The sequence below is a fragment of the Vicugna pacos genome, unplaced genomic scaffold, assembly GCF_048564905.1.
Source record: "Vicugna pacos unplaced genomic scaffold, VicPac4 scaffold_20, whole genome shotgun sequence".
NCBI lineage: Eukaryota > Metazoa > Chordata > Mammalia > Artiodactyla > Camelidae > Vicugna > Vicugna pacos.
In genome coordinates, this window is record NW_027328741.1 from 41703070 (window position 1) to 41775158 (window position 72089).

At 40.3% G+C, this 72089-nt stretch overlaps 1 long non-coding RNA gene across 3 annotated transcripts; it reads left to right on the plus strand.

The window, feature by feature from the left end:
* The first annotated feature begins 3392 nt into the window (after positions 1-3392).
* Positions 3393-58516, plus strand: LOC140694002 (uncharacterized). 3 transcript variants are annotated; one of them, XR_012069724.1, is made up of 5 exons: positions 29845-29928; positions 43648-43822; positions 43999-44096; positions 51462-51585; positions 58252-58516. It is a non-coding gene; the product is annotated as an uncharacterized lncRNA (long non-coding RNA). The 3 variants fall into 3 exon arrangements; XR_012069726.1 differs by lacking the exons at positions 29845-29928; positions 43648-43822 and adding an exon at positions 3393-3587; XR_012069725.1 differs by lacking the exons at positions 29845-29928; positions 43648-43822 and adding an exon at positions 12600-12725.
* The last annotated feature ends 13573 nt before the right edge of the window (positions 58517-72089 follow it).

Consider the following 72089-nt stretch of genomic DNA (forward strand, 5'->3'; position numbering starts at 1 on the left):
GTTCCACTCATTACCAGCTCCAGTGTTCCTTCTCTCTGTCTCTGTCTCTCAGTGCCTCTCTCTCTGACTTGCCTCTCTGTCTGTTTCTCTGTCTCCCCCTGCTTCTCTGTGTTTCAGTCTGTCTGTCTCTTTTCCTGTATGTATGTGTGTATATATTTATGTGTATATGTGTGTATTTATGTGTGTGTATTGTTCGGGTCCTGGGCAGGTCACTTCTGAAAATCCCTTGATGACATATTGATTATTTTGAATTCATGTTACTGAAGAAACATTATCTTTGAAAATTGTGCAAGCACTTTGGAGGGATCTTCTCTAAGGCTCAGCACTGCTAGGGAAGGAATGCACCTGTGGAATTTTGATGTATCCTGCACCTTGTTCTGCTGGAGAGGAGCGTCCATTTGCTCTTCCTTCCAGAGTACCTCCTGGGGCCTCTGCCTGCTCACGTTGTCACCAGGGCTGGTTGTCAACGGGCTAAAGACCTGCCAGGGTGATGGTGGCCAATGCTGTCTCTGCAGTCTGTCTTTCTACCTGTGTCCTCACCTGAGAGTTCGAGCATCTCTAGCAGACACTGGCCACATGTACCGCCTCTCGTTGGAACTGACTCTGTGTGTTTTGTTTCTTTTCAGAACACTGGGCTTTAAGAGGGTTTTGGACCACAGGGATGTGAAGCTTTTCTCCGACCTTGGGTCATGAGGAAAGGTTTTTCCAGGCTGTGGTTTGTCTTTCCAGCTGTCTTTCTTGGCCTTTGTTTTCTGCTTTTGTTTGGTTTTATTTTGCCACAAGAAGAGCTAAGCATCTCCCTTCTGGCTCTGATTTCACACTTAGAACAGCAGTGCCTACCCCGAGATTATACACAGAGTTACTAAAAGGGCTTCATATGGTACGTCTCATCTTTAATCCATCTGGACTTTCCTCTCAAAATACAAAAATGCTAATTCACGTGAAAACAAACAAGCTAAAATTTCACCCATCCCTACTTAAGATATGTGGGCAGACAAACAAAAAAAAAGCCAACTTTTATATGATTTCATTGATAGGGAACCTCCAGGATAGGTAAAGACATAGAGAGAGAAAGGGGATTAGGGCTTGTCATGGGCTGGGGGACGTAGGACGTGGGGTGCACTTTGTATACAGGATTTTACTTTGACGAAGGAAATAGTCTGAAACCAGTGGTGTTGGTCTCACAGCACTGTGAATGCAATTAATGCTCCTTGAAGTTGCACAATTTAAAATGGGAAAAGGCTAAACTTTATTCTTATATACTTAAAACAAAAATAGAATATAGTATAATAGAAAAGAAAAAAATCTGACTCCATAGAAGATCTGTCCTTTTGGCTTTAACCCTTTGCCCTTTTTTCTAGGCTTAGTTTTACTAGCTCTGCACCTTTTGTAAAACAATGTTGCCTTTAGCCTTAAATATACAGGAGAGCCTACTTTCAAGGCTCTGATCTTTAAGGATATTAACACTTTTGCACTTGTATAAAGACAACAGGTTGTAGAATAGAAAACTACTTTTGTTTTGTTAGAGGATTTACAGAGGCACTATGACCTGGTCTACGTAAACAGCTGCAAAACAAGATAATGGCGGACTAATATCTTGGAGAACCATCTTCCCCATGTCAACTTCAGGCTCCTTTTCTACTAAAAAGGGGAGGGGCTGTGGTTGGTTGTTGCAAACTTGTTGGTGTAGAAATTCTTTGTTCTTGGAATCCTTTGCAGCTGTCCACGTGGGTCAGATCATGGTGTTTCTGCAAAACCTGCAACAAAACAAACTTTTTCTATTCTGCTACTTGTTATCTTTATAGGAGTGCAAAGTATTTATATCCTTAAAGCTCAGAGTTTTGGGAATAGGCTCTCCTGTTTATTTCAGGCTAAAGGCAACATTGTTTTACAAAAGGTGCATAACTAGCAAGTTTAAGCCTAGAAAACACGGCAGAGTGTTAAAGGAAAAGGAACAGATCCAATATGGAGTCAGATTTGTTCTTCTCTATTACAGTGACTTTTGGTGAGAGCTAAGTGGATGATTTCTGGGTGGGTCCTCCACTGTCCAAGGCTGGAGTTCAGGCAGGATCCCTGCCAGATTCACCATGACTTTGGACCAAATCTACTGCAGAGAAAGTGACAATTATTGGATTAAAATTACCTCTCAAAATCCCTTCAATTGCCTGTAAACTATACCACAGCAGGGGATGTCTCATTGGCCAGTCAACTGCCAGTCTCCCCTGATGCAAGGGACCAGCGTTGCGGTGAGATCCATGGTGGCCTGGCCAGTGCACCTTCCTACTTTGCTCTAAAACTTTGGCTTCCTCACTTTGATGCCTTGACAGCTTCCTTCCCTCTTCCCTCTGGCCTGGTGTGAATGAACAAGGTCCCTGCACCCACCTGGGCTGAGACCAGGCCATGCACACAGCCCCATGCACACAGCCCACCATCTGCTGTCTACCCCTGGGCTCAAGTGCAAACTCTGAACTCCCCCACCCCAAAGGTCCTCGTGCCCAATGCCTCCGCCTTAGGGGTCCAGATCACCATCAGTACCATCAACCACCCAAATCCCAAGGCCAGTGCCTGGCAGCCTGGGATCAACCTGACCCATCAGGTCAGTTGAGGCACAGGCTGTGGGAATCAGGGTGCCAAGGCGGGAATTGGAACCACCTTCAGCCCAGCCTGCCTCACCCTGTAGCCTCAGACATTAACTATGAATGTGCACACTAGGCTGGATCCCCCACTGGTGGCAGTAGTAATCATTACTGGAGCACGGATTTCCCCACCTCAACCACAGGGTGAGGGGTGGGGGAGTGAGCTCAGGGTAGGGGTGCACTCAGAATGAAGGGGATCCCATGGTGAGGGGGTACAGGTTGAGAGGTGTGGGGCCCGATCAGATTGGAACTGACCTGGTTGAGAGGTGAGGGGGACAATTTCAGGATGTTGGGTGTCCTGTGCTGAGATATGAGGGGTAAGCTTGTGGGTGTAGGGGCCATAGGTTAGGACCTAGCAGGATGGAGTGTCAGGGCAGGGACCTCGGTGTGAGGAGAAGGAGCAGTGTCTTCAAGGCCTGGTGGGAGACTGGGCCTGGCCAGGGGTGGGAAGGTAGTAACAGGGAGGAAAAGGTGTGCAGGGGAAGTGGGGCTGGCGGGGTGTGGCCTGGCCCAGGGCAGTCGTGGTTCTAGTTCAGTGCCAGGACCCAGTCAGTGGCTGGGTGAAGGCTCTGGGGATGGAGACCCGGCGGGACAAGCAGGAGGGGCCCCACCTGGCTCCTCCCGGCCCCAGCGGCCAGGGCCGGTAAAGCAGGAGACCCACCCAAGCAGTTTGCGCTGCGGGCGGGAGGAGGAGGGGCGCGCACGCGCAGACGGACAGACGCGCGGACGCCGGAACCCACCCAGAACGCGTGGAAGCTGGCGGCAGCCGGTTGCTCCTGGACCAGCTCCTGGAAGAGGAACACGGCCTGGGGCCTGGGCCGCCGCTTGCCCGCGGCTCGGCTGCCGCTGCCGGACAGTTAAGAGGGCGCTGGTGGGGGCGCGCTGCTCGGGGAGCCGGCGGGTGATGCCTGGGCTGTGCGGCTGAAGAGACGCCCAGGGAGGGGTGCGGAGGTGAGGTCCCGGCTGCGCGTCCCGTTAGGACCCTGAGGCGGGTCCCAGCCGCCGCTGTGGTTCGTGGTAACCCCGCTATTAGTAGTTCCTGGACCTCGCGTTTGTGCCGCAGCTTAAACCCGGGTTTAGGAGATCAGGTACAGCCCCGGGAGGTGGGAGGGCGCCGGACGGCTCCGGAGCATCTCCTATTGGCCCTCAGATCATGGCCTGCTCCTGGGAGGCGGGTGCGGTGCGGTCGCGGGTCCTCGGATGGAATGGGGGCTGCCCCATGAGAGCCCCTGGATTTGCTCCCATCTTAACCCGCGGCCTGACCTTGGGGGCGGCCTCTAAAGACCCAGGTTCGTGGGACTCAGGTTACAGGTCAGTCTGCTCCTGGGAGATGGGCTCGGTGTGATCAGTGTGCTGGGATGGCTGCAGCGGCAGCGGGAAATGGTCGCAAACCCCGCGCTCTCATAGGGCAGCCCCAATCCCGCCATAGCAGCCGCCACCTTTCCCTGACAGCACAGCACCCGCCTTCCAGGAGCAGGCTGACCTGTAACCTGAGTTCCACGAACCTGAGGCAGCAGAGGCCAAGCTCAGGCCATGCGCTGGGGAGTTTGAAGCAAATCCACGGGCCCCCATGGTCAGACTCCATAACCCGCCACTCCCTTCGACCACACCGCGCCCTCTTCCCGGGAGCAGGCTGACCTGGGGACCATGCCTGGAGCAGCAGAGGCCGAGCCCTTGACAGGCCGTGGGGAAGATGGGGGCAGCTTGCCAGGTCGCTGCCCATCTCCCTGCTGCTGCCCCAGGTTCGTGGATCACTTGTTTTCAAGCCAGTGGTTTCCTGAGAGGCAGGCGCGGTGCAGTCAGGTGGCGGAGGCTGCGGGGAGGGATGCTGCCCCAAGGGAAGCAGGTGGACTTGCTCCCATCTCCCACAGGGCCAGACCTGTGGACGGCCTCTGCTGCCCCAGGTTTGCAGGACACATGTCATGTCAGCCTGTCCCTGGGAGGAAGGCTCAGTGTACTCGGGGCAGCATCAGTGGCTGAAAAGAATTTTAGAAGTGGGCTCTAGCCCAGCGTAACTAACTCTCCTTTCTTCTCTTGCTTCCTCAGTTGGTGGCTGTATCGGCTTTTTCATTATAGGTTATTGCTGGATAATGAACATAGGTTTCTGTGCTATATAGAAGAAACTTTATTTAAAATCTCTTTTTATATGTAGTGGCTAACATTTGTAAATCTCGAACTCCCCTTTCCCTAGTAACCTTAAGATTGTTTACTAAGTCTGCAAGTCTGTTTCTGTTCTGCAGATGAGTTTACATTGTCTTTTTCTCTCTTTTTTTAGATTGCACATATGAGTTGTATCATTTGGTATTTTTCTGTTTCTGGCTGATTTCACTTAGAATGACCATCTCTAGCTCCATCCATGTTGCTGCAAATGGTTTTATTTTGTCCTATTCATGGTAGAGTAGTATTCCAGTGTATAAATATGCAGCAACTTCTTTACCCAGTCATCTGTTACTACATTTAACTTGCCTCCATGTCTCGGCTATTGTATACAGTGGTGCTGTGAATACTGGTGAGCAGGTATCTTTTCACATTGGAGTTATTTCCAGTTATGTACACAGATGTGGAATTGCTGGGTCATAGGGTAAGTCTACTTTTAGTTTTAACAGGGATTTCCATGCTTTCCATAATGACTACACCAAACTAGATTTCTACCAGCAGTGTAAGAGGGTACCCTTCCCTCTACAGCCTCTCTAGCATTTATCATTCATGAACTTCTGAGCGATGGCCATTCTGACTAGTGTGAGCTGATTCTTCATTGTAGTTTTGATTTGAATTCCTCGGTTTATTAGTGATATCGAGCATTTTTTCCTGTGCCTATTGGTCAATTGTGTCTTCATTGGAGAAATGCTTGTTTAGGTCTTTTGCCTATTTTAGGATTGAGCTGTTTGTTTTTTTTGTTATTAAGTTGTATGAGCTGTTTATATATTCTGAAAATTAAGCCTTTGTTAGTCGTATAATTTGCAAATATTTTCTCCCATTCGTAGGTTGTTGTTTACTTTTGTTTTACTTATGGTTGTCTTTGTTGTGAAGAAATTTATGAGTTTAATTACGTCCCTTTTGTTTATTTTTTTCTCTTATTTCCATTGCCTTGGTAGATTACCCTAGGAGAATGTTGCTAAGATTTATGTCAGATAATGTTTTGCCTATGTTTCCTTTTAGGAGATTTATCATGTCTTGTCCATCTGCATCTTTAAGCCTGTACTCTACATCTGTGCTTCAGTTTTGAATTTTGAGCTTCTTAGAGAAAACCTACTCTTAGCTCATACGTCAGATTCAACATGTCTAAAGCTGATTTCATAATCTTTCTTCTTGCAGCGTCTCCACTTATTCAGTGGGATAATCATTCTTCCGGTCTTAAATACCCAAAGGCTTGGAGTGGTCTTTGATTTATCTTTTTCTCACCACCCTCCATATTTTGTCAGCTTCTTGAACTGTATGTTTTTGGTTTAAGTGTCTATTCTGATTGCTGATACTCTGATGAAGAGCTTTCATCCCTGATACGTTATTGTTTCCTTCTGCTGAATTCTTGGATATTCTCTCCCCCCCTTTCAGTCAACCTACAGTTTTGGCTCTCCAACATCTAGAGTCAAGTCAAAGAGTTAACACAACCAGATCTCAGTCAGGTAGTCTCGACCCATCATCATTTTGTACTTAGCTTATGTGTTCCAATTATTATGTAACTTAGCCTCCTATGGTAACATGTGCCTTATTAAAAACCAGGAGTCACCAGCCTTTTCCTATCCAGTCCTCAGTTAAAACAGATTACAATTGCCGAGAACTAGTTGGAGCCCCATCCCCTTCATAGAGTCTTCCCTATTTACTCCAAATACTTCTAGCTCCTCTTTGTATTCCTGCACTGTTTATGATCAGTAGCCTGTAATCTTGGCTTTGAGTACTGACTTGGTACCATCCCTGGGTGGTTTCCAATGTTTTTCCTCACTTAGCTGGTAACTGGAGAAGACTACCTTGTTCAGCCTCCTTTATACCCCTCACCCTGCTTAGCATCGGACAAAACATGCATCCAGGCAGTGCTTACCTACTTTATTTATTCGCAGGGTGGTGGTGTGGATTATAGCTAATAACTATTAATTCAGTGTTGCAATTAAAAAAGAAAGGCAAGAAAATCCATAAAACTTTATCTCCATGTTCAGTTTAGCGCTTTACCTCAATAGTTTTCTTAAGTCTGTATTTACATTCACATAGTGTTCAGTGCTTGTACAGTTTCCTGAGGCAAGCAGGTGAATTGTCATTATGTTTGACTTTCACGTTACATTTCATATTGGATATATTTGTGCAATGACAAAACCTTCTTTTATAAGTAAACAGCCGGAAGCCCAGAGAGACTAAGAGCCTAACCCAGGGTCACCTGGTTAGTGTTTGGCACAGGCCAGGACCACAGTTCACATCATCCAGCTGATCGTCTTCCAGTGCCTTTTCATTCCAGTGCTGGGAAATGTAGCCCCATCAGCCAAACGGCCAAGTCACATTGCTGCCCCTTTACCTGCCAGTGATGGCAGTGCTACAAATAGTGGCAAAGGAAAGGTCAGAAATAGGAGTGATAAAACACATTTAAGTGCTGGAAATGGATCCTCAACCTCCTCCTCCCTACTTGAGCGCCTCACAAGTGTCCCACTCTGACAGTTCTGATCATTGTTTATAACATAGCCTTAAAATCAGACATCTTTTATAAGACATGCTTTTATCTTGGTCCCTTTCCTGCTAGTAGTCACCATCATGGGCAGAAAGTGCTTGGTTATGTTCTGTTTGTCACATAGGTGGGAGGGAAAGTGGGAAAGGGAGTGGGTTGTACTGAAGCCGAGCATTTTACAGCTCTGTTGTTCTAGGCCCAGAGCAGTTCCACTGTTGCTTTCATCACCTCTCCACCTCCGAGTCCCAGCCACCCATTCATGCCTGCTTCCCCACATGCCACGTCCTGGGGAAGGACAGAGTGGTGGGCAATGCCCCCTCCGCCCTCTGCTCTGGGAGGTGTAGGAGTCTGCATTAACTTTTGAGCTGTTTTAGTAATTGGGCTTTTCCAGATTTTCTAGACATCTCCTTTCCATCTCTGAGAAATTGGATTTGTAACTTAACCATACATGGACTATACTAATGTATTCAGTGACATTAGTGTGATGTTGCCTCTAAGGTGTTCTGTGACTGGATAGGAGGTTTTTATTTCACAGGATGCTTCACATCCAATTCCAAAGGCCTACAGGCTGCAGGTGTAATCCAAGTTCTTACATGTCTGTAAGGTAGACATGAACATTATTTGATAATATGACCATATGTTCATAGATTACGGTTAGTCCTCCGGCTCTGTATCTAATGAAAGTTTAAATTCCAAACACTTGAAGAAATTTTGTGGACCATGTCTTTTTGCCTGTAACCAGTTGCAAAAACTGAAATCACAACTCTACCACAAGCCACAGTGTCTCCCAGTAGAGAAAGCCCTCTAATTTTACAACCTCTAAGTAGTGCAATGGTTGTTTGGGTGAGATGAGGGATGCCAGAGTATTTTTTGGGACACTAGAGTGGCATGACAAGTATTCTGGGACTGGTTACAGTTGAATCTCTACTTCCTATATCCTGGATTGATTACAGAGGCAATGTTAGTGCAGTAACCATCTTGTGTATGCAAGTGTAGGTAGGAAGACAAGAGAGAAAATAGAAGGGATATAAAGTAATGGAGGGACTTCATAGCAGTACAAATAGTGACTTTGACACCACCAGCTGATGACGTGAACTTGGCAAGAATTTGTGAGAATTGGTGGGTGTCATTGCAAGCAGGAGAGTCCTGCAGCTCTTGGGGTGAACAGGCAAAGGGGAGAGCAGATATGGTGGCTATCCGGGGGCTATTTTTGTCCTGAATGTGAAAATGTCCAGTCCCCTGTTCAATTTGGCAGCCACAACTTCACATGACTCAGGGCATTATTTCCACCAGAAATCCATAAAAATATAAACAACCTCTGTTTCCCAAAGTGTTTGTTCTCGATCTGAGATGATTGTCCTGTGGTGGGAGGTAAGTGGGCGATGGGCCCTGTTACATCACCCCCTTTCACTAGAAGTCTACCTCGATGCTTTTCATCCTACTCCTAGAGGTGCTCTCATTCTGTTACACCTAGGCCTGTAAGACGGGCTTGCCTGAGTCCTCACGTGAAGAGGGATAGTTATGTGCAGTTTTAAAAAATTGCTTGGGTCATGTGGTCCTTTGTTCCTTCCATTGGAAATCACTATTCCAGAGCAAATAGTATGCCTCCATAGAAAGTATATTGTTTGTAAGATGTCTTCAGAGGTTTTGCAGTTGGTTTAAATATTTGCTTGGTGATGGCATCTTGATTGATTGAAGGAGGCAACCCTCACTAGGGGCATTGTGTGCTTTCGGTCTGAGAGTTCCTTTCCTGGCAGTAGAGTGTTCGTAGGCAGAGTTAGAAAGTTACCTGGTCTGAGAAGCCGAATTTGCCCACAGCTGGGAATTGGCGGAAGAGTCTGTTATGGAAGGAAAGCTTTAGGATTATCTGGTAGCAGAGTTCTGGGATCCAAACCCTGGGAAACCTCAGCTTTTGTAGAGTATGTTCTGTAACAATAGGCTATAGGATAATTTTTACACTTGTTATGGGATGTAGAGTTGGGGAAAGCCTTAAAAATGAAAGAACTTTAAAAGAGAATCTTCGAATATTTTAAAGAAGACAGTTCTCAGAATGAGAGCTTTTCTAGAAAAGACTAGTTCTTCACTTCACAGGGGAAGCAGGGAGCAGGTGTAACTGCACTTACGGTAACTTAAAAGGTAAACCTTACCCTCCCACTTAGCTGTTTCCTGGTGTAAGTTCATCTCGCACATCTGTAGTTATAGACCTGATGTGTCATTTTCTGGTACTCCATTCTGCTTCTTAGTGAGAGACTGACACAAAGCCACATAGCAATTGAAAAATTGCGCAAACGACTTTATTGTTAAAAATGTAGACCTGTGGCTGGGTGCTTCATTTGCAAGTGTCTTTCAGTACATAGAACACTGAAAAGAATGCAGTGTTATTTCTTTTTTTATTCCTTTAAGCCTTTGAAAAGAAGGTTTTCTTTGCAGAGTGTCTGGAGTACATCAGAACAAGCAGAAACTAAAAATAGCTTTAAGAAAGCTCCAGTATAGACGTTGCTTATAGTATGGTATCTGTCTTAAAGTTAATTCTTTAAAGCAGGAAGCTGTAACTCTCAATTTCTTAAGCAAATATAAACATTCTTGACACTTAATGACATTCTTTGTGGGGTGAAGCTGATTTTGCTTCCATTCTGAGCGTTGAAAGTCCTTCTATGATACTCCTACCAGTCCTCAATATTTTATTTTCCCTCTGTTGTGAACTTGTTATTAAACTTGAAGCAGATATAAATATCATTAACTTGCTACATATGTAGATGTTCAGTGTTACATAGTCAGAAAGTTTGTGTACATCACACGTATCTACATAATTCCCCCCTTTCCAACTGTGTTCCTGATAGGATGGTGGGAAATGGCAGTATGGGGATATGTCTTTCAGTACACAGTGTTTCCCCTCTTCCCTCTACCAGATCTGGATTTTCTTTCATCTTTCGGCTTCTAGACTTACTAGCTCTTTTTCTTAAGCTAGGTATGTCTCATCCCCCTGTGCACACAAACATGCGTACACACACACACACACACACATATATTCTGCCGTAAGGAGTAGCGTGCAGCATCCCATTCTCCCACTCCTTCTCTGGATCCACCAACTGGAGGCAGTGTCTTGCACGAATTCATTTGTAAGTTCCTTTATAAAATTCGAGTGGTTGGGAAATAGGACTGATATCCACAACTAGTAGGCAGGCCCTCAAGGACAACTTCTATGGTTAATGCCAGGTTATCTTAATGTTTGAGTATCTGGGTTTCATGTCTTCCTCTACCACCTGTGTGACCCATGATTCCCACATTTCTGCCTCCCTCTAGAATTTTTCTCTCCAACTCTGAACTCTTACAATGTTCTGCTGATTTGACATCTTCACTTGGAACTCTGATATCTTAAAAGCAACATGTGTAAAAACTGAGCTCTTTGTCGTCCAACCCCCCAAACTGGTCCTTTCTGCAACATCCCCCATTCAGTTAGTGGAAACTTAATCCTTCCAGCTGCTTGGGTCAAAAAACTTGGAGTTATTCTGATTTTCACTGACATACCACATGAATTCTGTCAATAGATCTGGTTTAACACTGCCTTTAAAACAGATCCAGAACCCAGCCACTTCTCACCATGGCTCCTGCCTCCACTGCTGCTTCCCTGCCCTGAGCCACTGTCCTCTCCTCCTGCACAGCCCTTCTCAGAGGCTTCCCTCCTTTCATCTCTGACCCGTTTTGACTATTCTCACCCGGCAGTCAAGTGAGCCTTGAAAACCTAAGTTAGATTGTGTCGTCATTCTGCAGTGCCTCCCAATTTCACTCCGGGTAAAAGCCACAGTCCTTGCAACGTCCTCCAAGGCCATACAGGATCTGCACTGACCCTTCTCCGCAGCTCCAGCAGTGCCCCCATTCTGGAACATGCGAGGTGCACGCTGGCCTCGGTGATGGTTATTCCGTCTACCTGGGACTTCTCACCTCCTAGTCTTATTTCTAACCTCAGTCCTCAGTGTGGCCTGCTCTGGTATTTAATACAACATCACCATAATCCCATACCCTAAACTCTCTTTACCTTGCCCTTTTTTTATTTTTTCCATGGTTCCTCTTTCTTAACATGCCACTTCCTCTGCCTCTCTGTAATGTGAATTGTCATCTCCACCCCCCACCCCAGCTAGACTCCAACCCAGCTCAGTGAGGACAGGAATTTTGTTTTGTTTATTGATCTATTCCAAGTGCCTAGATTAGTCCTGGGTACATAGTAGCCTGTCAAAAATTATTTGCTAAATAATTTAAAATATTATAAAATGAGTCATCCTTTCAGGAACGGGTGAGGAAAGGAAGATGCATGAAAGAATGGTGCAGTAAATAATGATATTTGCCTGTTGTTCTTTGTGTGATATATATATATATGTGTTTTAGTCTTAATTTGGTATCCAGTTTCTTAATTTAATATCTGTATTAAGGTGTAATTTACAGGCCATAAAATTCACAAATTATAATTGCACAAATCAGCCATTTTAGATATTTCTAGAGTTGTGCAACTGTGTCCTCACAAAGTCCCCTTTTTTCCATCCATATGCAGTTCACCCTCCACTCAGTGGCACCCTGATTTTATTTGTTTTTGTTTTTTTGGCAATCACATCTCAAAAGAATAATTTACACAGCAGTACTAATAGAGCTTTGGCTTTTAGAAATGACACACTTAAATATGAATTCAGCTGTCATTGCTGAATGTAGGTAGCAGTATCAGACATCGGTGAGAAGAATGGACTTGAGTGTCAGACTGGCTGCAGTCTTACCCAGCTCCACCAGTTACCAAGTTACCCAGATTATTTTCTGCCTCAAGCTCTTTATCTGTTATATGGGGGTAATAATAGCAGCTTACAGAGTTGTTGTGAGGATTAAGCAAATAGTGAAACAAAATTTAGTATAGTGGCCAGCTTATGTAATTACGTAAGAAATAGCCTTGCAGACAGAGAGCAAAATTCAAATCAGTTTCTAAAGTATGTGTAAAATATGATCCAGTTCCTGCCTGGTTTGTAAACACGTATGCCTACTGCAGAATGTAAAAGCAGGCTAATTTCCAACAGAAAAGATCATTTCTTAGCATTTCTTTCAAAGATATATGCAAAATCATTTTTACTAAATTTCGGGTGCCCACCTCTGAAAGAGCTTTGACACCAGGGAGGTAATTATCTACTTTTTTGTTAAAATCATGCTGACCATCACAAAGTGTTCTGAATTATATTTTAGCCTTTATGTTGGGAAATACTGTGAGACTTCTTCTAAATTAATGGGGGGGCATTCACTGTAGCTCTTGTAGCTGTTTTGTTGTTTTCTTTTATGTACAGATGCACAAAGCAGGTTCATCAGAAGCCTCTCAATTCCAAAGATAATAACAGTGAAAAATATTGTACAGTGACAGTGAATCCTTGGCATATGAAGAAAGATTGTAAAGCCCTGAATGAATTAAGAAGGTATTGTTACATTAACATACATGTAACCATGGCTCTCTTACCTTTATTTTTCACTTTATAATGAAGATACTCCCCACCCGTCAAGGTTGCTTTGTTTGATATAGGGAATATCTAAAGCCTTTTCTGCAAGTTTTTAAAATAAGTAACAGAAGGTAATTTATCAGAAGTGTGAATGGTGTAATCTGCTCTGTCTAGTATAGTAGCCACTAGCCACATGTGGCTATTTTGAATTGAGATGTTCTATAAGTGGAAAATACATAATAGATTTTTAAGACTTCATACAACAAAACTAATGTAAAATATTTATTAATAAGTTTTAAAAGTGTCAATCACACTTTTGAAATGATAGTATATTGGATATTTTGGGATAAATATAATTATTACTGAAATTAATTTTACTTGTTCCTTTTTATTTTCTAAATGGTATTACTGGAAAATTGTGACTTACACTATGTTTCTATTGACAATTCTGGCTTCTAACTTATTGCAAATAATATGAAAAGAAAACTTTGATGAAAAATTTTGTAATTGAATAGTTGATTTACATCATAATATTTTCAGGTGTGCAATACAGAGGCTCAAAATTTTTATAGATTATATTCCATTTAAAGTCACCATAAAATAATGGCTATATTTCCCTGTGCTGTATGATACAGCCCTGTAAGCTATCCAATTTATACATAGTAATTTTTACCTCTCAATACCCTACACCTTCCCTGCCTCCCCTCTCCTCCTTCTCCCCATTGGTAACCACCAGTCTGTTCTATGTACCTGTGAGTCTATTTCTGTTTTATTATAGTAATTAATTTGTTCAATTTTTTATATATACATATAAGTTAATACATAGAATATTTGTTTTTCTTCCTCTGACTTATTTCACTATGCATAATAACCTGTAGGTCCATCCATGATATTGCAAATGGCATTATTTTATTTTTTATGGCTGATCAGTATTCCATTGTGTGTGTGTGTTCATGTGTGTATATCTGTGTGTATATACATGCATATATGTATATATATATATATATATGTATATATATATATATATATATATAATATACCACAACTTCTTTATCCAGTCATCTGTCAGTGAACACTTGGGTTGTTTCAGTGTTTTGGCTATTGTAAATAGTGCTGCTGTGAACATTGGGGTGCATGTGTCTCTTTGAATTATATTTTTCTCCAGAAATATACGCATGAATGGGATTGCTGGATCACACGGAAGTCTATTTTCAGTTTTTTATGGAAACTCTATACTGTCCTCCAAAGTGGCTGTGCAATTTACATTCCCACCAACCGAGTAGGAGGGTTCCTTTCTCTCTTAAAAGGTCAAAAATTCTCTAAATTTATATACTTTCCTTACAGTTTAGGACACAATTTAGCAAAAGCCAGAAAGAATTTGATAGGAGTAAATACAGTATTTTTTTTAAATGTCCATGCATTACGGATAGATATGTTATTGATGAGTTGGTTCCCTACATTTGTAGATGCAGAAGTTTTTATACCTTCATAGACATTTCAGTCTAGCAGAGAGAAAAATTTCTTTGCATTTTGCTGAACTTGTCCGGGTGGCTTTATCGAATATGGTCCAGGCCTCCAGAGGTGAATACACATCCAAACCTGAAACATTTGAATGTCTGCAAGATTTTAAGAGTCCAGAATGTCAGATCTGGACTATAAATCTGGTAAATGACATCAGTGAGTGGACTCAAGAAAACTCCATTTGAGTGCAAAACCTTTCATAAGCCAAAAAAGGCATTGAAATTGTGGCAAAGCCATAGACTTGTGTGTGACACATATGGCCACAAACCCATGGGGACAACCACAGGCGTCCTGGAGTGCCAAGGGAATTCCATGTGAGGAGTCCAGCACTCACAGGAATCCAATAAGTCCCTGCCAGCCAGAGCAACTTCATTGCTACCGTGCTGTTTTGAGCAAATGTCTTTTCAACAGGTTCAAATTGGTTTGTATTTTTTTTTACATTTTTTATTAATTCATACTCATTTTAACAGTGTTGTGTCAAATTCCAGTGTTCAGCACAATTTTTCAGTCATTCATGGACATATACACACTAATTGTCATATTTTTTTCTCTGTGATTTATCATAACATTTTGTGTATATTTCCCTGTGCTATACAGTGTAATCTTGTTTATCTATTCTACAATTTTGAAATCCCAGTCTATCCCTTCCCACCCTCTACCCCCCTGGTAACCACAAGTCTCTATTCTCTGTCCATGAGTCTATTTCTGTCCTGTATTTATGCTTTGTTTTTGTTTGTTTTTTTTTTTTTTTAGATTCCACATATGAGTGATCTCATATGGTATTTTTCTTTCTCTTTCTGGCTTACTTCACTTAGAATGACATTCTCTAGGATCATCCATGTTGCTGCAAATGGCATTATGTTGTCGGTTTTTATGGCTGAGTAGTATTCCATTGTATAAATATACCACATCTTCTTTATCCAGTCACCTGTTGATGGACATTTAGGTTGTTTCCATGTTTTGGCTATTGTAAATAGTGCTGCTATGAACATTGGGGTGCAGGTGGCACCCTGAAGTAGATTTCCTTCTGGGTACAAGCCCAGGATTGGGATTCCTGGGTCATATGGTAAGTCTATTCCTAGTCTTTTGAGGAATCTCCACACTGTTTTCCATAGTGGCTGCACCAAACTGCATTCCCACCAGCAATGTAGGAGGGTTCCCCTTTCTCCACAGCCTGTCCAGCATTTGTCATTTGTGGATTTTTGAATGACGGCCATTCTGACTGGTGTGAGGTGATACCTCATTGTAGTTTTGATTTGCATTTCTCTGATAATTAGTGATATTGAACATTTTTTCATGTGCTTTTTGATCATTTGTATGTCTTCCTTGGAGAGTTTCTTATTTAGGTCCTCTGCCCATTTTTGGATTGGGTTGTTTATTTTTTTCTCATTGAGTCGTATGAGCTGCTTATATATTTTGGAGATCAAGCCTTTGTCGGTTTCACTTGCAAAAATTTTCTCCCATTCCATAGGTTTTCTTCTTGTTTTATTTCCGGTTTCCTTTGCTCTGCAGAAGCTTGTAAGTTTCATTAGGTCCCATTTGTTTATTCTTGCTTTTATTTCTTCTAGGAGAAAATTTTTGAAATGCATGTCAGATAATGTTTTGCCTATGTTTTCCTCTAGGAGGTTTATTGTATCTTGTCTTATGTTTAAGTATTTAATCCATTTTGAGTTGATTTTTGTATATGGTGTAAGGGTGTGTTCTAGCTTCATTGATTTACATGCTGCTGTCCAGTTTTCCCAACACCATTTGCTGAAGAGACTGTCTTTATTCCATTGTATATTCTTGCCTCCTTTGTCGAAGATGAGTTGACCAAAAGTTTGTGGGTACATTTCTGGGTTCTCTATTCTGTTCCATTGGTCTATTGGTCTGTTTTGGTACCAATACCATGCTGTCTTGATGACTGTAGCTCTATAGTATTGTCTGAAGTCTGGGAGAGTTATTCCTCCAGCCTCTTTCTTTCTCTTCAGTAATGCTTTAGCAATTCTAGGTCTTTGATGGTTCCATATAAATTTTATTATGATTTGTTCTAGTTCTGTGAAATATGTCCTGGGTAATTAGATAGGGATTGCATTAAATCTGTAGATTGCCTTGGGCAGTGTGACCATTTTAACAATATTGAATCTTCCAATCCAAGAGCATGAAATATCTTTCCATTTTTTAAAAGTCTTCTTTAATTTCCTTCATCAATGGTTTATATTTTTCTGTGTATAATTCTTTCACCTCCTTGGTTAGATTTATTCCCAGATATTTTATTACTTTGGGTGCTATTTTAAAGGGGATTGTTTCTTTACTTTTTTTTTCTGTTGATTTATCGTTAGTGTAAAAAAATGCAACTGATTTTTGAACATTAATTTTGTAACCTGCTACCTTGCTGAATTCTTCGATCAGCTCTAGTAGCTTTTTTGTGGCCCTTTAAGGGTTTTCTATATATAGTAACATGTCATCAGCATATAATGACACTTTTACCTCTTCTTTTCCAATTTGGATCCCTTTTATTTTTTTCTCTTGCCTGATTGCTGTGGCTAGGAATTCCAGGACTATATTGAATAGGAGTGGTGATAGTGGGCATCCTTGTCTTGTCCCAGATTTTAGTGGGAAGCTTTTGGGTTTTTCACCGTTGAGAACTATGCTGGCTATAGGTTTGTCATATATAGCTTTTATGATGTTGAGATATGCTCCCTCAATACCCACTTTTGTGAGAATTTTATCATAAATGGGTGTTGAATTTTATCAAAAACTTTCCTGCATCAATTGAGATGATCATGTGGTTTTTGTCCTTTCTCTTGTTGATGTGAAGTATTACAGTGATTGATTTGCATATGTTGAACCACCCTTGTGTCCCTGAGATGAACCCCATTTGAGCATGATATATAATCTTTTTTTATGTTCTGTTGGATTCTATTTGCTAGTATTTTGGTAAGGAACTTTTGCATCTGTGTTCATCAGTGATATTGGTCTGTAATTCTCTTTTTTGGTGGTGTCTTTGCCTGGTTTTTCTATCAGGGTGATGGTGGCTTCATAGAAAGTGTCTGGGAATATTCCTTCTTTTCAATCTTCTGGAAGAGTTTGAGAAGGACTAGTATGAGTTCTTTTTTGTGTGTGTGTTAGAATTACCCGGTGAAGCTGTCCAGTACTGGACTTTTATTTGTAGGGATTTTTTTTTTATTGTTTATTCGATTTCATTCCTAGTGATCAAGTTGTTCAACTGGTCAGTTTCTTCTTGATTCTGACTTGGTGGTATGTATGTTTCCAGAAACTTGTCCATCTCCTCTAGGTTATCCATTTTTTCCATGTAGTTTTTCATGATATTCTCATATGATATTCAGTATTTCTATGTTATTTGATGTAATTTCTCCATTTTCCTTTCTTATTTTGCAAATTTGTGTTCTCTCTTTTTTCTTCTTTGTGAGTTTGGCCAGAGGTTTGTCGATTTAATTTACTCTTTCAAAAAACTAGCTTCTGGTTTGATTATTTTCTTTATCTTTTTTAATCTCTATTTTATTTATTTCCTCCCTGATCTTTATTTTTCCTTCCTTCTGCTGACTTTTGGGTGTTTTTGCTCTTCTGTTTCTAGTTCTTTTAACTGGTGGGTTAGATTGTTTATTTGATATTGTTCTTATTTGAGGAAGGCCTGTATCACCTTAAACTTTCCTCTTAGCACTGCTTTTGCTGCGTCCCAAAAGTTTTGTGTGGTTGTGTTTTCATTTTCATTTGTCTCAAGGTATTCTTTAATTTCAACTTTGATTTCATCATTGACCCATTGGTTTTTTAATAGCATGTTGTTTAATCTCTATGCTTTCCCTTTTTTCTCCTTTGTTTCTCCTTAGTTGATTTCTAGTTTCAACAGCATTGTTGTCAGTAAAGTTGCTTGAGGTAATTTCTATGTTCTTAAAATTGTTGAGAATTCTTTTGTGACCAAGTACATGATCAATCCTAGAAAATGTTCCACGTGCACTTAAAAAGAATATATATCCTATTCTAGGGGGTTGTAATGCTCTGAAAATATCCACTAAATCTAACTTTTCTATTGTATCATTTAATTTCTCTGTTGCCTTCTTTATTTTCTGTCTGGAAGATCTGTCTAGTGATGTTAATGTGGTGTTAAAATTTCTGACAATGATTGTATTCCCATCAATTTCCCCCTTTATCTTTGTTAGTAGTTGTTTTATGTACTTAGGTGCTCATGTTGGGTGCATATATACTAATGATTGTAATATCCTCATCTTGTGTTGCTCCCTTAATCATTATAAAATGTTTTTGTTTATCTTTCTTTATGACCCTTGTTTTAAAGTCTATTTTGTCTCAAATCAGTACTGTTACATCTGCTTTTTTGGCATTTCCAGTTGCATGGAATATCCTTTTCTGTCCATTCACTCTCAATATATATGTGCCCTTCTCCCTAAAGTGTGTCTCTTGTATGCAGAATATTGAAGGTTCTTGCTTTATTATCCAGTCTGCCACTCTGTCTTTTGACTGGAGGATTTATTCCATTAACATTTACAATAATTAATGATAGATGAGTGTTTATTGCTATTTTGAACTTATTTTTGCAGTTGATTTGGTATTTCTTTTTCGTTCCTTTCTTCTTCCTTTTGTGGTATGGTAACTTTGTTTTGTATCATCTTGGATTGTATTTAGTTTTTGTGACTCACTTGTAAGTTTTTGGCTTGTGGTTACACTTTTTTGTAAGTTTGTTAACCAATTACTCTAACTGTGTGTACTAAACAGATAGAAATGTAATCTCAAACCCATTCTACCAAGAATAAAATATTTAAAAAAAAAGAAGAAAGAAAAAATACTCTATATTTTCTTGCTTCCCTCTCCCACTCAATGATTTAGATATCTTCTTTTACAGTTTCATGTTTATTCTATTTGTAATTCATGGTAGTTATCACCTTTCCATTTATGAGTTCTCATTTCTGTAGCATCCTGCTTCTTTTCTATTTAGAGTAGACCTTTCAATATTTTTTTTGCATGGGTTTAGTGTTGTTAAAGTCTTTTAGTTTTTTGCTTCTCTGTGAAATTCTTTATCTCTCCTTCTATTCTAAAGGATAGCCTTGCTGGAGAAAGTATCCTAGGCTGCATCCTTTGTTTCATTAAGAACTTTGAATATATCTTGCCACTTCCTTCTGGCCTGTAGTGCTTCTGTAGTGAAATCAGCTGAGAGCCTTCTCTTCTAACTCACTCTTTGTTTTTCTCTTGCTGCCTTTAGAATCATTTCTTTATCCTTCAGTCTGGCCATCTTGATTATGATATGTCTTTGTGTGGGTCTTTTTAGGCTCTTCCTGTTTGGGAACCTCTGAGCCTCCTGTGCTTGGGTGTCTGAATCCTTCTTTAGGTTTGGGAAGTTTTCAGTCATGATTTCTTTAAATACCTTTTCCATCCCCTTTGTTCTTTCTTCCCCTTCTGGAATCCCTATTATGCATAGATTGGCATGCTTTATATTATCCCATAGGTTCCTTACATTGCTTTCATTGTTTTATATTTGTTTTTCTCTCAGCTGTTCTGATTGGGTACTTTCTGTTGTCCTCTCTTCTAGGTCACTTATTCGTTCCTCTGCTTTATCTAGCCTGATTTTTACAGCCTTTAGGTCAGATCTCATTTCAGCCAATGAATTTAACAATTCTAATTGGCTTTTCTTTATAGCTACATATTTTGTTTTTGACATATTTTATGTCTCTAAACACTATCTCTTTTAGTTCCTTCAGTAATTTAATCACTTCTTTTTTGAAATCTTGATCTAGTAGGCCATCAATGTCTATTTCATTGATCGTTCTTTCAGGGGATTTCTCTTGCTCTTTTAATTGGGAATACTTCCTCTGCTTTTTCATACTGCTCGTATCTCTCTGGCACTGTGGCTTAAGGTATATCAGTTATCTATTGTGGTCCTTAAAGGAGTTTATTCATTTATCTATCTAAAGCCTATGTGGAAATAAAACTTAAAAACAAGAGACAGAGAGAATTTTAAAAGAACGGAGGAAAAGAAGGTTTGAAAGCAGTGTATAATCAGTAATAGAAGAGCAAGTAGAAGCAGAATAGCAGTCGAGTTGAGATGTCTTTTAAAAGCCTTAATAAAATGAAGAAAAATATCAAAACACAATATTTACAACCTGTGAATAATCAATAACAGATCAAAACCAAGAGAATTAAAAATGAAATGAGAAGTGTAAACGTAGAGAACTGTTTAAACACTAAGGATTAATAAGGTAATAGAACATAAAACAGGTATAAAAAGATTTAAAAAACAAAGATGCATTCTCCTAGAGACTGTGCACTCTTAATGGTTTTATTGAGAGGTGTTTGTGTCTTCACCCTGTTTCACAAACTCAGCTTGCTCTGTTGGCCCCCTTGTCTGTGCTACTCACAGTGTCCGTCAGCAAGAATATCGTGCCCCTCCAACACTGGGTCAGGTGCTGCTCTCCTTCGTGGTGAGCAGGTGGGTCACTCCCCCTCCAGATGTCACAGTCAGTGATATGCCATTTGCTCCATAGGTGGGCTCAGCTTCAAGAATAACAGCTTTATGGAGATATAATTCACATACCATAAAATGCAGCATTTGAAAGTGTGCATTAGGGTTTTAAGTACATTGCAGGGCTTTGTAGCCATCACCCCCAAAAGGAACGGGTACCCTATAATAAGTCAGTCCCTAACCTTCCTTTCCCTTAGCCCCCAGCAGCCACCACTCTACTTTCTGCCTCTATGGATTTGCCTATTCTGGGCATTTCATATAAGTAGAAACATACAGTATGCCGCCTTATTTGTTTGTCATCTTTCATTTAGTGTGACGTTGTCTAGGCTCATCCATGGTGTAGCATATATCAGTACCCAAATTCCTTTTTGTGTTCAAATAATATGCCATTGTTATAAATACTCCACATTGCTTGTCCATCCATCAGTTGATGATGAATAATTCTGCTGTAAATGCTCATGGACAAGTTTTTGTGTGAACACATATTTTCAGTTCTCTTGACGATATATCAGAAAATGGAATTGCTGGGATTTATTCTACTTTTAACATTTTGAGGAATTGCTAAAGTAGTTTTTAAAGTGACTGCACCATTTTATATTTCCAGTAGTAATGTATGAGGAGTCCAGTTTCTCCACATCATCATCAACACTATTTATTACTGGGTTTATAAATACATATTTATATATCCTATATCATATATATTTGTCATCCTAGTTGGTATGAAGTGGCATGTCATTGTACTTTTGATTTCTGTTTCCCTGATGCCTACTGATGTTGAACATCTTTTTATGTGCTTATTTCCCATTCGTAGGTTTTTTGGAGAAATATGTATTCAAATTCTTTGCCCAATTTTATTGTATTTGTCTTTGTATTGTCACATTTTAAGTCTTCTTTGTCTATTCTGGATAAAAGTCCCTTATCAGGGAAAATATTGGAAATAATTTCATCCATCCTGTGGATTGTCTTCTTACTTTCTTTATGAAGTCCTTTGAAGCACAAAAGATTTTAATTTTACTGAAGTCCAGTTTACTTGATTTTTTCCTTTTGTTGTTTGTGCTTTTGGTGTCATATATTACAAGTATTTGTAATCCAAAGTCCTGAAGATTTTCTCATTGTTCATTTTCTAAAAGTTTTATAGTTTCAGGTCTGTGATTTATTTTCAGTTAACTTTCATAAATGGTGTTAAGATAAAAGTTCAGTTTTCTTTCTTTCCAGGTGTATGTGCAGGAGTCCCAGCATCATTTTTGTAAAGATTATTTTTTCCCCATTGGATTGTCATGGCACCTTTTTCAAAAATTAAATGGTTACGTGTAAGAGATTGTTTATGGACTCTCAGTTCTTTTCTCTCAATCTATTTTTCTGTCCTTTATGCAAGTACCACACTGTGTGGATGAGTTTTGTTAGTGAGTTTTGAATTTGGAAACTTCAAAACTTTGTTCTTTTTCAAGATTGTTTTGACTATTCTGGGTATCTTGCATTTCCATATTAGTTTTAGGATCAGCTTGTTCATTTCTGCCAAAAAGCCAGAGTTGCATTGCATCTATAGGTCATTTTGAGGACAATGGCCATCCTAACAATAATAAGGCTTCTGATCCATGAACACAGAAGAGCTTTCCATTTATTTAAGGTCATTTTTAACTTCTATCACTAGTATTTTATTTTTCTATATACAAGTTTCAGTATTCCACATGTTTTTCTTAATATTCCTAAGTATTTTATTCTTTTTGATGCTATTGTAAATGAAAATGTTTCCTCCATTTTATTTTTTGGTTATTCACTGCTGTTGTATAGAAATATAATTAGTTTTTTATATATTGATTTGTGTCTTACAATTTTGGTCAGACTGGGTTATTAATTTTAATAGGATTTTTTTCTTTTCTCTCTTTTTTTTTCCTTTGTGGATTCCTTGTGATTTCAATATATAATATCATGTCATCTGGAATCGAAACACTTTTATTTGTTTCTTTCTAATCTAGAGGCTTTATTTTCTTTGTCTGTTTGCTTTGACTAGAACCTCTAGTACAATGTTGATTGTGGGAGGAAATAATTCAGTCTTTCAACAATATGTATGATCTTTACTCCAGGTTTTTCATAGATGTTCTCTGTCAAATTGAGGAAGTTCTCTTCTATTTCTAGTTTTTATCCATTTTTCTATTAATATGGCGTATTACATGAATTGACTATTGTTTGTTGAACTGCCTTTGCATACCTGGATGCATCCCACTTAATTGTGGTCTATTTTATATGTTACTGGATTGGATTTGCTTGTATTCTGTTGAGGATTTTTGCATTTATATTCATAAGAGATAGTCTTTAGATTTCTTGTGATGCTTTTGTCTGGTTTTGGTATCAGTGTGATACTAGTCTCATTGAATGAATTGGGAAGTGTACCCTCCTCTTTATTTTTAGACGAGTTTGTGAAGCATTGTTTTCTTTTTTTGTTTGTTTTTATTTTTGTTTTTTCTTTAAGTAGTTAATGGAATTCACCAGCAAAGCCATACAGGCCTAGCATTTCTTTGTGTGAATGTTTTGGATTGCTATTTCAGTCACTACTTACTGTAGGATTATTTGAGTTTTCTATTTCTCCTTGAATTAGCTTCAGCCATTTATGTCCTTCTAGGAATTTATCCATTTCATCTAGATTATCTCATTCATTGGCTATATAATTATCCATAATATTCCCTTATATTCCTTGTTATCTTTGTAAGGGCAGTAGTGACATCCTTCCTTTCATTTCTCATTTTAGTAATTTGAATCTTCTCTCTTTTTTTTTAATATTAGCTAAAAATTTGTCAATTTTGTTGATCTTTTCAAAGAACCAACTTTTCTTTTTGTTGATTATTCTCTGTTGTTCATCTATTCTCTATTCCTTTTATTTCTGACTTTAGTATTTTGATTAGAATGTTTAATTCATTTACATTAATGTAATTTCTTATCAGGTTGAAGTTACATCTGCTATCTACTTTCTATATGTCTTTTTTCCCCATTCCTCTATTACTACACTTTTTTGTTTAAAGTAGGCATTTTCAAGTGTGCCATTTTAATTTGTTGTTTATTTTATATTTTTCCTCCTCCTCCTCTTCCTCCTCCTTACTTCTCCTCCATTGCTCTGGAGATTATAATTAACATCTTGTTTTAAAGCAATCTAGTTCACATGAATGCCAACTTAATTTCAATAGTACACCAAAACTTTGCTTTGGTATCAATCTTTTCCCTCCCCCCCTCATGATGTCACTGTCTTACAAATTACACCTTTATGCATTTATAAGTGCATCTACACAGTTTCATAAGTATTGTTTTATGCAGTTGTCCTTTACATCAAATAGAACAAAACATTTACATGTAATACTCAATTTATACTGTTTTATTTTTTTTACTCATGTAGTAGTGCTCTTTATTTTTCAGGTGAGTGTCCTTTCATTTACACCTGCTGGACTATCCTTAGTATTTCTTGTCGGGTATGTCTGCTAGCAATGGATTGTTTCAGATTTTGTTTTTGTAGGAGTGTCTTAATTTCTCCTTTAATTTTTTTAAAGAATCATTTTGCTGGCTATAAAATACTTGGTGACAGTCTTTTCCTTTTATCACTTTGATGATACCATCCCACTGCCTTCTAGTCTCCATGATTTTTGATGAGAAATCAACTGTCTTACTGAGGAGCCTTTCTATATGTTGAGCCACTTTTGTCTTTCTGCTGTCAAGATCCTTTGTTCTTGTGTTTTGACACACTGAGTCTGATATGCCTATTTTAGATGTCTCTACGTTTATACCACATGGAATTTGTTGAGCTGCGGGGATGTACAAATTAAAGTTTTCATCAAATTTGGGAAGTTTTCAGCCATTATTTCTTTATATATTCTTTCTGCCCCTTTTTTTCTCTCCTTCCTTCTTGCGCTCCCATTATGTGTATATTGGTATTGTTGATGGTGTCCCATCTATCTCTGACACAGTGTTCATTTTTTTCATTCATTTTTCTTTCTGTTCCACAGAGTGGATAATCTCAGTAATTTTAAGTTTACTGACATTTTCTTCAACAAGTTCATATCTACAGAGAAACCACTCATTGAAGTTTTCATTTTAGTCATTATATTTGTATTTCTAGAATTTCTAGTTGGTTTTTAATATAAATTTTTTATTGATATTCTCTGTAAAATGAGATGTTCACATAATTTATTTCTTTAGGCATGGTTTCTGTTAGTTTTTTGAACATATGTGTAATTGCTTATTTATGTCTTTGTCTAGTAAGTCCAGTGTCTGGGCTTCCTCAGTGAGTTTCTATTGACTCCTTTTTCCCCTCTTTTATGGCCAAACGTTTCTGTTTCTTTGTACATCATGTAAATTTTCTGTTGAAACTGGACATTTAAAGTATTACAATGTGGCAGATCTGAAAGCCAAATTTTCCTCATCTCAAGGGTTTATTGCTGCTTCCAATGTCATTGCTGCTGCAGCTATTTATTTAGTTACAGTCCTGAACAAATTCTGTAAAGTCTGTATTCTTTATCATGCATGGCCATGAGATAGTGTGTGTGAAGAAAGCGTAGTTGTCATCACTGTAATAATGATTCGACAGTAATTTCTTTCAATGCGTGGAGCCTATCATTTGAGCTGATGCCAGGTGGCTGTGTGTCTGCGTGCTGAGGTATGCCCTCAGCACCGGCAGGCAGTCTGTAGCTCTTCCGTGGCCTTTAGTTCTTGCTTGTGCAGAACCTAAAGTTCAGCCAGAGTTGAAGGCTTAAGGTTGTCTCAGATCTTTCCTTGCCCTGTGCCACACATGTGTACGGCCTTCTACAATTCTCAAAATTTTTTGGAGCTTTTTAACCCTACCTTCACCCCCAGGACGTCTCATTAATCAATTTTGCCATCTAAGTTTCCTAGTCAGTATCTAGTTAGCCTCTACTGGTCCCGCTGCCTCAGGCGGTTGTAATGTTAAATACTCACTGCTGATTGTTTCCCACACACACTCTGGGGACAGGCTGTTTGCACAGCATGAGTTTGTGATAGGTCAAATAGTGACAGCTTTCTGGGGGCGGATTTCTTGGGTAACTTTAAATCACTTTTGCCCCTACCTTGACTGTGAGACTATTGCTTTTAAAGGCCACCATTTAGGTTAGGATACAGGGATGGGGTAGATCAAGTTACAATGCCACAAAACTCACTATATTTATGGAGATTTAGCTTTTTTTTTCTCAAATAAACAGTCCCCAGATTGCTGGACGTCTTGGTTTAATTTCCAGAGTTCTACAGAGGTTAATTTTGACAAATTTTGCCATTGTCATTGCTTCATAGAGAAGTAAGTTTTCCAAGATGTTTACTCAGATATTCTAGAAGTGTATCCCATTTGCATTTGTTTTTAACTGAGTTACTTGCAAGACTAACTAATTCTACAGATCCAGCCCCATTCACATAAGAGTCCACCTGCATGGCTTCTCCTACAGGGAGCAGTGTGCAACCTGTTGTCAGATTGTTGTTTTTTTTTATTAAAGTGAAGGGTTTTTTAAAAATATGCTCATGAGTAGCCTTTTGTCATTTTTACAAGTTATGAACTTCCACTAGTCTGTGGCTATTTTTTCCCCTCACTTTTCGTTGCTTTAATGAAGTTCTCACTTTTAAGGATTTTCAGTATACCAGTTTGTGGATGCTGATCACACGGGTGAGGCATTTAACTACTGTCTAATCCTCAGTCTTTGCTCTGATTCACTGTCTGGAACATCTGAACACATCTACTGAACCCTGTATACCAATGGATGCTAACAGCCCTAATTAAAAGTATGCTTTTTAAGTAAAGCAAAAAATACTAACTTTGACACTGGAAAAGACAAATCTCAAATTTCCTTGCTGATCTTGCTTTCTGTGATCATGAGCTACATCATGTTTTTAGAGCCGACAGGCATATTGAGCTACTGATTTTATTTCATCGGATTTTAGAATGCAGAACACATTTCAGGCCCACTTATAGTACCATATGTGTATCTTTAAGGATATGTACATATGATGATGTCTTTATAATAAGTACCTTATTTTAAGTACCTACTGCTGTTAACCACATTAAGGAAAGCTTGAAACTGCAGTACTGAAATTTCTCATACCACCATCATCCCGTAGCTTCTCTTTTGCATTAGATGTTGTGTGACAGTATTTTTCTGCTCCCTAGAAATGATCAATGTTGAACGGGGAAAAAAAAACCCTCCTCAAATAAATATACTCCAAATCACACACTTATCTGAACAATGGCCACCATTTTAGTCCACACCAATCCATCTACTCATACTGACTCAGAGTCCTCAACATAGACAATCCACCCCTGAAGTCAGGGTCCTCAGCACACGTTTTATCCCCTCCTCATTCCTTGTTGATTCTGACCTACTTTTGTCCAACGCGTCCTGCCGGTCTCTTCGCTGCCTGACTGCAGTTTTTAATTTTTACCTTTGAGTTCCAGGCTGCGCCTAGTGATTTCCAGAAAAACTCCAGACACCTGGCTCATCAGGAGGGGTGGGGAGGATTTCAGGAAGCTGTTAACCTAACTCACTTGCAGATAAGTGAGTGGCTATTGTGAGCATTCTTCTAGATATCTGTCATGCCTGCTGCATCCACCCCAGCAAAATAACGTAGCTCCTCCCACCACCTCTGCCTCCATTCATCTGGGTTTCTGCTTTAAGTGACACTCACATGCTGCTGATGGGCATTATATATATATACATATATATATATTAATTGAAGTATAGTCAGTTACAATGTGTCAATTTCTGATGTACAGCACAATGTTCCAGTCCTTCATATTCACATATATATGTATGAATTCCTTTTCATATTTTTTTACTAAAGTTTATTACAAGATATTAAATATTGTTCCCTGTGCTATACAGAAGAAATTTATTTTTTAAGCTATTTTTATATATAGTAGTTAATATTTGCAAATCTCAATCTCTAATGGGCATTTTTAAAGCCACATTTGGAACCCTTGTTGCAGAAGAGTCTGAGAAATATATTTTCAACCTCATAGCCTTTTGGTTAGGAAGTTGGAATAAAGGCTGAGCTGGCTCGCCTTCCTTGTCTGCCTTTGTGAGTAAAGGGGTCTGGAGTTTCAAGGCCCAATGAAATGTCCCAGCCCTTCAGTAGCAAACTCTTAAAGCAACCAAAATGCTTCCATCTACCAGAGCATGACTTGTCCTTAGACACTGCTGGACATAACCACCGACGCTATCTAAAGCATCGTCTTCATCTGGTGCACACTTTCTTTAGATGTGTAATATCCTGATTAACAGGACAAGCTGGTTTGGATTCCCAAGGTCACAGGCAGCCTTCTGCCTGACTTTGGTGTATATATGTTCATTGAAGAGTCCTCTCTCAGATCAGCTAGAGCTGTCTGGTGTGTGGTTTGCCAGAGAATGTGGGTACAGTGCTCCCCACCAGAGTGCTGCCGGTTGTTTTATTGCAGGAAGAGAGAGAGTAAAAGAGACAGAACAGGAAGTTCTTGTCCAGCCTCAAACACAGTCACCCCCGCCCAGGGCTCTTGCTCTGGGCCACACAGCAGTGCAGGTCAGCAGTGATGTGGCCCCGGTGTACTCCAAAACATGGTGTAGTTGTACTGGGCTATCTGTGTCTTTCACGTGCCCTGCAAAGTTCTCGGCTTTGTGAAATGGGGAACTAAGGAACTCCCACCCATGGCTGTAGCTCCCAGGGTTTGCACCCTTACGGGTTTTGAGGATTTGCTGGCAACTCATTCTTTTTCACCGGGTCATTTCTCGGTTACAGGGCAGTCCTGTGACTTCCTTATCAGAACTGCTCCTTAAGTTAGGGATTTAGTGAAAGATGCCATTTTAGCCTGTAAGTTCATGTTCAGGGAGGAGGAGGAAGACAGCACAGATTAGAATTGCTGTCTTGCTTTTTTTTAATTATTGTTTTCATAAGCCTTCTCCTGTTGTCGAATAGACACTGAGTAAATGAATGACTGTTACACTTCCATTTGAAGGATGAGGAAAATGACACTCAAGGAGAGGAGGCAAACTTCCTGAGGTTCCAAAGACAAAAAGGGATGAGCACAGAATAAGATCCCTGCAAATTTCTTGGCTGTCATCAGCCTTTAGGTCAATGACAGAGTGCCGTGTGTAGAAGTAAACTTGTAGCGTGCATTTAAAAGGGTGCAGATGTTCTTGTTTTGTTGATGCAATCACACTGTTTTGTCTGGGACTCTGAAAAAGAGAAATGGGTTAGAAAATGGTGGTTTCTCATCCTTGGTCCATCCTCTCTCTCACAGATATGGACCCTTCAATCTGTAGCAGGAATAAGACAGCCCCAGCCTTCCCGTCTCATGAGATCAGTACTCATTCATTTCATTCCTGCCCACCTGTAGGAGATAAAGCACAGCGTGATTTTCATGTCCTGCTTCACTGATTCTTGTGAAATTAGGTGTTTGAAGATAGAAACTCATGAAAGGCAGCTGCTTTTCTTAATATAAAGTGCAGTAAATTTCTTAGCAGAGAAGTAAATTGAGGATTTTCTTCATTGAAAATCAAAAGAGATTTCAAGAGTATCTGTATTTCTGATGCATAGATTAAAATGACAAAATCTAGAGGGATTACAGAAATACAAGGAAGATACCAAAAGTGTCTTTAAAGAGCTTTTCTAAGACTGGGCTTGTAAAGAGAGTGTTAGTTGACAGAGACCCTCTCCTCACCCATAGTCCCTCTCCTTAGGTTGGAAAGGGCCAGCGTTTCCCCTGTGTGCAGTCCTGGTGCTTCAAGTGAGTTGTAGGTTAGGGCGGTGCACATGGTGCTGCCTTCAGTTTGTCCATCGAAAATAACCCCTGGCAGTCAGAGGGCGAGTGTGTTGCAACGACATGAACCATTCACCATGCTCTCCGGGGTGTGTGCTCATCTCAGCTCATCCCTGCTCAGGTGATGGCAGAGGAGAGAATGGTGGCAAGCGGTCAGCCATGAGTAGGAGGGAGCAACTGGGGTCAGCTTGGAGCCAAGTGCCTAGGAGTTCCAAGTTGAATTCCCAGGACTTCCCACAGTTCATTCATTCAGCTAATACTTCTCAAGCACCTGTGATGTTCTGGTGTTTCCTTTATAAACAGAACCATATCCCTGTCCTCATGAAGGTGACGTTCTAGTGGACATAAGAAATGATAAACGCAGAAGCAGATCCAGGTCAGGACACATGAGTGCTGTCTACTTTGGAGTGCACAAGGTGAGATCCTTTGGGAAGGAATGTATGATACAGGAAAATGTGGGGGAGAGAATGGACGTATCCCAGGACTTATTTGGGTCCCTGAGATGCACCTCGTGAAATGTGGGTCCTTGGATTGCACAGGAATGAATCCAAGAGAGAGCCACAGTTCAGTAAATGTAGATTTATTCAGAGAGATATATACTCCACAGACAGAGTGGGCTGTTTCAGAAGGCAACAGAAAGGCCATGAGGCGTGGGGGTTGGGTGCTCCAGTTTAAAGTAAAAATAGTTACACACTCCTCTGACATAGTGTGGGCTGTCTCCCTCAGCAGAGAGAGCAGCCATGAGGTGTGGTTGTTAGTTTTTAGGCACTCAGGATTTTCATATGCTAATAAGTGTGAGGATTATTCCAACCGCTTTGGGGAAGGTGTTGGGATTCCCAGGAATTGGGCCACCACTCACCCTTTGAACTTTCATGGTCAGCCTTGAACCTGTCCTGGCACCTGTGGGAGTGCCTTTTAGCATCCTGCTGTATTTCAGTGAGTGTATTGAAGCTCAAGATCTACTGGGAGTTGACTTTTCCACCGTCTAAGGTGCTAATGGCTGTGCCATCCTTTTAATGGCTGTGCCCGGCCCCCTTCCCTCCTGTCTCATGAAGGAGCTCAGGAGTGATTGCACAATTGCAGAGCAGGGGACAGAGTGGAAAGAACTTTATAAGTGGAAGGTGGAAGGCAGTGTTGGCAGTAGAATTCTCAAGTCAATTATAAAATAAGTGTCTTCTGTTTGCTGGGGGTACCTGGTCTCACATTAGGGAGCTGTGAGCCTTGGGGACTTCAGTGAGTGGGTGGCTCACTGTGTATACTGTGTTGCTTCTTAGGCGGCCCGAGGACAGTTGGCTTATAGGTGACCCATTCACTCAAGCAGGGGTCTCTTTGGGGATTTTCTGCACTTGAGGCTAACATGGGTCACATGGGGGGCAGGACCGGCCAGTCACAGCTTGGTCCACAGTCACCTAGTGCCCTCGCGGCTTTCATCCCATGGATGCGTCACCTCCCCCTCGAAGGGGACAAGGGCACAAGTGATGGGGCAGCTTCTCAGTGGTGGAGGCATTGCTCTCCAGACCCAACACTCAACAGCATGGACCCCTGGTGTTGGCCACAGTCTTGGCTAGATGAGGCTGTTGGGGAGCTGAGCTCATGAGACGTGGGTGCCATGCTTCCACTCTCATCAAGAGCTCTATTTTGAAGATTCCGGTCAGAGAGCCACAAATACTCCCTAGCCCATAAACAAAGAACAGTCCCTGTCCCTCGGGGAAGGGCACACAGAAGGAGAACGGATCATCCCGAGAGCAGGAGAGGCCAAATCAGTCCTGCCATCAGGGGTCTGACAGATGAGCCAGCTCAGTTCCTCTTACTAGTTGTTTACTTGGAGGATCTGGGGTATTTCGGTGACCTGCAAGTGTCAGGAAATAGTACACTAGGGCTTTGTAGATTTTCTGGTCTGGTGTTAACTCACCCCATTGTAGCTGTTGTGCAAGGAAACAAAATTTGGTGGACAACAGGCCATGGCCTCTGCTCCCTGGTGGAGCCAGGAGATTACAATGTTAAGAACGACTGCGGGGGCATAATTTCTATGTTGAGAGGCCAGATGGCCTTACATATCTCTCATACTGGATGTCTAAGTTGCAAAGGGAAACTGGATTTCATCCAGCTCTCCAGCCAAGGAGGAGACCACAAGAGGCCTCCCCCAACAACTGTGAGCTCTTTGCCTCCACTGACAGCAGCATCTATAGCAAAAAGCTGGGCTGCCACCTGCGTTTCCGTGTAAACATCCGAGTAGCCTCAGCAATGACCTCATGAGCGATGGTGTGCCCAAGGAAGCGCTGTGTGGGACAGAGGGAGGAGTGCCGGGGTCAGACACCGGGAGGGCAGGCAGGCAGTGAGGACATCTGTGCAGCGAAGGCACCGTGGAACTGAGCCAAAGGGAGAAGTGTTTTGGAGCAGGAAGCCTGGGCAGTGCCGTGTTGTTCGTAAGAAGATCCTGGGCTCTGGATCCAAGAAGTCATTGGCTTGATTCCAGATCACAACCCTCATCTTGGGCAAATGTTTGAAGCTTTCTGTGCCTCTGTTTCTTGGTGTCCCAATTGGGGACAATAGTAGCAATTACCTCTGAGAGTCAGGAGCGCCTTTATAGATGTCATTTCATTACGCTCACAGCAGCCCACGAGCAAGGTGCTAGGTCCCCCATTTTACACGTGGCAGACGAGTAACTTTTAATCAGTAATCACGCAGCTAAGTATGATCATAATCAGCATTTGAATTTGATCCCTGTGTCCAGATAATTTCTATTCTCACTCAGTATTACTGGAAAACTAGTAACGTCAGAACAAACACTGCTGGGAAGTGGGTGCTTGAAACATGTTTGTCGTCTTCACCATTGGGGAGTGTTGAGTTCACATTCCTCCCTGCCCGTCCGAGGTCCCCTGCGTCTCCGGCTACCCCTGGTGGGGTCTTCAGGACTCTAGGCAACTTCTCCTTGTTCTCTACCCCCAAGACTCTCTGCTCTCTGGAGGTTGATTCTCAACCCTGACTGCTCGGTAGAGCTAATGTCTAAAAACAAAAAAAGGTGGGGAGGGTTCGGCTCAGTGTTAGAGCATGTGCTTAGCATGAAAGAGGTCCTGGGTTCAATTCCCAGTACCTCAATTAAAATAAATAAATCTAACTATCCCGCCCAAAAAGGAAAACAGTGTTTAAAAAACAATAAACAGTACAAAGGCCCCACTCCAGGCTGTGGTGCACTATTTTTTAAAGGCTCCCAGATGCTTCCCATATGCAGGAGGGTGAGAGCTATCCCTTTACACCTCTTGTGAGCTTGTCCACTCACACCCGTTAGCCTCTTGAAACAGGAAAACTACTTGGCTCGGCCTAGAAATTTCTCCCGATTTCTAGACTTTTATTTGCCTACTGCACATCTCTCCTGGAGCCCACAGGCACCCAGCCAGAACTGAATCAGTTGTCTGCTCTCATGACTTGCCCCTCTTCCTGCCCTTCTTTTTTTGTTTAACATTTTTTATTGATTTATAATCATTTTACAATGTTGTGTCAAATTCCAGTGTTCAGCACATTTTTTCAGTCATTCATGGACATATACACACTCATTGTCACATTTTTTTCTCTGTGATTTATCATAACATTTTGTGTATATTTCCCTGTGCTATACAGTGTAATCTTGTTTATCTATTCTACAATTTTGAAATCCCAGTCTATCCCTTCCCACCCTCTACCCCCCTGGTAACCACAAGTCTCTATTCTCTGTCCATGAGTCTATTTCTGTCCTGTATTTATGCTTTGTTTTTGTTTGTTTTTTTTTTTTTTTAGATTCCACATATGAGTGATCTCATATGGTATTTTTCTTTCTCTTTCTGGCTTACTTCACTTAGAATGACATTCTCTAGGATCATCCATGTTGCTGCAAATGGCATTATGTTGTCGGTTTTTATGGCTGAGTAGTATTCCATTGTATAAATATACCACATCTTCTTTATCCAGTCACCTGTTGATGGACATTTAGGTTGTTTCCATGTTTTGGCTATTGTAAATAGTGCTGCTATGAACATTGGGGTGCAGGTGGCACCCTGAAGTAGATTTCCTTCTGGGTACAAGCCCAGGATTGGGATTCCTGGGTCATATGGTAAGTCTATTCCTAGTCTTTTGAGGAATCTCCACACTGTTTTCCATAGTGGCTGCACCAAACTGCATTCCCACCAGCAATGTAGGAGGGTTCCCCTTTCTCCACAGCCTGTCCAGCATTTGTCATTTGTGGATTTTTGAATGACGGCCATTCTGACTGGTGTGAGGTGATACCTCATTGTAGTTTTGATTTGCATTTCTCTGATAATTAGTGATATTGAACATTTTTTCATGTGCTTTTTGATCATTTGTATGTCTTCCTTGGAGAGTTGCTTGTTTAAGTCTTCTGCCCATTTTTGGATTGGGTTGTTTATTTTTTACTTATTGAGTCATATGAGCTGCTTATATATTTTGGAGATCAAGCCTTTGTCGGTTTCACTTGCAAAAATTTTCTCCCATTCCATAGGTTTTCTTCTTGATTTATTTCTGGTTTCCTTTGCTCTGCAGAAGCTTGTAAGTTTCATTAGGTCCCATTTGTTTTTTCTTGCTTTTATTTCTTCTAGGAGAAAATTTTTGAAATGTATGTCAGATAATGTTTTGCCTATGTTTTCCGCTAGGAGGTTCTTGCCCTTCTTATTTCAGGGAATGGCACTATAATTTAGACACTGCCAAAGCCATAAAGCTGGCTGGCATCTTTGACTTCTTCCTGCCCTTCCATCACACCTGTGGCCAATCCGTCCACCTGCTGAAATGTTTTCTTCTCTCTCCTCCTGAGAGGGCCTCAGCAGGCCTCCACATGAACCTGCCAATAGTCCTCCCTGCCTCTATCTTGTCTCTTTCTAGATCACTTTGCATGTCTCCTCTACCTTGGAGGCACACAGAGTCCTTTGTGATGTGCACCTGTGATCTCTCCACCTGGTTGCCTCATCTGCCTCCCACACCCTGTGCTCGCTTGTAGACTATTTGCAGTTCCTGGAAGGGACCTGGCTCTCTTTGGCCTCCCTCCTTTGCATGCGCAGCTCCCCAGGGAGAAATGGCCTTAACATTATACGTTCACCTGATCACTTCTAGGGCATCTCAGAACTCAGCACAGTGTTTCCCTCCTCTGGGAGAGCCTTGGCTACAGTTCCAGCTCTCTGCCCTGAGCACCCTCTGCTGACTGTTATCCAAGCCCTCTTAACACGCCTCCTCAGCCATCACTTCACTATGAGTCCTGTGCACCTAGGAGCTCCCGGAAGCAGGGACTGTGTCTTTTTCCTCTTTATTCTCAGAGCATTGTACAGACTCAGGTACAATGGTGGAGGGCACAGTGGTTATTCTGCAATTTCTCTAGAGTTGGGGCCTAGGGGTAACAGTCTGGTGGGAAGAAGGGCTTAGGGGATTTCCCCTGAAGCTACATTTTCAATTACCATTTCATGTTGTTTTTGTCTGCTATTTAAAGTTACGATTCTTAAAACAGAATGACGATTTCTAAAAATTACTTTACCGATGATTGAGGAAAATGGCAGTTTTCCATATTTAAGAATATTATTTTAAGTTTGTGTGACTGTGGTGGTGGAAAATAGAAATGCAGGGGCTACTAAAGCATTCTCATCCCCTTCCCCACTCTCAGGTCCTTTGGACAGAAGAGACAGAGTGATGTGAGGAGAAGGCTTGGAGGGTGCACCGTGCAGTGCTTTTAAATTGTGACAGTTACTTGTGCTTTTTTTTACTTTTTTTTTAATGGAGGTAATGGGGCTTGAACCCAGGACCTTGTACATGCTTAGCACGTGCTCTACCACTGAGCTATACCCACCCTTCCCCCCGATATTTGTGTTTTTAGTGGGCATAATGTGCTGGTAGCAGGTACTTTAGCATCAGACATAGTCACCTGCCTCTGACCATCACGTTAATACCTTTCCCCTGAGCTAGAGAGCTAGTCTGTTTCCAAAAGTCCAATAAATTATCTACATTTTCTTTTTTCTTAAACAAAAGGTATTAGCTCATTTTTTTAGTATCGCCTATAAATATAATGTGATTTTATTAACCATTTACCAAAGTGTTAAGTGTAATAAATATTAAGTACAGATTTCTGAAGCATCAGTCATCACTGAAGATCCACATTCTGCTGTTCTCTCTCGATGTTAGTCACCTTACTATTGGAGTTCTGAAAGCAGCGCCAGGCAGAACTTGAGTACAAATGGGACACGGTTGAGCAGGAAGAACAAGTCCGACCAGAATAGGAGGCGCGGTGTCCCCACGTGGAGATAGATGAGATTAACCAGGAAGAGCGGGTGCTGTTTAGATGCACTTTAGTCTGTTTACTTCTGGACTTGTCAGCCTTGGCTGCATGTTGGAATCACCAGGGGACCTTAAAAAATGTTGGTGCCTGGATTCCATCACTGCAAACTCTGATGGTACTTAGTGGCCTGGGGTGCATTCTGGCATAGGGAAGTTTTTAAAGCTCTTCTGGTTATTCTAATGTGCAGCCAAGTTGAAGGAGCACTGCCTGGAATGGTGGACACAGAAGAGAAGTGAGGCCCTTCCTTCATAATAACAGTAAAAAGGGGGAAAAGAAAAAGACTGGTATAAGTGCATAAGAGGCATTGATTTGTATCCTTTCATAACACCAAAAAAAATGCAAAATATAAATTAGCTACAATGACATAGTTGTAGAAGGAAAGACAAATTGGTTTTTATAGTTGACTCCCATTTTTTTAAATGCGCCTTCATTATTGTGGCCTCCTTTTCATCATAGACTAGGTGCCCCTTTGTCTTGAACTAAGTCCCGGTCACTGCTCCCCCTTCCTACTGGGATGTGCACAAAGCAGCATGGCTCTCATCCTAAAGTCAGAGAAAGGGTAGAAGAAGCAGGGAAACATTTGTTGAGGTGCCATCAGTGTTTGAGCAGTGTTTGAGCTAGTCATGTTACATAATTGGAAATGTAAATTTATTGCTGCCACTCCTGCTGCAAAATTAAAAAAAATAAAACTATATATCTTTGTATCAACATTCCAGAGCTATGAAAAGATGATTTTTGAGTCATTTGTATTATTGCTTCTTTCCATCAGCTGAGATAATTTAGAGCTGTTTGTTCTTGCAGTCAGCAGCAGCAGGACAGAAGGTTATGAGCATGAATAACACTTGGAAAAAATGCTTTTATTAGGAGCATCTGAAAATGTCTCCAAATATAGATTTAATAAATGAATCACAGATCTACATAATGTTGGCATTGAAAAGATATGGAGAAAGCAGGTCAAAATCCTCTTTTATAAATGGAAAAAAATGAGGTTCAGCTACCAATAGAAAGTGACATTTGTCTTTTACAATGTAATAAGCTTCTAATAATCCCCATTATGAATAGCTCCCATTGTTTACAACTGACGATGGGGGTAAAAGCATATGTTGGTGAATGACTGTACATTCAGAGATGAAAGCTGAATCTTAGACAAAATTAGATGTTCATAATGCTTTTGAGTCCTGAAAAACAAAAAACTTATCATATTGGCAGCATACAAAAAATACTGAAGAAAAGTTTTTTGGTCATTTAAACTACCAAGTTTAAATTTAAAATTGCCAGCTAATTAGTTTAAATTTTCATTGGAACATGCTTGTTGAAAAATTGAAGATGAAGACTCATTTAACTTTATAGTTCTTCCTTATTTAAAAAATTGCCTTTTTTTTTTTTAGTTTTGTATTTGAAGTATTTTACTTTACTTGTGAAAGCATGCTCCATTGTTTAGAGAGGCCAGCGTTGTGGTAGTGAGATCTTGGGGATGAAGTTGCCTAAATTCATATTTGAACACAGTAGCTTGCTTCCTGAGTGATCTTGGACAACTTAACTTCTCTGTGCCATAGTTTCCTATAAAATAAGAATAAGAGAGTTGCTTCTTCATGACAGTGGTAAGGACGGGTCGAAGTAATGTACAGAATCTACTTGGAAGGCTTCCTGGCATAGAGGAAGGGCCATGTACTTAGTTACAGCTATTATTATACTATATCTGGTTTTATAATCCAGTTAAATCTTGAGTCTAACTGATTTCATCTGTTAAAAAATTCTAAATATAAACTCTAAAATGGAAACTCTTAAACTTCATAGTTGTAGCTAATTAACACATAAAGCTCAACCAAGAAACACACAGTGGAGACCAGTTAGCTGCAGACACCTGTGATACTTTCTGTCCTGCACAGACTCTAAGCTGTCACTACCTTCACTTCTGAAATCAAAGGCAAGCTAAGGAATAGAGCTTTACAACTTGGCCTCGTCAGGTGCTCAGACCATGGCAGGGACAGTTTACTGTTCACATGTGCATTTTCAAAAAATAGTATTAAAACGAACACTGTACATATTTTGTTGTGTGTTTGACATCGTTAACAGAAAAGAAAAGGAAAAAAAAAACAGGAAAAAAACCCATGCATTTACAAACAAGGAGGCAATGTCTGAAAATTATTATTATTCTTTTTATGTTTAGGATTTAGTGACCAGTAAGGAGAAATAGCATTTCATTGGTGTAATCCCTTGATTGACTAAATTTGTTTTTTTAATAAGGAAGAAGAGCGTGTTCCATTTACCACCTGGGGAAAGTGTATACATATAACCCTTTGTGCAAGTGCTCTTTTTCTTGGTAAGAACCTGCCACAGACTTTTAAAATCTAATGTGAAATGCTGAGAAAACTGAAAGTCAAGTTGGGAACTATGTAGTCTCATAGAGAAAACTTTTTCCAGAGAAAATCTGAGCCAACGCAGGGCGCCACTCTGGAGGTTCCACAGTCTCTTCTGCACACAGTGCTTCCCCCAATTCTTTTCACCTCATTTGTTCAAATCAGATCAGTGGTTTAGGATTCTCCAGGGTCTGATTAAGAGACCAGATGGAGGCATTAAGATTTCTAAAATTTTCCAAGTGTAACAACCTAGGTAAAATATCTAAGAGTAGCCTAACAAAAGGATAGTAGGAACTATCAAAAAATAAAAGTAAACTACTGAAAGATATAAAAGATGCTTTAATCACATGATTCTAGATTAAAAGATCATATCTCCAAAATATCAGAAGTTATAAAATTCATTTGGGTTTATTGTGAATAAAATCATATTAGCAATATAATAATTAATAAGATAATGAGAGTTTTACTAGTTCAAGAATAGCCAGATTAGAAAGTAGGGCAGGAAGTCCAGATATGGGCTCTGATATCAATAATAATTTACTATAAGAGATGGAAGGCATTACAAATCAGGGAGATAAATAAAGGTTATTCAGTGAATGGAACACTTGTTAGCTACTTGGGGGGAAAAGAAAAGATTGAAATCATACAGTGAACCATATATTATGATAAATTCCAGAAACATTTAAAAAGTAACACAATTAGAAAAAAAACTAGAAATAAATATGGATGAGTATACAACCTCTAGATGAACAGTAATTTTCAGAGGAAATTATACAAAGATTTTCATGCATCATAAGCATCCTAATTTTAAACAAAACACCAGAGGATGTTATTTGTTTACAAATCCGACAAGGGGCTATTTCCTTCAATACATAGAGAGTTCAGATCACTTCAAATGTAACATCAAAATATCTCAGGAGCGTAGAAGGCAGAGAAGATGAACACACATTCACAAAGGAAAAAATAGATGTCACACTTCAATGGTAATTCACTCAGTGCACATCAAAATGAAATAGTTTTCCACCTCTCAAGTGACACAGCTCTGTTTATGAGGATGAAATGTCAGTGATCACCAATCCCATGCCTAGGTTACTGGATAATTTTTGTGAAGTATGGTTGATTTACAATGCTGTGTTAATTTCTGGTGTACTCCTCAAGCCTTCTTAGAAAGCAGTCTGACAGTTGATATCAAGAGTCAAAAATATTCATATGTTTTAATCCACTAATTCAGCTTTGAAAAACTTTTAATCAGGAATTATTTCAAAATGACAGGGAAAAGTCATTATGGATGCAAGTCACAGACATATATAAAATCTCAGCCAAAATATTCTTCCAACTATTCACAAAGTAGAATAGTATGCAGCCATGAAAAAGTGTGTCCATGAAAATATTTTATGACATGTCAAAGTGTTATGCTTATGATAGATTTGAGAATAAAATTAATATATAAAATGATTTGTAATATACAAACAATGCACCGTTCTGAAGAAATTATGTCTATAGGTCAAAGCATTATTCTTATTTTTTTTTTATTCATTTTCAGATTTGGAGTCTTTTGATTGTAGGTGACAAAATCAATCTCCAATGTGTTTAAACAACAACCAAAAAATGGGGATGCATGGGATTTATTGGTTCCTGTAAATGAAAACCTCAGGTCTGAGGTCTGGCTTCAGTCAAGGAGAGATACTCTAGCCTAGATGATGTCAAGGGCTGCTTTTGTCCTGTCTTCATTCTGTGTCCAAAGATGTCTCAGCATGTTGCTTCTAGGCACGCAGCATCCCAGATCATCCATCCAAACCAAGACAGGTCTCTTTTGGCAGCTTCCTCTCTTAATAGAGGAAGCTTATGGTTCACATGGGCACCAGTAAGTATCTCCTCACATAATAGTGGCTCTTCCTGGGTTATTTGCCAATTCTCCAATCATGTGCGAGGCCAATACTATGAGGGGTATTATTTGTCTTAAACCAACTGAGATCTACTTCTGGTGCTTCAGAAAGAGTGGGTCAATCGAGGTTAAATCACAGGACTATAAACAAAATAGAGGTTACTTATCCTATAGCAAGTTCTGGGTCCTCTTCTAAGACTGGGGACAGATCCAGGACAGCAATTCTGTCCACTACTGAGTACTTTCAAATTTTCTTTAATGAGCAAGTGTTAAATTTATGATCAGAAAATGTGATAAATAAGAAGAAACTTGAGGAAGGAGAATGGAAAGCTTTCCTGTTTCTTAAGAAATAGTGAACCCATTAAGTGCTTGGAAGAAAAATGGAAATGTGTCAAGTTTGTAAAAGTTCTGAAATGAATTAGAATTGATTTTACAGACCATGTAGGAGACAGTGCTATACAGTTAGTGTGTCTTTGGGCTCTTTGAGTATTTCAGTACTTTCACTGAATAGTTGCTTGATTTGGGGCAAATTGCATCATCTCCACGTGGCTCTATTTCCTCATCTGTAAAAGATATAATATTACCTTCCCCACAGGGTGATTGTGAGGATTTTGAAAAATAGATGTGTGCTGAAGCAATAGTAAGCATTTAAGGATTCTTAACTATTATGTTTACTTCATATATAATTAAAAAATTATTATGCAGACTTTTAAAAATACATACTATTTAAATGGCCTTTATGTGCTGTACAAGAGAGGAAGGCTTAATATACCTTCTATAATACATTTTTCTCAGCCTTAACTAATTTTCACATTTAATCACACATGCACCAAAAAGTTATTCCTTTCACAAGCATGAAGATTTAACTGTGAAGAAAAGGATGATGAAAGAGAGTAGAGGAGAAAATAAAATGCTTTCTCTACAAACTGATGGCTTAAAAACTAATAAAAACACCTTTTTAAGACTTTGGTCACCATATTCGTAGCTAATACTTACGCAGAGTTTTTCACATGCCTGCGGTTAATGTTCCAAATTTTTTCACAATTAGTAAATAATTGATTCATCGCAATAGTCCTATGAATTGCTATTGTTATTCCCCCATTATATGGGTGAGGAGATTGAAGCCACAAGAGGTTAAGAAATTTGCACAAGGCCCCACAGCTAGCATCAGAGCTGGGATCCAGATGCAGGAGTGTGGCTCCAGGAGGGGCTTGTAAACACTCCCTCTGCTCTCCCCTGCAGGTGCAAACCAGCCGCCCGCTGCTGTAAATAACATGATGTGGTTCACTTAGTCCTGAAATTCACATTCTTTGTAGCTTTCTCTCTGGGGCTGCCATCAGGAGCAGCCAGGGACACTGAGTACATGCTTCTGGACTATGACCAAGAAGGTAGATGGAAGGAAAACAGTTTAAAAATGGGATCTTTAATGCGCATTCTTCAGTGGCCAGAAAAAAACCTGCCTAGTGAGGAACTGAAACCCTATTAGCCACGTGCAAATTATGCTTCAGACACCCCCGCTGCCCTTGGGTCCACACAGTCAGAACTACAGTGGATCAGGGACATGAATCTTGTGCAAATGCAGGGAGTAGGAATACCTGCCATTTTAAGATCTCAAGGAGTATGAAAAGCATGTGAAGCTTTCATCAGCAGAGACCTGCTGTCACTTCTACTGTTTCCCTCAGGGCATGTACACAGCTTCACTGGTTCTATTCAGAATGAAGACGACAGCTAGCACCTGCTGAACCCTGAATCAGTGATAGGTTCCCCCTTGAAAGGAAGCATATCCCCTTCATGGGTTACAACTAGTTCATAACCTAAGTAATTCTACAGATGTAGAAGGGATACTTTCATTTGTTCTGCTATCACAGACTTCCCTCCAAAAGAACATGCCACCAGTTGCCCCATTTTGACCCATTAAAATATACTTAATAGGCTTTCTTCTTTAGTGCAGTTTTAGGTTTACAGAAAAATTCACAGAAAGTGGAGTTCCCATATATTCCCTATGCCCTGCACACAGCTGCTCCTGCTGCCAGCGTGTTACATTAGTGGATGCACTCATTCTTTTTGACATCTTTCATTCCTCCTCCACTAAAATTTAACATGCCTGATATTCACGTCTCTTATGGCATTTACGTGCGATTTATATCACTTCTCACGTTTATGTGAAGTTTACAACACATGCATGTTTTCTGTTTAAGCTGGGTTGGGGGCAAGTTTTCTGTGTACAAATACGATCATTAGTGAGTCTCATGCTGCTGGGTTTTTGGGTTGTCAGGTCCTGTTGACCATTGCTTCAGTTATTGGGATCATTGTCTACGGACTTTCAGTGTTCATTGTATTTTCTGCAAAACTTCCCAAGAACCTGAGTGGAACAGACCCAATCCAAAAGTACCTGACTGTGCAGGTGGGCCACGCCCATCACTGCTTCCCTCATCAGTTTTATCATCTTCATGACCCTGAACGCCATATATGAGAACGTGTCAGTCATGATGACTGACTCTGGTAAGCTCCTCCTGCAGCTGAGATAATTTCTACACAAGTTTTAGAACCAGGTCAAAACAGAGACTATCTTTTAGGAACTTGAATTGCAGTACATTACAGTCTTTAGTTAACTTCAACTGCAAACCTATTTTCTCTAGCCTATATGAGAAGTGAATTAGCTCCATTTTTGCATTAGTAAAAGGGACAAAGGACGCTTTAGAATGTCCAAGCTCTGTGTAAATATGTCAGTGTTTAATAATAATTTCAATTACATTAGATAATGTACCCTATTGTTGAAAGTAAATAGTCTCTGTATTGCAAATAAGTGGAAGAGGGTCGTGGTTCCAGTGGCAGATTTGCTTGCGTGTTACGGAGAGGACAAGTAATCACACTGTTATGTGTCTTCCCCCCATGCTGTTCCCGTTAGTGTAGCTCCATTCTCATCAGCTGCGGCTTCTATAATAAATGTTTCTTCTCTCTGGCTTGTATCCCACCCAGCGGCTTAGCGGCCTAAGTTAAGTGCTTCCCACACGTTGCATGTGGCTGGGTGGTTCTCCCAGTGGTCTGCTCAGTGGTCATCTTCTGAAAATACTAAGACCAATTCAAATTCTGAACTAGGAGGATGATCGTTTTATGTTCCCCAAATGTTTCTAGCAAGTTGCCCCGTGTTTTGTTTGTCTTCTTCAATAGTCCTACCTTACTGCCGTTCAGGGAGACAAGAGAATTTTATTTAGCAGGATGTTGAGAAGTAGCTTTCTTTCAAATTACACCTGACAGAGGACAGTTCTTGACCATTGGATACTGTTGTGCTTATAAATTTTAAGGAACGGGTGACTTTTTTTTTTTTTGCCTTGTGGGATATTGCGTTCTTAGTGGGAGAAACTCTTACAACATTGTGTACAGTTGGAAATAACATAGTGGATAAGTTAAGAAATTCAAAACAGCTGATATAAAACAGTGTGAATTGCGTATATATATATATATACTATATATATATATATATATACATACATATTTAGCGTGTTAACTCATGTGTCCGTGGCTTTGATTAGGGTCTCAAAGCCGTTCACAATTTTGCAGACTTAACTTTTCTTTATTCTAGCTGCAGAGCTCCCAAGGACCAGACTGACTATGAGAACAACCCAGCCATGAAGGTGTTCTTGTTCCACTTTGTCAACTACTACTCCTCGTGTTTCTACAACACATTCTTTAAGGGCAGATTTGTGACTTATCTGTGAGATCTGGTGTATTGGCTGTAAAAATACAGAAATGAAGAGGTGTGAATACAGCTTTGTGTTCTGACAGTCTAACCTGTTTCAGGTTTTCTCTTAGTTGCCCAATGAAGAGTGTCTTTACTCTCTGTTCCTTTGATTTTTTTAGGCATAAAATAATGACTTTATTTCATGTTAGAGCTATCTAAAATTTAAATGAGATTTTCTTTCTAATATTCCAGTGTGACCCAAGTGGCTGTCTCCTTGAACTGATGACACAGCTGACAATAATCATGGGAGGACAGTCCATCTGGAATAACATACAAGAGGTGTTGCTTCCGTGAGTACTCAGTCATGTGTTCTTGGGGTGAGAACGGCCCACCCACCCACATCATTTTCCTGCGTGGCCATCTCTAGAACAGGGGAGACTCTCTGCTTATTAAAGCTCTCCAGATAAGATGATCCAGCCAACAGTATAAACGTACCTGCTGTTTAATAATTATGTTTAAATATCTTCCTTTTTATGTTTAACATAAATCCTCAAGTGCTATAGTCTCTGCTTATTAGCCCACCACTGGGGACTGACAGATCAGAGCCCATTGAGAGATGGCCCTTTTTGGGGCCATGAACTAAGTTTTCCCACAACTTCCTGCAAATTTCTCCTCCTTTTATATATGCATTTAAAAATCCATAACAGAAATTTGTTGAGTGCCTAGTATGTGCTAGTCACTGTATTTAATGTTGTACATATATGTATGTGTGCGTGTATCTGTGTACAATTTAATCACCCAAACAATCCTTATTCTTATCTTCCTTTTGAAAATGAAGATCCTGTGGCTTAAAGAGGGTAACTGATTTGCCCAAGCTCTCATTGCCAATAAGAGACCACTGTGGGACTCAGATGTAAGACCCTATCTCTCTGAATCCATGTTCTTCTAAGAACAGAGACTCCCTTGGGGTCCTAAGGCACAGGGTTACATAATGTTTTAAGAGACACTTGTCTAAAATAATAACAACAGAATTTTTGACTTACTGTTCTCTTCCTAAAAATGAGAAAAGCAGATGTTAGCAAAGGTCACACTGTCTTTTTGATTTTCACATAAGCCCAATCCCACATCAGAGTGGACAGTCCAGTGTTATCTGCAATTTCTGAACATTTCAAGGAGCTTACTGTATTGGCTTTCTGTTGCTGTTTTAACTAGTATCCCCAAATATCATGGTAGTAGAAAGAAAAAAGAAAAAGTCTCCTCTAAACAACACAAATATAACCTTGTATTTTTCTTGAACGCAGAAGCCTGCTGAAGTCAAAGTGTTGGCACGGCTGTTTCTGAAGGCCCCAGTGGAACCTGTATCTTTGACTTTTGTGGCTTCCAGAGGCAACCTGCGTCTCTTGGCCTGTGACCACTTTTCTCTATCTCAAGGTCAGCATGGTTGTGTGCCTCTGACCCTGATCCTGTGGTCACATCTCCTCTCCTCTCTCCCCTCTTCTGCCTCCTTCTTCCTCCTTTAACGGCCCTGGTGATTACACTGGGCCCACATCTATAATCCAGATGGTCTCTCTTAGAGTCGACTGGTTAGCAACCTTAACCACATCTGCAACCATAGGCCCCCTTTCCCAGGGAATCTGACCTCTTCCAATGTTCTGGGGATAAGGACATAGACATATTGTGGCGGAACATTTTTCTGCCTACCACACTAAACTTTTTAAGATAATTTCTGGCTTTGAGTTTCTGTTCTCATGAAACTGTTGATCTCTCTTCTGTCTTGCCTTCCACACCAGCATTCTGTTCCTGGCCAACGTAACTGCAGAGCTCGCCCCTCTCTGTGGTGTCCCCCAAAACCACTTACACAAGCAGATCTTACTGTTGTTTGGAGCATGGGGGAGAAACTCAAACAACTTGAATTTTGAAATAAAAAACCTCCATCATTTTAAAATCTTCCATGCCACTATAAAAAATTTATTTTTTTACTTCATTTTTTTAATTTTTAAACTATTTTAAACTTTGTAACTTTTTTAAACTTTACTTTTTTTCTTATCATCCTTCATTGTAGGCTCCAGAAACCTGCTATTCTGCCCACCGCATCCAAGTTCCCTTTCATTGTTTCTCCTCCCTTCCCTAACCTTCCTTCTCTCTCCCTTATTACCAAGTTTCTGTCCATTCTCTTTATAGGGCAGTTAAATTAATTATTCTTTCTTTCTTTCTTTCTTTCTTTCTTTCTTCCTTTCTTCCTTCCTTCCTTCCTTTCTTTCTTTCTCTTTCTTTCTTTCTTTCTTTCTTTCTTTCTTTCTTTCTTTCTTTCTTTCTTTCTTTCTTTCTTTCTTTCTTTCTTTCTTTCTTTCTGTTTTTGCAGAGTGAACCCCTTTGTGTGTCAGTGTGTCCTTCCACATTTCTTCATAATGGCTTCAACTTTCAGCTTCAGTATGGATAACTGGGGTCTGTTTCGAAACAGGCATTTCCCTTGTCCCCCAGCTCACCACGCCCCTCAAAAAAAGATTCTGATCTTCGCTGTGAAATGAATCTTTTTTTCCCTACTGTGCAGTAGACAACCCTTGCCCTGAGCTCACAGTCAGATATTTCCAGAGAAGTAAAAGTAGGTCATGTGCAAATAATTGTCGGAGCCAGCTGACAATCGATCAGGTCCAGAAAACCTGTGCTGCAGGACTGAGAAAGAAAGACAAGACTAAAAGGTGGGGTTGAGAGGGTCTCACTCTAGCCCGCAAGATGCTAGGTCAAGAGTGGACGCCGAGTTTATTTCCAGCAGTTAATTTATATGATTTTAACCCATTAGCTCATACATTCCTGCATGTAGGCAAAGGTATTGTTTTAAGGCACATTAACAACGTGTACTAAAATCATTAACTTGTATATTGTTACAGACATCATTATTGTTTACAGTTCTCGTAAAACTAAGATTAAGAGTTCCTGGAACCAAGATGATAAACTAAGGCATTGTTCCTCTAAGCTAACATCATGACTCCTGTGCTATTATCTCAGGTGATTGTTCTTCAGGCTAAGATTACTAACTTGCATGCCGATTGCATCTCTCCTTCCAAAGGTCCTTAGTGACTTGATAGCTCAGGATGTTCCTTCAGGCCTTAATGCATCTGGCACATTCCTCAAAGTGGTGGCGGGACAGAGATTGTCCATGAGAAATCAACCTCAGAGCCTGACTCCCTGCACTGTGGGAGTTTAGGCCCAACCTCTGTGCTCGGCAGTCCTCAGGTCATGATTGGCCCCCCACAAATAATACTACTTTTCTCTGTGAAAAGAAATAGATCAGATAGAGGAAATACTTAACTCAGATTACTCAAAAGCATTTCCTGAAGGAAATAAGTAAATTATTTAACAGTAAATTTTGTTGAATCTGGTTATCCGTGAGCTATTTTTACCAATCAAGAAGGATATATTTCCTAAACTGGTACTGAGCAATTCATGTGAAATGAAACTTTCTCACATGAACTAGTTTAAAGTAAAGGATGCATTATAGTATCTGTGGTCTGTTTATACCTTCGCTTAAGTAAGCACATTGTTCTAGGTTTCAGTGAGCTGAACTTTGCCTCCATGTATTTCTACTATGGGTTAAAATATTTAGGGAATTTATTTTGAATTATGATTCCCTTTTTTGAAAACCAGGAATTCTGAATTGTAGCCAGGTTCTAGGGTGGCTAGTGTTTTCCTCACTGCCTCTTCTCTTTGTATAAGTGCAGTTTCCTTCTTAATTTTTCATATAAAATCCTAACATACCAAAGATCTATCAATTACTCTTGCTGCACCAAAGCTATACCCATCCTCAAAAATACATAGGAAGAGAAAAGAAAACTTATCAAAATTAGCGATTATTTTCATGCTATTTAAATATGTCTAAAGGAACATAATGAAATGAATTTCACTATATCTCACCTGCCTCCACCCCCCCAATCCCATGTGGGTTTCTTGAGTAGGATTCTGGGAGCAAATAAAGAAGGACAGTGATGCCGTGATCCAGGCTCCCTCTGGGGTCTCCCCAGCACTTGGATCGGCACCTGGTATAACGTAGGTCTCAGTCCGAGCCAGCTGAGTGAGTGACTGACTCACAGGCATCGAATGCGTAACATCAGTGAATTAACAGCATTCTTTGTAGGACTCAGAGAATAAGCTGAGTGCCCTGTGGCCTTCCCAGCCTCACATACTATTTTCATGTTGGGGTCATTTCTGGGAATGTTATTCGGTACTGGACAAAAGGCTAGTACAATTCCAGGGTTAAGCAACTTTCCTAGGGAAATTTTATGATAAAATATTAAGAAAAATAGTTAAATGCCCAAAATGACATAGCATTGTCCTTTGGTGTTTAGATAATGTATGGCTGTAATTTTCTTACTTTATATGTTTTCTACATTTTCCACTGTGTGTATGCACTACTATATAATAAGAAAAAGCAAATGTTTAAAAGAGAACATCTCTCTTCTCCAGATATGATTTGGTTAGAGGATGAGTCAGAGAAATATAATAAGAGAATCTTAAATACATGTGTCCATAATTCACTCTTTAAATTCAGGAACAGGAAACTCAGGAATGAAATAGATTAAGAGAATCAAAGATACTTGTATTCAAGATTAGCAAGTAGGGGTGTCATCAACAGAAATGGTGATAATCTATAATTCAGGGATTAAATGTGATAATGAAGGTACAAAGACAACATGAAGTAGAAAATGCCACGTGGCAAGCACAGAGTAAAGGGCAATTTACTATGATTATGCCAATATGTGTGATCAATTCCCAAGCAAATGATTATGTAACCCCTGCTAGAGGGAGAAAGCTTCCAGCCTTGGCTGGAGAGTGGGGAGGATCCAGTGTCTGTATTTTTTAAAATGTCAAAAGGTGCTTCTCATGTGCAAATTGATATCCCTGCACGAGAACCTTAAACCAACAGAAAACCCAAAAGACCGTTGACAATGATGGGTAGACGACAGCCCAAGCTTTTCTGCCACAGATGAGTGGTTCCACTCAGGAAGACTGAGCAAGAGGCTCAGGGTCTTAGCTAAGGACAAGCAAGTCGGGACTTCTAATACGACCTAATGCCATCGACGGGGGAGGGCATTTCAGCACAAGAAGGGAGCGCCAGGTGATTTAACATGGAAGTTTCACCCTGGATCCATACCGTGATTGATTTAGGTCCCGGAGGGTTAAAGCCCTGCTTCCCTGTGGCATGGACCGGATTCCACAAGAGGCTGAGACAGGAAGTATGAGGCAGAGAAAAATTCCCCCAGGAGAATCCCGAGTCTGGGTGATAGGGAGGGTGATGGACGAGCGTGGTCCCAGCGCCACTCCCACCGCAGGGCTCCGAGTGGCTGTGGAGATGCGCGCCCCCGGCCGGACCTCAGACCTGCCTGCAGTGCTCTGGGCTGCGGCCTGGGGAGAGGCTTTAGCAGCAGGCTGGCCGCATCATTCTCGTAGGTGCTGCAGTGACCCCCAACCCTGTGGCCACGGTGATCCCAAGCCAAGGGTCTAAGTGACTTCAACCCTATTTACAGGTGACCACAGCCGGTTAGCCTGTGCTGCTCAAAAGGAAGATCCCACATGGGGTTTTGCTGTGTCAGGGTGGTTGCTGATACCTGGCATGCTTTGAATCGTTTCATCCTGACAGCACCCTGGGCAGTGGAAGTTTCATCTCTTAATTTTATTTCAACTTTTTCTGTTGAAAGTATAGTTGGTTTACAATATTGTGTTAATTCTTGGTGAACAGCATAGTGATATATATATATATATATATATATTCCTTGTCATATACTTTTCCACTATAGGCTATTAAAAGTTATTGAGTGTAGTCTTGTTGTTTCAAACAAAAATTACTAAACAAAGTAACAAAGTAAGCAGACTAAACCTAGCCATGTATATGACACAGCTGAGTATATCTCAGGATTTAAATGTGGTTTTGATCTCCAGGATCTCTTTATCAACTTTTCATATGTAAAGTGCCTATGGAACACTTCTCAGAAAAATGTTTTAAAAGCATAAGGTTTAGAGAATAAAGAAGGAAGATAATTATACTGAAAAGCAGATATCAAAAATATAGAAATGGGCATTTGTGATACAGTAATATCTGAAATATTGTAAGAACGTGTTGAATAAGAGGATCCAGTGGTGGGTCTACTAACTGCAACATTCTGCCATAGCAGTGAGTGTAAATCATCTTCTGAGATCTGCAACAATTGCATTTTGAATGTAAATAAAGTTAACTAACAAATAAGCCATGAACTGTGGAATCAGATTCAGAGTTATCTCGAGTCCCTATCCCCAGCACTTCCCAGAGCTCCCTGCTGTTCCCCTAATGTCATTGAAAGAAGTGGGGAAAGTTTGTGAAGCGAAGGGCATGTTCCATTGCAAAGAAATCTCAAAGCAAACCTGGGAGCATGGCCAGTGAAAGGTTAATGCTGAGATTAGAGGCCGTGGGAAACCAAGCAGAGGCAGCTCTTTACAAGTCACATCATATGCTCTGTGTGTGTCTACGTATGTATGCATACAGACGTGTGGGCATGTATGATGTATACACCTGCCTTTCGTGAGAAGCCACCTCACTGTCCAAATTTGAAATCCATCCAAACGTGCAGTGCAGTCAGCTGAAGCTCAGCCAGACGCTAAGTTGTCTGTTATTGCTCTGTCTCTTCTGCTGAACTCCACGAGTAAACCACGCGCCAGCTGTTGCTTTCAGGGACAACAGCTCTGTAGGCTACAGGTCCATACCTTGTTTCACTGCCAACTCTGATTTCCTTTCAGGACAAATTGCCACTTGAAAAAGGGGGAAGCATTCCTTTGTCCCACAAGCCTCTGAGTGAGGAAAAAACATAACCTTAGAGACAGCTCTGTGGGACAGCATTCAGAAGGGGGCAGAGCACTGGGCTGCGAGTCAAGGCTGTGTTTCTTTCAAGCTCTGCACTGAATTTGAGGTGACATATCACTTCTTTGGCCCTTGATTTGTTCAGCTTATATTAGGGTTTTGGACCTGTTCTATCCAACGTTAGAGTATCACTTTTTTGCTCGGTGACCCTCCAGGGCTCCGCAATTCCTTCAAAGGGAAAAATGCCCACATCCTCATGGCAGCCTCTAAGGCTCCACCCCCAAAACCACCACTTATTTCCTATTCACTGTGGCCCACACCAGTCTCCATGCTGTCTGTCCAGCTTGAGGGACCTCCAGGCCTATGATCACTGTTCCCTCTGCCCCTCCTCTGCCCACCCCTTTGTTTCCTTCTTTGCCTTATTCAAAGGTCACTGCCCCATCCCCACTCCTCCCTAGCACACATTCCTCGCCCTCCTTTATTTTCCTCCACAGCACTTATCACCAGCTCACAGACCCTGTATTACTTTCTTTTAATTATTTTCTCTGACGATTTTCAGACTGGAAAGGCCATGGTGGATAATAACAGAGAAATGGGGGTAAAAAAGACAAATGAGGGACGGCATCTTCTAAAAGCTAAAATGCCCACCTGAAAAGGAGGTAGGAGATAAAGTAGTAATAGTCGTTACAATTTTGGTAAAACCAAGGCACGTAGTCAGGACTAGTTTTCACAATATTTGAGGGTAGGGAGGCAGCAATAAAAAGAAATTTATCCTGAAAACAAGAAATTAAATCCTTGGGACGATGATGTGTTCAGCTTGAGATGTCAGGAATACTTTTATGACCTTGGTCTGATAATATCCTGCCTTATTATTTGATCTGTTTGACAGCTGGGTCATGAATCTAATGGTGCCACAGTTTCGGGAGCAGAACAGACCACCCCACGATGGGAACGGGACAACCATCTGTATCCCATGGGCAAACTGGCGTTACTTTATGAATACCCTGAAATGAGTAAGTCATCAGTGGAGATTTCTGTGCTGTCGGTTATACTAGAATATGCTTTGGGTCTCAGAAGCATCGGTTACCGAGCCAAACAATGACCTAGCATACCGACACGGAGCCCGCTTTTCTCCATTAGATGCAATTATGCTGTCAGGCTTTCAAATAGGGTGCCTGTGTGTATCTTTGTCAATATTTATGTTGTACAAAGCTGAAGATTTACTGCCAAGGAATGAAATGGAATACTCATTCAGATACGTCTCCAACATTGATTCTCAAATCCTTCTGGTCATGTCGTCTAAGGATGAACTCAGAACCGTTACTAGATATGACTCAGCTCGGGCTGTAGCCCTTGTGGCACAGCTGTTGGCTGATATCCTTCTAAACAGAGTCATGTGAGCCAGCCAGCCGGTGCAGAAAGCCCGCAAGAGCATCCTGCCTCATGGCAGCAAGGTTCACAGGGTCACCCCTTCCACATCTCACACCTACCTTTGATATTGTTCCTATTTCTTCTGGCCGATGGTTTCTGCCTGATTCCTTGAGTGACCTCATGGCACATCACTGGCTTGAATTCAGAATGAATTTGCTGATCTGGAGTATCGGTAGAACACAGATCTCCTCCTTCTCCAATGTCTTTGTCCATTTCTGTACATTTGCTTGGGCTCTGTTTCTCTTTGGTTGAACTTGGTTTTGAGCTCTCAGTTGCCTTTTAATTGTTGCATCTCAAAATAGATTTCCATAGGAAACGTTATCTTTTCTATTATGCATGGCGCACTTATATCTGCTAGAAGGCTGATGATGTGCACGTTTTATATCTGAGCCCTTTCAGCTCACCACTGCCTTGAAGTAGTTTTTTTTTTTTTTAAGCTTAGGAGACAGGAAAAGATTTTTGTTAATAGGCTTCGCATTTATGCTTGCAGATTCATGTCTGCAAAGGCACCACTTTGTGCTTCCTGTTTATAAGTCTACAGATAGAGGGAGTTTTCTTTTTCCTAAATTACATTCTATATATAAAATAATTGCTTTTAAAAATATACATTATACATAGAAACACATCTGGTTCCCTCGGTGAATGAAAGGTCACCTTGTGGCATCTTCAGTCAGCTATGCTTTGTGATCTGGTGTCTGATTTGAGTTTCATCTTTGCTTTTGTTGTGTTTAGTGACCAGGTGCCATTAAGGGTGCAGCTTCTGTCCCTGGTGTAGAAATTATGTTCGTTTATTCTTCTTATTTTCAAAAGGACTTTAAGCCAATGACCTGTTAATCCAAAATGAGTCATAATGGTAAATATGTCTTATTGGGGCTATTATCAGCATTAATAATAACAACAACATTCTGGGGGCATCATATCATTTGGTATTTTAACACACACAAAAAAAGCCTTGGAAAAAAGTTATTGTTCTACTTAAGTCAAATAAAGTTCATGAAAGGAAAAGTTGTATGCTTTTGGGAAAAATTGATAGGGCTTTTAGAACTTTATAGTCTAATTAAAATACAAATTAAATAATTCAGCCTAACTCTACCCTACAAAACAGGGTGGAGTAACAGCTATTCTAGAGAGATTGTTCAGATTTATTCGTTTTCGTATTATCTAAAAAATCCCTGACTAATTAGATAATTCAATCCATTTCTGAAAGTAGGCCGTCTGTTATTCTGTATTCAATGCTGGAGTGAAACTTATTTTGGGTTCTTTTCGTTCATGGGAGATAGAATTTCCTAGTGCTTTTGAAATATTTTTGTTCTTCTAAAATAAAGTGCCTTTGGTGGTGATCTCCTGACCTCAGTTTCCTCCTCCCAGTTTTCCTCGTGATCATTAATGACACCCCACCTGCCATTTTAGTTACGCCTCTTAGCTGCTGAAGGGGAATAGCTTGTGACAGATGACCCTGGAGCCCTTTACCCGTGCTTCGTTAGGCCTCGCTCTCAGCCACCAACACTAGTCTCCTTCGCCTGAAGTACTTTTATCTGTTTTTCTGCCAGGAAGGACACTTGCCATGCCTTGGCAGGGACCCCTCCACTTTTTAGAGATTTTCTACTGTCCTTTCTAGGCATGAATTGCACTTGATTCTTGTCTTGATGGTGCGTGATCGTGTCCGTGTGCATTGTGCTCCCTGGCTGCACTGATCCTGTCAGAGGCAGTAGTCAGGCTTTTCATCTTCCCGTCCATGTCTGGAGCACCACAGCCTGGACCCTGGTTCTCATACGTGTTTAAGTTACTTGAGCTTGGATTTTCAGCACACTCACATAAAACTGTTAGATGAGGTGGCGGTAACATTGCCCCCAATGCCCCCACAAGGTTCTATATGACATATGGTTTTCTCTGAGTGAAATTTCTCTTTTATTTGTTTTATTGAATTCCCCACTGTCCTTTGAGATTATTAGAGTAACTCTGAGTTGTTTACCACAATAGCTCTCCCCCCACCAGCGAATGATCCTGCTGTCTGAGAACTCAGACATGGGACATAAGAGAAATAATCTATCAGTCTTAAAATCTGGAAGCCATAAGATACCGTTTTGTACTTAGAGCACCCACAGCACAAACACCAGTCTCTCAAGAATTTGACGCTGCCTTCACAGAGGGCGGGTGCCATAAGTGGAATGCTGTGAGGGATGAAGTGAGAGCTCTTCATCTCTGGTACTGCCTTTTCCACCCTTGCTGTGTTAACTTGATCTTCCCTTCATATATTATGTTCTCCATTTAATTTACTGCATTTAATATCAGTTGCTCTTCAACATCTCCTTTCACCCGCCCCCTCCATTCCCTCTCTCTCCAGTGCTATCTCACCCATGCCTTCCTGCACTCTCCAGGACCAGGCCTGTCTCCCCCACGCCCTCACCTCTGTTCCGTCTGCCCAACACCTGCACTGACATTTCCTTAACTCCGAAGAATGAACTTTCCAAAATGGCAGCTGAGTAACTGGGGGGAATTGTAGACCTCTCATCTCTTTACTGATTCATTTATTTACCCAACCAACAGACATTGAGCACTGCTATGCCAAACACTGTATCAACTGCTGGGGAGACCAAGACAGGTAAGACGTGGTGTCTGCACTCCCCAGGCCAGGCGAGGCATGGCGAGTAGTTGATGGATTGCTAAACAGGTGAACACAAATTGGACTTCCTAGAGCTGGAAATATTTGAACTGAATCTTGAAAGGTGAAAGGAATTTAGCTCTCTATTTTGTGGTAGAGGAAGTGGACACTTCATGCAGAGAGGAAGAGACATATAAGAGTACATGGCATGAAGCGGCTTGGCCAGACTGAAGAACAACAAGTAGGGCTAGAACAAAGGATCCATAGGTGGGAATATCAGGTGCAGAAGGCCTCTGTCACAATGGGCCTTGTGTGCTTATACTTCAATGTATCCTTAAGGAAACAGGGATATATTGAAATATTTGTAAGTAAGAAAATTGCATAATGTTTATGTTGCAGAATATCTGGTTATTCTGGAAGCAGAATGGAAGATACTATTTTGGGGGGAGGCCCATATTTTGGGGGGAGAGGATTTTTCGGGGACCACCCCAGGTAACCCAGACAACAAGTGGCACACGCCTGCAGAGAGGCCTTGGGCAGAAGGAGAGAGACATGGGCGGCAGAAGTGGTGACTGCTGCAGGGGGGACTGCAGGGCTGGGGCGGCAGGCCACAGAGATGCTAGGGTGACTTTCCAGTGACCCATCCGTGGAGCGGATCTGCAGGGGGAGTGTAAGGGGAGGAGCTGGTTTCGAGGAGATGGTTCTGTGTGTGGCATTTTCAGTGCGAAGTGTCTACAGGACATCTGAGGGGTGATGTCCATTGTTAAGCTGGATTCACCAGTCAGGAACTCAGAGGAGCTGTGGGTGAGGCCGTGGGGGCGATTCAGTCTTACCCGGCAGAGGACTGAAGACGAGGCCCTGGGGAAAGTGCCATGTACATGGCAAATGGGAGGAGAGAAATCCACCAAGAGAGAGAAGAATAGCAGAGCAGTTGAGAGAAAACTAGATGAGGCAACACAGAGAAGGCTGTAACCTTGCTAAAGAGGGATTTGAACACTGACTAAAAGGAGTATAGTGAGAAAGAGTGGTGTGTGGGGCAAAAAAACAAGGGCTAAAGCCCACCTTTAATTGTCTAAACTGAGGAAAAGGCAGAGGAGGACTACACTTAGGTAGCCTTTATAAAACAGATCTGTTTGTATCTGAGTATGTGCATATGTGCACACACACTTTTCTGCCTGGGCTTTTAAAATTTATTTAATAAAACAAAAATTAAGGGGGGAAAACATTCCACTGAGAGGAAAATATTTGTCCATGGCAAAAGCTACCTGGTAATCAAATAAACAGGAGCTGAAAATGCCCACTGGTTTGCAACACGCAGCCACCGGCAGTGCAACTCCTGTCTCAGTGCTGCGGTGAGGGCCGTGGGGGATGCAGGGCTCTGAGCCCTGGAGGAGTCATCAGCGCAGGCACTTCTCCAAGAAACTGGACTTTAAATGGAAGAAGAAAGTATAGAAAGTATCAGAGAGCAATACAGGGCCGTGAGAGAGAGTTGGGCGAGGGTCAGTTTTGTTTTACAGGGGGCGTTTCTGGCCTTGCTGAGTTGCTAGGCCTTTGCTCTTGTTGGTCTTTGTTCCAAAAGCTTTTTAGAAAGTTCTTCTCGCTTGAATATCTGAATAGATTAAATCATGTTGGGTTATTTCTAGTGTTTTATTTTTTAATTAAAAAATTATCTGGAATTTATTTTAATGTCAAAAGTGAGGACAAAGTACCAGGCCTTCTAATGATTTAGCAAATTACACCAGTACTTGAATCCACTGATTTTAAGTGTCAGTTTTATAATATTACTAAAATCTCTTAAATATCCACTTCTATTCTTGAAATGTATTCTATTTCATTCATACTCTCAGTGCACTATTTCTATACTGTTTCCATGACCATAGATTAATATCTCCTACAGTTGGTCCTATTTTATCCTTTTCCAGAATGTCCCTAATACTACAATTTCAAACATCCCTCCTCATTATTTTATTTGTACATTTGTGTATATTTCTGGAAGAAATTTAGGATCACCTTTCAGAATTTTTTCTTAAATCCATTCGGGATTATTAACTAAATTTGCATTCAGATACTAAATTGATTTTGGAGAAAAAATGTTCTATGTTCCCCAAATTTGAATCTGTCAACTGAAGAGGGTGGTGCATTCTACTGTTCATTCAATCATCATTTTTTTCTTTTTTAAAGTCATTTATCAGAATCATTTTAACATTTTTCATTAATTTATTTCTGAATAGCCTGTGCTTTGTTGTCATTATAAATGATATCTTTTCTGGATTTGAACTGGGATGATTGCTAATGAAGTCTTAATTTCTAGTTTCTCTTGAATAAGAAGGGGATCTGACAGTGTGGGGGCTCTCTTTCCAATATGGTGACTGTTAGCAGTGCTTTTCATTAGGATGTCCACTTGCCAATTTGCCAGTGGCTGCACCCACTCCCCACATTTCTGCTACTAACCTGCCCCCTGTAGGCAGATGAGTTCATGTAAGGTTAGGTGGGTTTTGGACACAGATACTGACATCACTGCTGCCACGTTGCTGACACTCTGGCGTCACTAACTCTGGTTCTTGCTCTCTGACCTCCCTGAATATGACAGCTCCTTTTGGGCTGTGGACATGAGGCATCTTTCCAGCACTGTCGGCTTTTCTGCAACACACCCCTGCCTCTCAGGTCAGAAGCAAATGTCAGCGCCTCCTACCCATCCACCCCATCCACGGTCTTGCCGTTCCTGGCCAGAGTGGTCCCTATCCCTTGACTGAGCAGTAACACTAAAGGGACTACAAACTTGCCTCTCATCCACTGTCTTAGTTACATACCTGTGCTAGTTTAATTAAAAGTCTGTCAGTTAGGGTCTAAAAGTCTTATAGATCTCTGGCCTTATCATTTCTAACTGCTCCCCCACCCCATGGAAGAGCTTATGCAGATCTCTGCTGCCCCATCTGTAGCAATGCCCTGTAAACTACAGACAGAGAGAAAAGAACTTCTAAGCCACCACCGTAACTTTGACTTCCTGTGACCACACAGACCATAGAAATATCAAGATAAAAATTCCTGAAGAAGGATATTTTGCTTAGGAAGACACTTTAATTGCATACCTTTCTGTGACTTGTAATAACTTCATAGACTCTCTGAATGTGCTGCACTCACCTTCCCAGACTCAAGGGAGCTTGCTCACTTGCCTATTTTCAGTGCATTTCCTCCAACATTCTCTATGCAGAGCTTTCCCAAAAGTACATTCCTTATTCCTTTTTAAATTCTTATATACAACCACAATATTCTTTTTCTTAATCCTCAATGACAAATCATCTTCCAAGATTGTATTATTTCAACACTGAGAGTGAATAATATGCTTCAAGATTCCCAAGTTTATTACTAGCAAACAACTATGGTTGGTTGAAGATTTTTAAGTATGTTATTCCTACTAAGGGTATATACGTGAAAGAAACAGGTTGTAATGAGACTTCTTCCGAGAGATTTTATATTTGCCTTTTGTTTGGATTCTTTCACTGTTGAACATTATTATTACCATGAATGTCTTTTCTCTTTGGGATTTAGTTCACCATTTGCCCCTCTCTCTTTACAGGAGTAAAGGAATTGATGCTGTCCTTCCATCCATCCACCACTCCATGTTGTGTGTCCATTCCTTCAACAGGTATTCAGTTTGGGTTCACCACCTTATCTGTGGCCTCTTTCCATTGGCCCCTCTGTTGGCTCTGGAGAACAATATATTGCAAATCAGAGTGGGTATGTGGAAACTTGACTACCCAGTATAGACGCATGGTGCCAGAAAAAGCCCAGGATATCACAGCGTGGCAGCCCACCATACAAGGAACAGCAATTCTGGCTGTGGTGGACCAATGTGAGTAAAATGGCTTCATGGGCTGAAGACTTTGAAAAGTCCAAACGTGTATTGGCATTGCTTCCTAAGGAATCCAGTGTTGGGTATTGTTTAATATGAGAGGGAGATGCTAACACTATCATCGTTATAAACAACATATTTGTTGTAAATGTAATTGTTATTATTTTAATATATTTTCTTTATAATTATTATTTGTGACTTACAAGAGATCTTACAGAGGCAGTTGTTAAGAAGCATGGCCATTATACTGTTGCTGAAGTGTTAATTCAGTAGAAGCATGATAATAATATTAATAAGTACTCACTCGTTTGATCCTCACATGGCTCTAAAGGTTACCCAGCAGTGCTTGTATAATGGAGATAGAAATCCATCCGTTTAAGAGTTTGTAGAAACTAAAATAAGAGCAGTCATTCCACCGTATTTTACCATATATTCCAGACTATCAGTTTAAAGTAGGAACTACCTGATGAGGCCATACAAACCCTTTGTGCATCCCCAAACATTAATTACATTCCTGGACCCCTGGGGCAGAAGTTCTTCCAGAAGGTGGTCCCATCTCTCCTCCCCACCGCACTCTTGGCCTTTGCTACCCACTGTTGGTCATTAGCTAAGCATCCTCATGTCCTGCATGTGTCTGAGCTGTGAGGGAACAGAACTCAGCTGTTTACAAACTGTAATGACTATGACCAGTCTGAACAGCCTCTCTCCTTCCCTGCCCACACCTCCACAGGGCAACGGGGGGCTCACAACCACAGCGATTCCCATGCCAGCCCATCAGGGAACCTTCTTCCCTAGAAATATTCTTACAACCAGGGCTGTTTCCTCCCTTACTTCACTGCCAGTTTCACTCCCAGGTTACAGTCCCCAACAAAAGGCTATCCCAGTTTGAATAACTTAATCAAGTCATATTTACGCTAAGTCCCTGGCACTTTCCCATGAGCACTCATAGAAACAGAACAGGGCCTGGAAGTGGCTGTGGGCCAGGTTCCTGGGTGAGGGGACTTGCTGGGCCCTTCAGGTTCTGTAGTCTGGCCCGAGCTTAGCTCCCAGCACGGCGTCTTCCCATCTGCATGATTTCGGGCAAGGCTTCAACACTTCAGAGCTTCATTTTATCCCTGCTTCATTTTTTAAGACTGTTATGCAGCAAAAAGTGTGCTTAGGGAACTCAGTGAGTCAATGAATGGATGTCACATAAGATGGTCCTCAGGGAAAGGGAATGTTAGTTATCTTCATTATTCACCATTGATAAAATTGGCTTCACAGACTTGGCCAGGTATCACAGCTACAGGCACAAGAATTTGACAATGTGTCACTGTGGATCATAGTCACTATTTTACACAGTAAAACAGCTGTCTGAGACCACCCAGCTGTCAGCCCACCAGACTCCCCACCCCAAGAGCCCTGAATTTATCTGATTTGCTTACTACCATTACTTTTTGGAGAAAGTTGGCAAATCACACAGAGTCAGTGACTGCTAGGTTATGTCCATTCCCATTCACTCAAGTTGCCCCATTTTCAGTATCCACTGTGCTGCAAAACATAGACTAATATTCAGAATAGGACAGCAAGGCCTTTCCCGATCCACAGTCAGAGAAGCATGAATTTGTCATGTTTAATATGGCATATGACACTAAGCAAGGCAGGAAAACAGGCTCCTGTGCTTTAGGGAAATTTTTAGTAATGATGTTTGAAACTAAAAGTGTTTTTGTTTGACCTTCAGCTAATCAGAAAATTCAATTGACTCCTATTACCCATTCCTCTGGTGTCGTGGTTTGATTGTATTAGGCACTTTTTCCTCATCTCCCCAGTATGACTTTGCTCCATCAGCACAGATGGAGTGTCTCCAAGGCTGCTCCGTGTGCATGGGTGTGTGTGTGCACACATGTGCCCCCACTGATTGGTGCCACTGATTCATATCCAGGGGTTGTTCTGTCTTATAACTCAGGCATTGCTTCATTATATCCTACAAAACTGCTTTTAGATCATTGATTGAACTATAGACAATCCTCTTGCCCACATTAGGAAGTGACATCTTCCAAGACACAGGTCCTGTGTGTTTGTATTTATGTATAAGTAAGAATTAAATATGCATGTCATCCCCTCACATATTTAATTTGTGCCTTCCCAATTGAATGTGCACAGTAAGGGCTAACTTACCATAACAGGAGAACTTGTAGGAAGAAAGAAGAAGGAATTGGCCACAAGGGAGAAGACAGGACATCAAGCAGGAGTTTGGTATAAAATCATTTACTCTAAAGCTGCTCTGGCTCAATAAATAAGTGGAATTGGCATTGTTGTATCATGCCAGAGCATCTGGTATTGAAGACCGATTTTAATTTATTTTGATATAACTGGAAATTTGTGTTGGAACAACATGGGAAATGAAGCACACTGCATCTATCTGTACTCCTGAAGTGTGTCTCAGAGCTACTCAGTTTTGAGGAAAATTATCTTGTCTGGAGACAATACAATTATTTTCATTGTTGGAATTTTTCTAGCTTCCAGAAGCACATCTGCAGGTGATTCTGTAAAAGTCTAGAGTTGACTTAAATAGCAGGAAATTTTTGCCTTTTGAAATCAGGAGAAGTGAAATAATTTTGCCTACCACCACCACCACCAACAACACCACCACCAGGCAAGCACGTGTACACCCAGAAAGATTTCACATCAGACGGAATGGCAAAGCTGAGTCTGTTACCGAGGCCAAAGTTGTTCTGCTCGCTGCACAACAGTGATAAAAAAATAAATCAGGAGACAATGTTTTGGAGCAAGGTATAGTAACTTTATTCAGAAAGCTGGCAGACCAAGAAGATGGGGGACTAATGTCCTGGAGAATCATCTTGCTCAAGTCAGAATTCAGGCCCCTTTTAAGCTGAAAAGGGGAGGGGGTGTGGTTGGCTGTGCAAACTTCTTGCTGCAGGCATTCTTTGTTCTTGCTGTCATCCATGTTGGTCAGGCTGTGGTGTCCCTGTAAACCTCCAACAAAACAAAGGTTATTCTCTATTTTACAAATTGCCATCCATGCATAAGTGCAGAAGTGCTAACATCATTAAAGGTCAGAGCCCCGAGAATTGGCTTTCCTGTAGGTTTTAGGCTAAAGGCTAAAGTTGTTTTACAAAAGGTGCAGAGCCAGCAAGATTAACCCTGGAAAACAGGGCACAGTGCTTCAAACTAAAGGAACAGATCCAATGTGGCGTCAGATTTGTTCTCTATTACAGTTTGAGTTAGGGGAAATTTTGCAGTAGAAAATTCCATCAGTTTTTTTTCTTGCTTTACCTGACATCTTGTTTGTTGGCTTATGGTCTCATGGTGTCTAAACCATATGTTCAGATGAATAATATTAAAATCATATGGTGCAGAAAACATATCTGTTCTGCTTCAAATAATGACTGAAACATTTAGCTTTGTTTATTCCCATAGAATTTGGATTGAATCATTTCTCGACTTTCTTCTTCCTTCAAACCAGTATTTTATTGGAGGGTTTAAAGCCCAAATTGAAGAGTTTTGCAGGAAAATATACACAAAATGTTATGATAACTCACAGAGAAAAAAATGTGATAATGAGTGTGTATATATCCATGAATGACTGAAAAATTGTGCTGAACACTGGAATTTGACACAACATTGTAAAATGATTATAAATCAATAAAAAATGTTTTAAAAAAAGATTTTGGAGAAGACTCATGTAATTCATAATAGCTTTACATCCAAATTTAAGGGTGATCCATATTTATACTTTTAATCAAGGAACACAATAAACTTTCTTAGTCGATCATTTATGGCGTTTTTAACTTTTTCCATGTAATCTTTTGGAAGTTGAGAGGCTTAGACACCTGATCTAACAAAACAGGAATCATTGCTTGACTCTGTGAATGAAAGAATCCCAGTATAGTTTCCTGCAATTATATTTTATTAAAAATAATAAGGAATTCTTACTCTCTAATAAAGCAACAGACAGAAGAACATACTGAGTTTTTAAAATCAGACTATGGATTAACTTATCTAAACAAGTCAAGATAGTTTAGGGAAAAAAGTATGAACTTGAAGGAAAATACATATTGTGTAATTAATATCCTATTTTTAAGAAGCAAATGATAAAAAAACCCAAAAATTTAATCATTTATCTAGATAGTAGTTATATAAAGCCAACTTATTTTCATAAGTTACATAAATAAAAGGGCTATCAAAATCTACATTATTAAAGATTAAATTATACCAAATAGATCACCAAGGTTGATTGATTTTCATGTTATTAATAATTTTTGAAAATATAACTTACATATAACATATCCAAGCAGCCATTCAGTTATCCACAGTACCCTAGTCTACAGTTATTCTTACTGTACTTTAAACAAGTAATAGGCAAGGTTCAGGCCCTTGCTTTTGAACTGCCACTGGAATTCTGGATATTCTCTTAGGTTAAAGACCAAAAGCAAAGTAAGAATTCTGGTTTAAAGCAGTTGCTCAAAGACTTCAAAACATTCACTATCTATATCCAGGTACAGGAAAGAATTAAGTTTTCTGAACATTAAAATAAAGAAATCTTCTGCTGAAAACTAAATTCTGTCATATATGCTGACCATAACTATACAGGCTCTAAATTAATGCTCCCTTTACTGTTTTCCTACCAACATAGATCATTATAATTGCTTTCAAGTTCCATTTATGCTAGATGAATGAACGCCTCTCCACATGCTCAATTCTGATCGTTGTGTGTGAAAGCCGTCAATCACCTAGCTTGTTGGGAACACACAGTTTCTTATCAGTGGGAAAATACATGACATAAATATATATGGGGAGGTACTAGCTCCAACTCGGTTTTACAGAGAAAAGTGCCTGTACTTGAAACTGACACTAAGAAGCATACTGAGAAATCACAATAAGTGTTTCTATGGCTCCTCAATCCCTTTATGCTACATTAATGAACGTGTCTCCACATGCTCAATTCTGAGAGTTGAATGTGCGTGTAATTGGTCAATGACCTATCTTGATGTGAACACACAGTTTCTTTAGAGTTTGGAACTAAACTACATATATATATATATGGATAGGTAGTAGCTCCAACACGGTTTTACATTGAAAACTGCATGAACTTCAAACCGGCACTAGAAAACATACGTACAAATCGCAGTAAGTGTTTCTAAAGTTACAAAATCCATTTATGCTACATCAACGAACGCCTCTACACATGTTCAATTCTGAGATTTGAATGTGTGTGAAAGGCATCAAACAACTAGCTTGTTGGGAAAATACAGTTTCTTTTCTATTGTAAACTACACGATATCTATATGGTGAGATACTAGCACCAACCTGGTTTTACAGAGGAAATTGCATGAAATTCAAACCGGACCTAGGAAAAATAATGAGAAACCAGACTAAGTGTTTCTACTGCAACCCATGGCCCTCATCCTAGATGAATGAATGCCTCTCTCCATGCTCAGTTCTGAGAGTTGAATGTGTGCAAAAGCCATCAATCAGTTAGCTTGTAGGGAACACACAGTTTCTTTTGAGTGGGGAAAAACAATACATACATATATATAGGAGGTAATATTTCCAAGTCGACTTTACAGTGAAAACTGTATGAAATTCAAACCAGCACTAGGAACGAAACTGAGAAACCAGAGTAAGTGTTTCTAATGCAACCCATTCCCTTTATGCTAGATGAATGAACGTATCTTAAAATGCTCTATTCTGAGACTTAAGTGTGTGTGAAAGCCGTCAATCACCTAGCTTTTTGGGAACACAGTTTCTTTTGAGTTGGGAATAACACTATATAAATATATATGGGGAGGTACAAGCTCCAACTCTGTTTTACAGTGAAAAATGCATGAAATTCAAACCGGCACGAGGAAACATACTGAGAAACCATAGTAAATGTTTATATGGCAACTCAATCCCTTCATCCTAGATGAACGAACGGCTCTCCACAGGCTTAGTTCTGAGAGTTGAATGTGTGTGAAATCATCTATCACTAGTCTTGTAGGGAACACACAGTTTCTTTTGACTGGGGAATTACACTACATATATATATATATGGGGAAGTACTAGCTCCAAGTCGATTTTACAGTGAAAACTGCATGAACTTCAAACCCGAAATAGGAAACATACTGAGAAAACAGAGTAAGTGTTTCTACTGCAAATCATTCCCTTTATTCTAGATGAAGGAACCAGACTCCACATGCTCAATTCTGAGAGTTAAGTGTGTGTGAAAGCCGACAATCACCTAGCTTGTTGGAAACAAACATATTCTTTTGAGTGGAAAACTACAATACATTCATATATATGGAGAGGTACTAGCTCTTACACTGTTTTACCGTGAAACCTGCAGCAAATTTACCGACACTAGGAAACATACTAAGAAACAAGAGTAATTATTTCTAGTGAAACCCATTCCCTTTATGCTAGACAAACGAAAGCCTGTCCACATGCTCTTTTCTGAGTTTAATGCTAGCGAATATGATCAATCACTTAGCTTGTACGGAACACAGTTTCTTTGAGTGCCAAACTAACTACATACATATATACGGGGAGGTACTAGACCCAAGTCGATTTTACAGTGAAAACTGAATGAACTTCAAACCGGCACTAGGAAACATAACTGAGAACCCAGATAAGTGTTTCAACTGCAACCCATTCCCTTCATCCTAGATGAACTAACGCTTCACCCCATGCTCAGTTCTGAGAGATGACTCTGTGCAAGAGCCTTCTATCACTTAGCTTGTAGGGAACACACAGTTACTTTTGATTGGGGAAATACACTACATATGTATAAATGAGGAGGTACTAGTTCTAAGTCGGTTCATAAGTGGAAAATGCATGAAGATCAGACCGGCACTAGTTAATATACTGAGAAATCAGAGTAAGTGTTTCAATTGCTAACTATTCCCTTTATGCTATATGAATGAACGTCTCTACACATGCTCAATTCTGAGAGTTAAATGAGTGTGAAACCCGTTAGTAAGCTAACTTTTTGGGAACACACAAATTCTTTTCAGTGGGAAACAACAATAAATAACTATATATGGGGAGGTACTAATTCCAACTCGGTTTTACAGTGAAAACTGCATGAACTACAAACCCGAAATAGGAAACATACTGAGAAAACAGTGTAAGTGTTTCTACTGCAAATCATTCCCTTTATGCTAGTTGAAAGAACGTCTCTCCACATGCTCAGTTCTGAGTATTGAATATGTGCGAATGTAAACTATAACTAAGCTTGTATGGAAAACATAGTTTCCTTTCAGTGGGGAAATGCACTGTATACATCTATATTGGAAGGTAATTGCTCCAAGTCATTTTTACACTGAAAACTGCATGAATTTCAAACCGCCACTAGGAAACATACTGAGAAACCAGAGTAATTATTTCAAGTGCTACCTCTTCTCTTTATGCAAGATGAAAGAACGTATCTTAACATGCTCAATTATGAGAGTGAGTGTGAAAGACATCAATCACCTAGCTTGTTGGGGAAAAACAATTTTTTTCATGGGGAAAATACATGACACAATTTTATATGGGGAGGAACTAGCCCCAACACGGTTTTACAGTGAAAACTGCAAGAACTTCAAACCGGCACTAGGAAACAGACTGAGAAACCAGTGTAAGAGTTTCAACTGCAAAGAATTCCCTTCATCCTAACTGAACGAAAGCCTCTACACATGCTCAGTTATGAGGGATGAATTGTTGCAAATGTAAAACATCACTTAGCTTGAAGGGAAAACATAGTTTCTTAAGAGTGCAGAAAAACACTACATATATATATATGGGGATAATACCTCCAAATCGGTTTTACACTGAAAAATACACGAACTTTAAATGGACACTGGGAAACATTCTGAGAAACCAGGGAAGATCTTTCTACTGCAAACCATTGTCTTTTTGCTAAAAGAACGAACGTCTCTCCATATGCTCAACTCTGAGAATTAATTGTGTGTGAAAGCCGTCAATCACCTAGCACCTTGGGAACACACAGAATCTTTTCAGTGGGAAACTACTCTATATACATATATATAGGGAGGTACAAGCTCCAACTCGTGTCTAAAGTGAAAAGTGTATCAACATCAAAACGGCACTAGAAAACATACAGAGAAACCAGAGTAAATGTTTCAACTGCAACACATTCCCTTCATGTTAGATGAAAAAAGTCTCACCTCATGCTCAATTCTGAGAGTTAAGTGTGTGTGAAAGCCATCAACCAGCTAGCTTGTTTGGAACACACACTTTCTTTACACTGGAAAACTATACTATATAAATATATATGGGGAGGTAATATTTCCAACTCGGTTTACAGTGAAAACTGCATGAAATTCAAACAGGCACTAGGAAACCTACTGAGAACCCAAGTTAGCGTTTCTATTGCAAACCATTCCTTTTAGGTTAGATGAACGAAAATCTCTCCACATGCTAAATTCTGAGATTTAGGTCAGTGTAAAAGCCATCAGTTACCTAGCTTGTTGGGAAAACAAAGTTTTATTGAGCAGGAAACTACACTGTATATATATATATGGGATGGTACTAGCTCCAACTCGGTTTTACAGAGAAAAATGCATCAATTTCAAACCGGAATTAGGAAACATAATCAGACCCCACAGTAAGTGTATCTACAGCAATCCATTCTGTTTAGGGTAGATGAACGAATCCATCCTCATATACTCAGTTTCAAAAATTGAATGTGTGTGAAAGCCGAAAATCACAAATCTTCTCGGGATTACATGGTTTGTTTACAGTGAGGAACACACTACATAAATATGCATCGGCAGGTACAGTTTCCAACTAGGTTTTACAGTGAAAACATCATAAAGTTCAAACCGAAAATATTAAAAATACTGTGAAAACAGAGTATGAGATTCTAGTGGTACCTATTCTCTTTATGCTATAAGAACAAACGTCTCTCAATTTGCTCAGTACTGAGAGTTAAGACTGTGTGGAAGCCATCAATAAACAAGCTTGAAGGGAACACAGAGTTTCATTCAGTGAGAAAACAATCTACATACATATATATGGGGGTAATAGCTCAACACGGTTGTACAGTGAAAATTGCATGAACTTCAAACAGACACTAAAAAACATACTGAGAAACCAGAGTAAGTGTACCTACTGCAACCCATTCACTTTCTGCTAGATGAATGGAGTCTGTCCACATGCTGAACTCTGAGAATAAAGTTTGTGTGAAATCCGTGAATCACCTAGCTTGTTGCGAACACATAGTTTTTTTCTACTGGAAAAAAAATATATACATATATACTGGGAGGTAATAGCTCAAACTCGACTTAACAGTGAAAAATGCATGAACGTCTAAGTGGCTCTAGGAAACATAATGAGAAACAAGAGTAAGTGTTATAACTGCCACCCATCCACTTAATGCTAGATACGCGAAAGACACTACACATGCTCAATTATTAGAGAGAAGTGTGTGTGAAAACCGACAATCACCCACCTTTTTGGGAATGCAAAGATGCTTTTCAGCTGGAAACTACAGTACAAATATATATATGGGGAGGTACAAGCTCCAAATCAGTTTTACACTGAAAATTGCAGGAAATTAAAAACGGCACTAAGAAACAGACTGAGAAAAAAGGGTGAGGGTTCCTCCGTGTTCGAGATTGTACATCCCCTTATATATTTATTTAGTGGAGTTTGCAACTGTAAAGAATCTCTGTGTTCCCAAATAGCTAGGAGAAGGAAGGCTTTCACACACACTTCTCTCTCAGAACTGAGCATGTGGAGAGACGTTCCTTTATCCAGCACAAAGGGAACGGGTTGCAGGAGAAACATTTACGCTGGTTTCTCAGGCTGTTTCTTATTGCCGGTTTGAAGTTCCTGTAGTTTTCACTGTAAACCGATCTGGAACTTCTACCTACCCTTATATATGCATGTTGGCATACTGTTGGCAACTGGAAAGAAACTTTGTGTTTGAAACTAGCTAGGTGAAGGAAGGCTTTCTCACACACTTATCTCTCAGAAATGAGAATGTGGAGAGACATTCGTTCATCTAGCACAAAGGGAACGTGTTGCAATAGAAACACTTACTCTGCTTTCTCAGTCTATTTCCTAGTGCCGGTTACAAGTTCCATCATTTTTCACTGTAAAATCGCGTTGGAACTTTAACCACCCCATATATATGTATGTAGTGGAGTTTGCAACTGAAAAGAAACTTTGTGCTCCCAACAAGCTAGGTGTAGGACGGCTTTCACACACACGCATCACTCAGAACTGACCGTGTCAAAAACTTTCGTTCATCTAGCACAAATGGAACGGGTTGCAGTAAAAATACTTTCTCTGGTTTCTTAGTCAGTTTCCTAGAGCCGTATTGAATTTCCTGTAAGTTTCACTGTAGCACAGAGTTGGAGAGTGTACATCCCCATATATATGTATGTAGTGGTGTTTACAAAAGATAAGAAATTTTTTTGTTCCCAACAAGCTAGTTGAGAGACGTCTTTCACACACACTTATCTCTCTAAACTGAGCATGTGGAGAGACATTGGTTCATCTCGCACAAAGGGAACGCGTTGCAGGGTAAACACTTTCCCTGGTTTGTCAGTTTTGTTTCCTTTTGCCGGTTTGAAGTTCCTGTATTTTTCACTATAAAACCGAGTTGGAGCTTGAACCACACATATATATTTATGCATTGGAATTTCAAATTGGAAAGAATCTATTTGTTCCCAACAAACTATATGAAGAATGACTTTCACACACAATTATCTCTCAGAATTGAGCATGTGAAGAGACGTTCGTTCATCTTGCACAAAGGGAACGGGTTGCAGAGGAAACCCTTACTCTGGTTTCTCAGGCTGATTCCTAGTGCCGGTTTGAAGTTCCTGCAGTTTTCACTGTAAAACCGAGTTGGAGCTTGTACCTACCCATATATATGTATGTAGTGGAGTATGAAACTGAAAAGAAACTTTGTGTTCCCAACAAGCTAGTTGAGAGACGTCTTTCACACACACTTATCTCTCTAAACTGAGCATGTGGAGAGACGTTGGTTCATCTTGCACAAAGGGAACGCGTTGCTGGGTAAACACTTACACTGGTTTGTCAGATTTGTTTCCTTTTGCCGGTATGAAGTTCCTGCAGTTTTCACTGTAAACCCGAGTTGGAGTTTGTAACTCCCCATACATATGTATGTATTGGAGTTTGTAACTGAAAAGAAGCTTTGGGTTCCCAACAAGTTAGGTGAAGGGCGGCTTTCACACACACTTAACGCTCTAAATTGATCATGTGGAGTGACGTTCGTTCACCTAGCACAAAGGGAATGGTTTACAGGAGAAACACTTACTCTGGATTCTCAGTCTTTTTCCCAGTACCTGTTTAAAGTTCCTATATTTTTCACTGTAAAACCGATTTGGACTTTGTACCACCCCATATATATGTATGTAGTGGGGTTTGCAACTGAAACTAATCTATGTGTTCCCAGCAAGCTAGTTGAAGATCGGCTTTCACACACACTTATGTCTCAGAACTGAGCATGTGGAGAGACGTTCGTTCATCTAGCACAAAGGGAATGGTTTACAGGAGAAACACTTACTCTTTTTTCTCAGTTTCCTAGTAGCTGTTTAAATTTCCTGCAGTTTTCTCTGTAAAACCGAGTTGGAACTTCAACCTCACAATATATATGTATGTAGTGAAGTTTGCAAATGATAAGAACCTTTGTGTTCCCAACAAGCTAGCGTTAGTACGGCTTTTACACACAAGCATCTCTCAGAACTGAACATGTGGAAAAACCTTCGTTCATCTAGCACAAATGGAACGGGTTGCTGTAGAAACACTTACTCTGGTTGCTCTGTCATTTTCCTAGTGCCGGATTGAATTTCCTGTACGTTTCACTGTAAAACCGAATTGTAGAGTTTACCTCCCCATATATATGTATGTAGTGGTGTTTGCAAGTGATAATAAACTTTTTGTTCCTAACGAGCTTAGTGAAAGATTGCTTTCACACACACTTATCTCTCAGTACTGAACATGTGGAGAGACGTTCGTTCATCTTGCACAAAGGGATCGTGTTGCATTGGAAACCCTTACTCTGGTTTCTCATTCTGTTTCTGTGTGCCGTTTTGAAGTTCCAGCCGTTTTCTCTGTAAAACCGAGTTGGAGCTAGTACCTCCACGTATATATGTATGTCCTGTTGTTTCCCACTGAAAAGAATCTCAGTGTTTTTCATAAGCTAGGTGATTAACTGCTTTCACACACAGTTAACTCTCAAAATTTTGGTCATGTATAAACTTTCGTTCATTTGACTTAAATGAATGGGTTGCAATAATAACACTTTCTCTAGTTTCTCAGTATGTTTCCTAGTGCCCGTTTGAAATTTATGACATTTTGTTTTAAACTGAGTTGAAGCTTGTACCTCCCCGTATATCTATCTGTAGATCAAAGTCAACTGTGTGTTCCGAACAAGCTTTTTTATTGTAGTTATTTTAGTGTTTCACAAATATTCATCTCTCAGATTTGATCATGTTCAGAGGCTATAGTTCATGTAGCATTAGTGTAATGTGGAGCAATTCAAACACTCTGATTTCTCAGTATGTTTCCTAGTGCCTGTTTCAATTTCATTCTTTTTCCCCTGTAAAACATTGTTTTAGCAAGTACCTTCCCATATATATTTATATAGTGTGTTTCACCAGTCGAAAGATACATTATGTTCCATGAAGCGAAATTATTGTCGTCTTTCACATACATTCAACTCTCAGAATTGATCATGTGGAGATGCGTTCGTTCATCTAACATTAAACGAGTGGGGAACAGTAGAAACAGTCTGATTTCTCAGTATATTTCCTTGTGCCTTTTTGAAGTTTATGAAATTTTCACTGTAAAAATGAATTGTAGCTAGTCCTCCCCTTATATATATGTTTTGTGATTCCCCACACAAGAAAGGCTGTGTTTTCCTGACAAAAGAGGTAATTGTTTGCTTTCACACACATTCAACCCTCAGAAATTAGCTGTGGGTAAACGTTCGTTAATCTAGCATTAAAGAAATGGATTGCAGTAGAAAGTCTTACTCTGGTTTCTTGTATGGTTTCTTAGTGCCTGTATAAAGTTCATATAATTTTCACTCTTAAACTGAGTTACAATGAACACCTCCCCTTATATATGTATGTATTCTAGTTTTCCACCCAAAAGAAACTGTGTCTTCCCAACAAGCTAATCGTTTGGCGGTATTCACACACATTCAACCCTCAGAATTCAGCATGTGTTGAGGCGTTCTTTTATCCAGCATAAAAGGTAGAGTGAATTGTAGTAAGACATTCTCTGATTTCTCTGTATGTTTTCAAGGGCTGGTTTCAATGTAAAAGTTGATTGCCCTGGAAAATACAATTGCTGCGATTGCTTCGCCTTCGATATGTAAGTAACGTAGTTCCTCTAGACCAGAAACTATGGCTTTCCAAATAGTTATGTGAAGGACGTCTCCAACAGACATACTGATGTCAGAAGTGACCATGTGGAGAGGCGTTCTTTCATTCAGCATAAAATGTAGAGTGACATGTAGAAATAATTACTCTGATTTCTCAGCATGATTCTTAAAGCCGTTCTCAAGTAAAAGCAGTTTGCAACGGAAAAGAGCCCTGGAGTTTTTGCTTCCCCTTAGATATGTATCTAGCCTAATTCCCCGTGGCCAGAAACTCTGGGTTTCCAAA